General features: G+C 61.3%; 7 protein-coding genes across 16 annotated transcripts; 4 read left to right on the top strand and 3 right to left on the bottom strand.

Annotated features, from left to right (window-relative positions):
* Positions 1–206: 206 nt before the first annotated feature.
* Positions 207–4,700, top strand: LCN6 (lipocalin 6). Its single transcript, XM_032477377.1, has 5 exons — positions 207–296; positions 494–633; positions 3,145–3,215; positions 3,739–3,849; positions 4,178–4,700. Exons 1-5 carry the CDS (start codon positions 207–209, stop codon positions 4,675–4,677), a joined length of 912 nt encoding a protein of 303 aa, XP_032333268.1. The 3' UTR covers positions 4,678–4,700.
* A 443-nt stretch (positions 4,701–5,143) lies between these two features.
* Positions 5,144–9,113, top strand: LCN10 (lipocalin 10). Its single transcript, XM_032479145.1, has 7 exons — positions 5,144–5,191; positions 5,716–5,961; positions 6,695–6,834; positions 7,161–7,270; positions 7,458–7,565; positions 8,531–8,629; positions 9,061–9,113. The coding sequence occupies exons 1-7, from the start codon at positions 5,144–5,146 to the stop codon at positions 9,111–9,113; spliced, it is 804 nt and encodes a 267-aa protein (XP_032335036.1).
* An 11,810-nt stretch (positions 9,114–20,923) lies between these two features.
* Positions 20,924–24,064, top strand: LCN1 (lipocalin 1). The gene is made up of 7 exons (XM_032477375.1): positions 20,924–21,086; positions 21,406–21,536; positions 21,946–22,016; positions 22,436–22,546; positions 23,234–23,332; positions 23,522–23,545; positions 23,895–24,064. Exons 1-6 carry the CDS (start codon positions 20,997–20,999, stop codon positions 23,542–23,544), a joined length of 525 nt encoding a protein of 174 aa, XP_032333266.1. The 5' UTR covers positions 20,924–20,996; the 3' UTR covers position 23,545; positions 23,895–24,064.
* Positions 24,065–30,062: 5,998 nt separating this feature from the next.
* Positions 30,063–32,981, bottom strand: LOC116663377. Its single transcript, XM_032479144.1, has 5 exons — positions 32,844–32,981; positions 32,389–32,678; positions 31,914–31,973; positions 30,858–31,051; positions 30,063–30,670 (listed from the first exon to the last, which is right to left on the bottom strand). The coding sequence occupies exons 1-5, from the start codon at positions 32,979–32,981 to the stop codon at positions 30,537–30,539; spliced, it is 816 nt and encodes a 271-aa protein (XP_032335035.1). The 3' UTR covers positions 30,063–30,536.
* Positions 32,982–34,552: 1,571 nt separating this feature from the next.
* On the bottom strand, positions 34,553–38,744 carry MRPS2 (mitochondrial ribosomal protein S2). Of its 2 annotated transcripts, none has more exons than XM_032478912.1 (4): positions 38,720–38,744; positions 37,692–37,817; positions 37,100–37,229; positions 34,553–35,669 (listed from the first exon to the last, which is right to left on the bottom strand). In XM_032478912.1, exons 1-4 carry the CDS (start codon positions 38,727–38,729, stop codon positions 35,060–35,062), a joined length of 876 nt encoding a protein of 291 aa, XP_032334803.1. In that variant the 5' UTR covers positions 38,730–38,744; the 3' UTR covers positions 34,553–35,059. The 2 variants fall into 2 exon arrangements, with proteins under 2 accessions (XP_032334803.1, XP_032334801.1); XM_032478910.1 differs by lacking the exon at positions 38,720–38,744 and adding an exon at positions 37,950–38,085.
* On the top strand, positions 38,195–42,746 carry C4H9orf116 (chromosome 4 C9orf116 homolog). Its single transcript, XM_032478913.1, is given in 4 exon segments — positions 38,195–38,438; positions 38,994–39,162; positions 40,138–40,210; positions 42,376–42,746. Coding segments are annotated over 4 exon segments (612 nt in total). The 5' UTR covers positions 38,195–38,257; the 3' UTR covers positions 42,565–42,746.
* A 4,810-nt stretch (positions 42,747–47,556) lies between these two features.
* Positions 47,557–55,377, bottom strand: PPP1R26 (protein phosphatase 1 regulatory subunit 26). Of its 9 annotated transcripts, none has more exons than XM_032478899.1 (3): positions 55,239–55,377; positions 53,035–53,231; positions 47,557–52,195 (listed from the first exon to the last, which is right to left on the bottom strand). In XM_032478899.1, the coding sequence occupies exon 3, from the start codon at positions 51,766–51,768 to the stop codon at positions 48,175–48,177; it is 3,594 nt and encodes a 1,197-aa protein (XP_032334790.1). In that variant the 5' UTR covers positions 51,769–52,195; positions 53,035–53,231; positions 55,239–55,377; the 3' UTR covers positions 47,557–48,174. The 9 variants fall into 9 exon arrangements, with proteins under 9 accessions (XP_032334790.1, XP_032334791.1, XP_032334792.1 ...); XM_032478900.1 differs by lacking the exon at positions 55,239–55,377 and adding an exon at positions 54,828–55,032; XM_032478901.1 differs by lacking the exon at positions 55,239–55,377 and adding an exon at positions 54,839–55,032.
* Between the last annotated feature and the right edge of the window lie 5,571 nt (positions 55,378–60,948).

Below are 60,948 nucleotides of genomic sequence, written 5' to 3'. Positions count from 1 at the left end.
CACTCTCTGGCACCTGAGGGTGAATTCCGCCCCGCCTCAGGTAATGTCGCCACCTTATGAGAAGTGAGGCCAGGATGGCGTCCCGGTGGTTGGTGGCCGCCCACAGCAGGGCGTCAGAGCCATATAAACAGGCTTCCAGGGGCTGGAGCGACCTCTTAGCCGGCCGGGCCCCAGGTGTGTGCGCTGCTGCGTGGACCCCTGGGAGGATGGCGGGCGTGCTGCTGACTGCCCTTCTGGCTCTAGTCTCTGTGCCCAGGGCCCAGGCATTGTGGCTGGGGAGGCTGGACCCTCAGCAGGTAACAGTCCTCTCATGCCACACACGTCTGGGGCCATGTTTGTCTTAGTGGCCTGGACTCCTTGGGGCCACATGGCTCCTGGGCCCCCGTGGTGCCAGCTCAGACCACACGGGCTGCCGGGCCCCGGGCTCCCGGACCCAGAGGATGGCCCAGGGGTGGGAGGGACCAGCCTGCCTTACCCCCTCCTCCTCCATCAGCTTCTGGGGTCCTGGTACGTGGTCGCCGTGGCCTCGGGGGAAAGGGACTTTGCGGTGGAGAAGGCCACGAAGAACATTGAGGGGGTCGTGGTGACCCTCACTCCTGAAAACAACCTGAAGATGCTGGCCTCCCGGCACAGGTGGGGAGGCACCCTCCAGATCCCCCGTCCCCGCCCTTCCCTCCCTCCACCCTGAGCTCTGCTCTGAGCCCCACCCTCTGCCTGGCCTCTTGGGCCTGCATCCCCGGACTCCTGGCCTGGGCGCCCAGGTGGGACTCAGGCCTTCTCGCCTGGGGCCAGGGGCAGCCTCTGGCCGCCCTGCCTGCTGCTCCGGGTCCCCGGTCGGCTGGTTGGAGGGGTCTCTTCTTTGTGCAAGGCCCTGCTGAATCCCAGGTAAAGTGGGCCGTGCATCTGTGCCCAAGAGCCACTGGTTCTCTGGGAAATGGGATCCCCCGGGGGTGTGGTCACTGAGGCCGCTTGTCTGGTTGGGCTCGTGGCATCAGGCTGAGCCTCGGTTGACTCTGACCCGTGGAGCGGATCATGCGCCCGGCTGGAGGGAGTGGGGCGGGCGGGAGCGGGCAGGCGGCGGCGAGGGCGCTGTGCTGCGGGGGTGGGGTGGCCTCACGTGAGCACACGCGTGGTCTGACGCCGTGGACAGCACTTCCCTGTCAGCCCCTGGGTCCCTGCCCTCTTCTGAACCTTTTAGCGTTGTATTCTCTTTTGTCTTTGCTGACGTTTAGAAATTGTGGTAGAATAAACATTAGGATCTGCCACCTTAACCACTTCTAAGTGCACGGCTCAGTGGCACTCAGCACATTCGTGCTGTTGAGCAACCACCCCCACCATCCATCTCCAGAACTTTCTCGTCTTCCCAAACGGAACCTCTGTCCCCATCAGACACTCCCCCCCGCCCCCGCCCCGCCCCCAGCCCCGGCCCCACCACCTACTTTCTTTCTCTGCAGTTTGACTCCTCTGCACCTCGTGTGAGTGGAATCACACGATAGTTGTCCTTTTGTGACTGGCCTGTTTCACTCACATAATGTCCTCGTGTCCTTCAACCATGCTGCCGCCTGTGTTGGGATTTCCTCCCTTTTAAGAATGAGTAACGTTCCAGCGTGCGGATGGGCCACACTTGTTTATGCCGCCGTCCGTCGGTGGGCACCTGGGCTGCTTCCAGCTCGGGCACCTGGGCTGCTTCCAGCTCGGGCTGCAGTGAGCACACATCTCTTCGGGACGCTGCTGTCAGTTTCTGGGGGACACACCCAGGAGCGGGATTGCTGGGCCATGTGGTGACTATGACATTTTGGGAGGAACTCTGTTCCTTTTTACGGCTGTGTAGTTCTCGGTCCCGTGCTCTGCGGGCGGCTGCCAGGGGTCTCCAGGCTTCTGCAGCTGGAAACGCACTTTGGGGAGTCCTGTGAGCTGGCCTCAGAGGGTGAACCCTCGGGAGTCAAAGTGCGCCCGTCCTCCTGGAAGCTTTGCTCCGTGTCGTGTGAGGCCGGTCCCCTGAGCTGGTGCCAGCCCGGGGCGCCTGGTCCCTGTGTTCCTGGCCGTGTTCGTTTTTACCACCTTCTCTAACCTTGAGGACTTGGGGTTGGGGGAACCTGCTTTTCAGCCTTTGTGTTTCCTTTAACCCACTGTCTGTTCATACCTTTGGCATATTTTCCCTCGGGTGGGTTTTTACTGACTTGTAAGAACCCTTAAGTGTTAGGGATTTTGGCCACTGCCTGCGGTAAAAGGTAGTTGCAGATAGATTTCCCCGTTTGTTGTTTTTCTCAGACCATCAAGGAGTTTTGGATGGGAACGATTTTTTTTATCTTTGTGTGGAGGTAAACCAGGCTTGCTTTTTTAGGGCTTCTGGGTTTTGTGCGTGGTGAGTAAGGCAGCCTTTCCGCCTCTTGTGCCAAGAGGCCACGCACCTCCCTGGTGCACCGGCTGTGCCCTGGGGAGACGTGGGGCGTGACCGCTGTTCCCGAGAGGACAGCCCAGCTGCCCGGCACCCCGCACCCTGCAGCCCGCGTCTGCTCCACTCACCTGAGACGCTCTCTTCCTCACGCACCAGCCTCCTCTGTGCTTGGCTGTATCTCTGGACCGTCCGTCCCGTCCCTTCCATCTGTCTCTCTGTTCGCCGGTTCCGGGTCTCACAGCTCCGGGGTGCGCTTTGCTGGGTTACAGCTCCCTCTTGCTGGCGGCCCTTGCATTCACGCCTTTCCTGGTTATTCCTGTGTCTTCCCCGGAGCGCTGTGGTGAGCGGCTCCCGCTGCTCCGGCAAAAGCAGGTCTGATCATTCTCAGGGCTGACGGCTCAGGGCCACGGGCCCCTACTGGCTGCTGCATCCCTTTATCCAAAACTGCAGATGCCCCTGTTTGTCTGACTCTCGGGGGCTTCTGAGTCGTCTTCACGCGGGGCTGGAGGACCAGGGCTCTCGGGAGGCGAGGGAGCAACTTTGCACTTTGCCGGCCCTGGGCCGGCCCGCTTCCCTGACGGGTCGCTTTGGTGGAGAGCAGGGCTTCCGGGAACTGGGGCCACCAAGACAGAGGCCGAATCCCCTCTGTGAACACGATGGCCGCCGGCCAGTTCAGGGCGGCAGAACCTGCCTCCTCTCGTCCTGCGCCCAGACGCTGGGGGACGGAGGATCCCCTTCTGTTCCAGGCTGGAGAGGTGCCACCTGCACACTGTGGAACTGCTGAAGCAAAATTCCGGATGGGTGTTCTGGAACCCCTGTAAGACCGACGGCCGCTGAGGCCCCTCTGGGCAGCGCAGGGACGGCTGCGTTTCCCCGGCCGTCCTCGGGACCGGGGTTCTGCCGCCAGCCGCCCCGGGCCCTCTGTCCGGGCAGCACCCCCGCCCTCTGCGGGCAGGGCCAGCGGCTCGGGAAGGGGCGGGGCGACTCCGTCCCCGGCTTCAGTGCAGCTCTCCCCCGGGAAGCGGAAGGACCTAGTTTTGTCAGAGGTTTGGTGCCAACCCTGAGGTCAGAGGACAGCCGCACCTGGCACATTCAGCCGGGACCCCAGGCTTCCCTCTGTAGTGCTCTGGCCCCAGGGGGACAGGGTGAGGGGGCGTGAGCTGACATGAGCTGGGACTCACCTGCCATCCATCAACGCCATCCATCAACCACTGTGAGGCTCTGTGTGCTGGCACCTGGGGGGGTCCAGGGACCAGGGGGCCAGGGTTTGGGGCCCTTGCCTACTGGGAGGGGCCTCCCGCTGGGTCTGAGGCCCCTCCCTCGGGGCACCTCCTTCCTAGCCCTGGGTGTGCTGGAGTACCGGGTTCTGGGCACCAACTTCAGAGACTATGCCGTGGTGTTCACACAGCTGGAGCTGGCGGACGAGGCCTTTGGCACCGTGGAGCTGTACAGTGAGTGGGGCTGGGACGCCCCAGGCAGTCTGCCCGCCAGCCGCAGCCTCGCTGGGGGCTTCTGACTGTCCGCTGGCTGCACCGGTCCCCTGCCCGCCCTGGGCGACATGAGACAGTGGCCATGCTCTGCTCCTCACTCCCACTGGCCTCATCCCTGCTCAGGACCCTGCGTGGAGGGAGGGACGTGGTCCAGGGCTGGGGGAGGGCTGCACGTGGTCAGAGGCCTTGGGGTCAGAGGAGTGCAGGGTCCCTGTCCGTCCGAGTCCTGCTGCAGACCCGTCCTCCCCAGCCCCAGGCCTGGGTCTCAGGAGGGCGTCTTGCCCCGCAGGCCGGACAGAGCTGGCCAGCCAGGAGGCCATGAGCCTCTTCACCAAGTGGAGCAAAGGCCTGGGCTTCTTGTCTCAGCAGCAGGCCACGCTGCAGAGGGACCGTGAGTGTCGCCTCGTGCTGGGGGACGGAGCATGGGGCCACTCGCCAGCTTCTGCTGGACCTGGGGACCCTCCGGGCCTCAGGGAGCCAGGCAGGGGTCTTCAAGGAGTCACCTCCTCCCTGCCCAAAGTCGGGCTTGCGGGGCTGGCCCCCGTCTCAGGTGGGGCTCTGGGTGGTCAGTGGCTGCTCACTGTCCTGGGCGCCCGGCTGGGCAGGGAGACGCCCAGTACTCACAGCCGTCTCGCTTCCCCTGCAGTCACCTGTGCACACAAGGTCTTCCAGGTGAGCAGCCTTCCCGAGCACCCCAGGCTCCTGGGTGGTGGGAGGGGCCTGGGTCTCTCGGGGCCCCTTCTTTCCAGCGGCCCTGCTGCCATGCAGGCTGGGGGCCGGGGAAGCTGATGGCTTTCAGGGCGAGCCCGGGTCCCCTGTGCTCTTCTCGGTTTTCAGTGAATGCCACGGTCCCTGGGGACGGTGCCCGCCGTGTCCGGTGGAGGTGGCCAGACCCTGTTCTGCACACTCAGCTGCCCGGTTGCAGGGTGTCGGGCTGGCTGCTCCCAGGGGCGCTCTCTGCCGATTCAAATAAAGTGGTTCCACAATCCACGCTGATGCCTCTGGTCTGTGTCCCAGCCGTCAGAAGAGCTGTCGTGGAGTGGCCTTCTTGGGGCCCTGGTCGCTGCAGGGAGAGGAGGAGGGTGGGGTGGGCTCTCCAGGGCCAAACTGCAGGGCACAGAGCGGCTCTGGGACCAGAGCGCTGGCCTGCAGCCGTCCCCGCCGAGTCCCTCGGGGCTGGGAGGGCCTGGACCCAGGCCCTGGTCTGGAGGTGGGGGCTGGGCTGGAGGCGGCTGCTCCTTCTGCAGGGGTGACCATGGGCCCCGGGCAGACGGGGGGCTGGTCTGCCCGTGGTCCTGCTGAGGTGTGGGCAGGGCGCTGGGCTGAGGAAACTTGCATCGGTGCCCAGGGGGTGCTTGCTGGGGTGCCCGGGGCGTAGAGGCTTGGCTTTTCCTGGCCTGGGGCTCTGGGGCAGGGGCAGGGCCTGAGCCTGTCTGTCCTCCTGTGTTCTGGAGGGGCTGTGCCTCAAGTCCTGGCAGGAGCACGGGCCTTCGGGGGAGGCAGGCTGGGAGCTGGGGGCTGCCGTCGCTTGTGGTGAGGCGGGGTGCGCACTGGGTGCCTCACACGCACGCACACGTGCACACAGGCACATCAGTACCTGCCAAGGGCATCGGGAAGGCAGCCCTGGTGTCAGCTCCAGCAGCGGCTGAGCCCCGACTTCACAGAGGCCGTGCTTTCTGTGAGCGCATCTTCCCGTGAAGGGAGCCCCCGGGGTGGAGGTGCCCAGGAGCCTCCCAGCCTGGTGCATTAGCTCAGGGGACACGCGGTGACCCGAGGCCCAGGGGGGTGACCCGGGAACATCATAGCCTCCACCTTCGGCCGTCCCAGGCCGGCAGCGCCCACTGGCTGCTGTGCGGCTCCGAGGGCCCTCCCCCTTCCCCGCCCCGGGTTGGCCCACTAGGCTGGTGTGAGGCCGCAGGTTGCCTGGCTGCCCCTGGACATCCAGGCGGGTGGCTGAGGGAGGGGGCGACGATGCGGCTGCTGCCTGTGCTGGTCCTGGCGCTGGTGCTGGCTGTGGGGTCCCAGGAGCGGGAGCCGCTCCCCAGGGAGTCCCACAGTCTCAACTGGAGCAAGGTGAGCCTCGTGCCCCCACCCCGAGTCCTCTCGCTGGGGCAGGGCGGGCATCATCCGGAAAGAGCTGCCGGAGACTGTGGGCAGGGCCCCGGGCTGGGCAGGCTGGCAGGAGGCTCGGGCACTGGCTTCGGCTGGCCTGGCGGGGCTGCCCACCTGGCCTGTCCCTGACCTCCGGCGGCCTCCTCTGGGGACAGGCTGGGGCTTCAAACTCAACTGCCAGCCATGGGCCATAAGGGCCAGGAGCTCTGAGAAGGGGACAGACAGGGGCCTGAGGTCTCCCGAGGTGCCTGGTGGGCAGAGGGGAGGCAGGCAGCAGGGCATGTTCTGGAACAATGAGGTCGCCGGCCGGGTGAAGGTTCCGGAGGGGGCGGCCATGGGCACAGGCAGAGTAGACGTGGTGGGCAGGGAGCCCGGGTTTGCTGCCAGAGGAGTCGGGAGAATGGTGCGGGGCCAGCTGGGAGGGACGGGACCCCGCCAGGCCCATGCAGGCAGGAAGCTCCGACACACGGTGCCCACTGGCCCAGCCCAGGGACGCCCCAGACCCCAGACCAGCTGCACATCTGCCCCCATTGCCTGGGGTGACACTGGGGGCCCCGAGGCCGGGCCGTGCCAGCCTGTGAGTGCTGGATGTGGGCTGGGCCTCAGCGAGGGACACTGGTCCTGTGGGTTCTCGGGGACCTAGGGTGGGGGCAGAACCAGTGTGGCAGCCTGCCCCCCAGCACCTTCTCTGCAGTTTTCGGGGTTCTGGTACATCCTTGCCATTGCTTCCGACGCCCGAGGTGTCTTGCCGGGCAGAGACAAGAGGAAGCTGGGGGCATCTGTGATGAAGGTTCACACAGCAGGCCAGCTGAAGGTGGTCCTCGCCTTTAACGGGTGAGTGGGCGAGGGTGGGGGCCAGCATGTCCTTTGCACTCTGAGCCCAGGGAGTAGAGGAAAGGGGGCTGAGTGGGGTTGGGTTCAGCCTGGAACTCCCACAAGAACTGTCTCAGAAACCCCAGCGCCCACGACTTCCCACCCTAAGACTCCAAGGGCCGATTTTGGGAGGGGCGGCCGCTGTCCCGGGGCCTCCGTGGGCAGTGGGTGTTTGGAGCGTGTCCCCTGAGCTGCAGGACCGGCGCTGGCCCAGGGTGAAAAGTCCCAGAACAACGGGGCCCGGAAAGGGCTCCCTGGCCGCGAGTTCACAGCCCCTCTCCCCTCAGGGCGCGGGGGTGCCAGGCACACTCGCTGATTCTGCGGAAAGACAGGAAGAAGGCCGTGTTCAGGAACACCTGTGCGTACCGCTGGGGGGTGGCTGTCCATGGGCTTCCTGGCCACCGAGACCCTGGGTGGCCCACGACAGCGCTGGCCCCGGCTGTCCTCCCCAGGGAATGTGGGCCAGTGGGGACTGACGCTCAAGGGCCTGGGGCCTGGGCCAGGAGTGGGGCGTCCTTGCGTCCTTCCAGACGCCCCTGCTGTCCGGGCTCGAGCCGGCAGCTCTGTGCCTCTCCCCCGCCCAGTGAAGGGGGTGAGGGGCTTCCGCGTGCTGTCCACCGACTACCATGAGGGCGTGGTCGACGTGCGCCTGGGCCGCGCGGAACAGACCGCCAAGATGTTGCTGCTCTTCAGTGAGTCCAGCGCCAGGGCCCCAGAGGCCGGGGCCCTGCGCAGACGGGGGGTGAGGGCCCTGGAGAGAGGGAGGCCTCTGCCATGTCCTCACACGCAGGCAGGGGGAGCTCTGGCCTCATCTCCTAAGGGCACCAGTCCCACCATGAGGACCCTGTGCTCGTGACCTCAGCTGACCCCCCTCACCTCCCAAGGCCTCCTCTCACTCCGCCACTGGGGCTTCAGCATGTGAATTTGGGGGACACAAACTCACAGCCCACAGCAGTCGGTCACGGCCTGGGGTGGGTGCGGCATGGCAGGACGGAGGGTGGGGCTGGCCGGGCTGTGAGCAGAGGCTGGGGTGGGCGGCAGAGCCCGGGGCCCTGGTCCAGGAGACCCTGCGCGCTAGGCAGCTCTGGGTGGTGGCCCCCAGGGCTGAGTGGGGGAGGCCCTTGCAGAGGGGAGGTCGGAAAGCCAGAGGCTGGAGAGGGGCGGGCTGTCCACGTGGATGCAGAGGTCCCCAGGCTGATGGCAGGATGAGGGGCTGGCGGTGATGAACCAGGAGGAGGTTCTGCCCCGGATGAACAGGTGGGATGGAGGGGCAGGAACCCACTTCCAGGCGTGGGGGCTGGGGTCGGGGCGCCCAGCAGCCCTATTGGAGAGGGTGGGAGGGGGTCCCGGGGAGCCTCAGTCAGATGGACGCGGCTAGGGAGGGGTGGCAGAGGGGCCTGGGAGAGCAGAGGGGGCCCTGCGTGGGGACCCTGCGTGGGGACCCCACCTCCTGAGCCTCTCTGGGGACCTGCCTCCTGCTGGCTCGGAACAGAGGCGCCTCCTGCCGCCCGCCAGTCTCCATCTTCCACTGAGCGCCCCCTTGTCTCTGTCCTGAAGCCTCAGGGGCGTTTTGGGGCTGCGGGGGTGGTGGGGGTTGGGGCGCAGCCTCACGTGGCAGAACGGGAGACTCGGACGTTGTGCCTGCTCCGCACCGCAGGCAGACAGAGCACGTCCAGCTTCCTGACTATGAAAAAGTTCATGGACATTTGTGAGACTCTGAAGCTCACCAACCGCATGGCTGTCCTCCCGAAAGACGGTAAGGTGGTGCCACGAGGCGCTTGGGCTCAGACAGGGCCACTCCTGGCCCCACGCCCACCCTGTCGCGGATGGAGGGACAAAGGGGGGATGGTGGCATTTTTTAAAGATCTGAAGCCACAGTGAAGGCACGGCCGAGTGCGTGTGCCCCTTCTGCCTCCGGTGGCACCCAGAGCACACATGCTGCGTTGGTCTGGTCTTTGTGTGGGGCTGGGGGCCAGGGCTGCATGGCTTTGCCGTCTGTGGTGCCCACGACACCGGGGAGAGCCGGCAGCACGTGCATGGAGCCGGCCCGACCCTCTCATTCCTCTCTCACAGCCTCCTGTGCGCACACTGTCCTGCCGTGAGAGCAAGCTGCTGTCCACCAGCTCTCCCCTTTAAAGCTCGACTTGTGGTCCCCCTGGACCCTGGGAGCATTGTTCCAAATTGCAGGTCTGCATATCCAACTGCTTGCTGAGAGGAGTTTGGTGACCCCAAGCCGTTGATGGTGCCACGACTTGAGCCCAGCAGGGCCCTTTATCATCACGAAGGGATAGGGGTGGGAGGGCACGTGCTGACTGGCCAGGGGATGCCAAGCCAGGAGCCTCCCTTCTGCCTGTGTCCTCTGGATCCCCTGGCAGAAACACGCTGCCAGTCCCTTACCTGCTGCGAAACAGACCACGGCCGGTCCAGTGCGGCCTGCCTCGTGCTTTCTCTGCAGCGTCTCTGCCACCTTCCGTGTCTTCCTTGACATCCTGTCCTTGCTCAGGAAGCCATTCGCCTAGCGCCGCGCATTCACGTGGTGGGTGTGGTGCTGGCCGTGGGGGGCAGTGAGCGAAACAGGCACACGCAGCTCCGTCACTGGGGGATGCAGACACCAGCGCAGTCACCCGAGCACACAGTTACAGGCCCAGGGAGACACGCTTACAGGTACCAACTGCAAAACAATGGCAGGTCCCACCTGTTCCGGGACAGGGATGAGGAGTCAGAGAGAGCTTCTTGGAGGAAGAGACATTCGAGCTGAGAAATGAAGGGTGGTGGGAGTTAAGAAAGTGATGGTGGGGCTCGGGGAACAGGGCCTCCCTGGAAGATAAACGGTCTTTGAAAAACCCCAGAGCGGTGGAGATGTAGATGGGGACACGGATTCTGGGCCACTTGGAAAGGCAACGCGGTGGTCTGGAGAAGACCGGGGTGGGCCGGAGCTTGAGCAGCCCTGGGACACCCAAATGCAGGTGTTCTGGGGGGAGGTGGAGTCCAGGCCTGGGTGAGAGGCAGATACTTTGGCGTCACCCATGTGTATTTGGTGACGAAGGTGGCAGGCATGGATGAGATCACCTGAAGAGAAAACAATAGGATCAGTCAGCTACTGCCGTGTAACAAACAAGCACAAAGTCTTGGTGCCATAAACCAGTTTAGCTTTCCCGCCGGGGTGTCAGCTTGGACCGGCTGGCTCCAGCCGGGCTCACCTGTGCTCCATGGTTCTCAGCTGGATCTCTTTTCACAGGTTTGTGTTGGCAGGAGGTGGGCTGGTCTGAGCTGGCTTAGCTCCGCAAGCCCCTTGTGCTTTAAGTGGTGGGCTGACCGTGGCGTGCTGGTCTCACAGCAGTGGCAAAGGCACACAGGTCAGGAAGGAGCCGGAATCCTTCAAAAGCTCGACACAGGCACAGAGTCACTCTGCCGCGTCCTCCGAGTTGCTGCTCAGTCCTTGCTCTCGGCCACACCAGCTCACCTCCCTTCTGCGCCTCGAGGGTCTTCCCCCACCTTCTGTCTCATGTTCCCCAAGTCTCATCCAGCCAGGACGCGACGCTTGAATCCAGGGTCTCGTGGTCTGTGTCCTGCAGGGGTCCCCTACGTCACACACCTTCCAGCCAGAGTAGGAGTGACCCTGGCCCAGGGCTCAGCACTGGGGACCAAGAGCAGGCGAAGGGCTGGGCGATCCTGTGGGGGAAGGGTGGCGGGCTCCGCGTCTGCTGGCAGGCTGGGTCTCTGGGGGTGGGTGTCCCTGAAGCCCTGGCTTGGTGGCTCCGATGCGTTGTCCTCAGGGCTCTGTCCTCTGAGACACTTCTCTCTCATGTGTTCACTCCCTTCGGCCACGTCTGAAGGAGGCATCAGGACACACTTCAGTGTGCGACGCCCTCGGTCTGTTTCCTGCCTGGAGAAGTTGCCCTGAGGCATCACGTGCCCACGTCTCAGCTCCGGGCTCTTCTGACACATGGAGGGTTTTCTGTGTTTGATGCCAATGTCCTCCAGGTGCCACGAGCCAGCCCCAGGGTCCTTAGGAAACATGCCTCTCTCTCCAGGTGTGATGGCTGGGATTTGGGCTCTCAGCCTAGAGCATCCTGGAGGCCCTTGTGTGCTCCTTGAGAACCTCCCTGGCACCTGAATTCTTCTGCGGGTTTGACAGAGACATCGCACCACGATCTTGGCTGGGTCTGCGCCCTGTGGCCGTGTCTCACTGTGGCACCAGGGCTGGGTTTTATTCCCTGTTTTAATGCCCACGTACTAGATTTGGTATCAGGCCAGACTCAACCCTCCCCTGGGGTTTACACTGGGAATGAGAGCCCCTCAGATCTTGGGGGACCCCTGCTCACCCCTCGCATGTGGGGCCCATTCCCCTGGGTAGCCTCGCGCGCTCGCACGCACACACACGCGCACACACACTGACTGACTGCCCTGAGGGGGGAAGTGAGAGGGGTGAGAAGGAGGTTGGGGGCAGCTCTGCCAGGGGCAGGGGTATCCAGCATCGTAGCAGCATGCCCAGGCCCACAGAATGGGGAAGGGAGAGATTGCAGGCTGATGGGGGGGGGTCCCCTGGGCACTGCCTGGGCTGGGGTCACCCCTAGAGCTCCCTGGAGAAGACAGGGTCTGGGGGTCCTGGAACAGGGATGAGACCACCTATTGTGGAGGGGCTACGGGAGATGAGGCCTCAGCTCCCTCTCTGTAAAGCGGGGTGCCGAGACGGGGGACCCCTAAGGTCCCACAAGCTTGCAGAAGAGTCTGTTGGACTTCGTTCTCCATCTGTGACCCACTGTCCTCCAGGTCCTTGGAAAATGCTTTCTACCCTCTGAGGTCCTCTGAGCAGGGGCAGTCTGGGGACTTGGGGGACTAGGGACCTGGGGGTGCAGAACATGACAGAGCCCTGGACCACTCACTGGGGACCATGGACAAGACCCTCCTTGTTGGCAACCAGGATGTTGCCTTTCTGGGGATGATGGGAATGTTCAAAAACTCGGTTTTCCTGAAGCCCGCACAGAGCTACCAACACCCTAAGCATCGCTGAGTTGCACACTGGGGTGGACGAACATCACAGGGTGAGACGCGCATGTCTGTGAAGTTGTGAAAAGGGAGGCGTCAGGCTGATCTGGAGGCAGCTCTGCCCCTCAACCCAGGCAAAGGGGGGCCTGGAAGTGCTCCCACAATGGCGCCCACAGGGCTGCAAGGAGTTCCCGCCGCTGGGGCTGGGGCAGAGCCCGCGGCGAGGAGGGAGTCCTGGCCTCGCCCCTCTGGCTCTGGGAGCGTTCCCTCCGTGACCTGCAACAGCTCCCCTTCCCCGAAACAAAGAAGGCAGACGGGGCCCTGCAAACTGTGAGCAAGACAGAGCTCGTGATTTCTCTAGCTTATGAAAGGTGGTGGTTGTCGAACTGACCCCTGGAACTTAGCGGCCCGCCTGGCCCGCTGTCGGGCGGTCCACGCTGGGGCTCCAAGCCAGCTACCGGCCGAGCCAGCCGAAGCCGCGCGCACACGGATGCGGGTGCTGTGTCCCGTGGGGGCCGTGACCTGCACCATTGTTGGCGAGGACGTCAGCGCTTGCAGATGGGCACGGCTCACCGCTGGAGTCTGAAAGGTCAGTGGCTGCGGTTTTGGAGACACATCCTGTTGCTTTGTCTGGGTGCCCCTTCCTCGTGGCTGGAAGTCAGCAGTGGTGCTGCCTGTGACGGCCTGGGGAACTCTCCCCAGCTCTACTTGAGGGTTCGAACAGTCACCGACCAGAGGGATGGGTCACCATTAGGTCGATCGGACCCATCCTGGAGCCGGGAGGGTGGTCAGCACCCTGGAGGACACTTGTCTGTGTTGGGGAGAGGGGTGCACGGAGGGGGAAAGGGTACCGAGTTCACCACCAGCATCATGACGCTGTCCCGCCGTGCACAGCAGCCCGAGCACACCGCCAGCCCTCCTCACTTGTCGCCAAGCTGCCCAGGAGAGCCCGGGAAAAAGGCATTCAACGCCTACAAGGAGACAACGAGCTGCCCCAGCGGCTCAGTCGCCCGCAGGCTGACCGTGTGCCTGACTGCAGCCCGTCAGACTCCTGGGGCGTCCGGGGGTGGCCGGGGTTGCAGGCGATGGCTATTTTTCCTTAGAAATATAAAATTATGATGAAAACAAATTGCCTTCTATTTAATGTGAAATTTTTTTTTGGATTCTGATTATATGAAAATCAGAAAATGCTGGAAACTCAGAAGTAGGAGTTAAAAATCCTCTTCTGTCAGCCCCCCCACCAGGGGGCAGCCTTCCTGACGGTACTTGGTATGTGGGCTCATGAAACTTGAAAAAGGAAAGAAATGGGAGAGCATCTCTGGGCCAGTCCCAGGGTGACTGGGACAGAGGAGCCCTCCTGCCCGCCCTGCGTGCTCACGTCCTCAAAGTGCCCACGTGGGCACACTGTGGGCAGTCAGGGAGAGGGGGGGTCCGGGGCCGCAGAGAGGGTGGCTTCTCGAGGCTGCTGGGTGTGAGCCGGCCCCTTGCCCACCTCCCAACGCCGCCTCCCTCACTGTGAGGGGGACTTGGGGACAGCCCCTTTCAGGGCCAAGGCCAAGGGCACCATCGGCCCTGGTGGATGCTGGGCCCTGGCCGGTAGCAGCCGGAGGGGTGGGCAGGGCTTCCCTGGAGCACCTCTAACACTAACGCGCCCGCCATTTGGTCTAGAAACTCCAATTTTGGAAACTTATGAAATTCCTCCTGCTCGTGCCCGAAACGTGGATGATGTTCCCTGCTCGTAAGTGAGAGGCGGTGTGTTTTCGTGCAGAGGCCGTCACTCTCGTGTCAGCGGTGGAACTGGAGGGCTGGGACGCTCCGGAAGGCGCCAGCAGTGGTCAGAGGCGGGTGTGCCCTGGGTGGCGGGCGGTGCGGATGGGGACTTGGCTCCCTCCCCCGTGTGCCTCTGCGTGTGCGTCTGCTGGCCACGGAGGGCAGAGTTCTGGACAGGTAAACGGTGGCGTCTCTCCTTACACGTGTCTTCAATATTGAGAACACTTGTTTTTTCCCCAAAGCTGATACATCGTGGCAGAAGATCTCCCAAGAAGGCTGTAAGACCTCGACGCTTTAGCTCTCTCGTTGCCCGTTTGTCCACTCCTCACCTCAGGCATTAGGTCAGCTTCACACTTTCACGATTCTGTGCAAGGCGGGGATAAGGGTCTTACTCATATGCCTTGATCTGCATTTCTGAGCCTTTCACCAAAAAGAACTTTCTGCATCACAAAACGTTCACGTCCACCTGGAGCCCAGAAGGGACCTTCCTGGCGCTCACCTGGGGGAGGCAGATGCTCAGAAAGGAGGACAGAGGGTGGGGCATCCCTCGCGCAGCCCCTGTTCTCAGGGCCCCACCTGGACGCCAGCGCCCACTGCTTGGGGGAGCGGGAGAAACCGCCGTTCGGAGGCCGGAGGCCTGGCTACCCTGGGTCTGCCCGGCCCTGCCTGGACCTGCCCGGCCCTGCCTGGTTCTGCCCGGCCCTGCCTGGGTCCACCCGGCCCTGCCTGGACCTGCCCGGCCCTGCCTGGGTCCGCCAGGCCAGGCCAGAGTTCCTGGGAGGCGCACCTAGTGGTTTCATGCTGCCCCTTTCTGGGGGGTTCCCACCTGTGGCTCCTCCTTCCCTCCCTCCTACTTCTCTGAGTGCCTCCTGGGGTCCTCAGGCAAAGTGCAGAGACAGTTTGGGGGCAGTGATGGGGCTGGCCCACCAGTCCCCTGCCCGGGCCTTTCCCAGCTGCAGAGCGAGGTGTCCAGTAGACAGGAAGACGTCTGGCCAGGAGCTTAGGGTGCTCCCAGGAAGGCCCCTCCTCCCTGGCCAGCCAAGGCTGTCCAGCCGGGGCCCCTGTACTGACCACATCAGGGGGCCTGCTGAGGTCCCAGGTGCCAGCCCCTGGGAGAGCCTGCCTACAGGAATCCCGTTCCCTGGGATCTGCTCTGGGAAGGGGGACTCCCCACACCGAGGGAGCAGCGGGGCAAGGTTGGCAGAGCTGCCCCGGGAGGCCACGTCCGCTGGCATCCACCTGGCAGCAGAGACGGGCGGACATGGGTCTAGGTGGCCTCTGGGCACGGCCTTGTTTGTGTGACATTCTCCATGACACAGAGCACGCCGGCGCACAAAGCCATCCAGTGTCCAGGTAAGCCGGGGAGCCTCGCAGGGGCTCAAGGTGGAGAACGAGCCGGAACGCAAACACAGCTTGACCTTTCCTGGAAGCCGCGCCTTGCCCGCGGGGCCCTGGGCTCCCCTCCGGGCGGGCTCCCGGCTCGAGTCCACATCTGGACTCGGCTCAGCTGGCCGACGCCCCAGGGCCTCGTGAGCCCAGGTCGGGGGAGGGGGGAGACCCGAGCCACCAGGACACGCACCAGCTGTGCAGAGCACCCCCTGCCTGCCGTGGGGGGTGGGGCGGGGGCCAACCCTGGAGCCCTGGGAGGCTCGACGGGGCAAATGGACGCACGGCCTGGACAGGGAGCAAAAGCAGTAAACCTTCTGGACGCAGGTTAGATCTGAGAACGCGCGATCAGGGGGGTGGGAAAGCCAGCAGGCCTCCACACCCCACGGCCGGCAAGGGCCGCGCACACCCCGTCCGAGAGCACCCGCCACACGTGACCCGGCCCTGCCGGCCCCCCCCCGGGCTCCGGTTCCTGGCGTCCCCGCCGTCCCGACGCCGCTCCCTGTGAAACGCCTCTCCACCAGGCCCCGTAAAGAGCACAGGGAGGCGGCTCAGAGCCTGGGGGACGGACATTCGCTCTTCCTGCCGATGGTCGTGGCGACGAACAGAATCAAGAAACAACCAATCATAAGAGAGGGAAAGAGTTTCACCCGAGGCAAGCGCAGGCCCAGCGCGGAAGCCCGCGTCCCAGGCGGCTCTGGGAAACGGTCCCGGAGATGCAGGTTCCAGCCCAGTTTTATGTCCTGTCAAGAACAAGGAGTGCTGACCGGTTAGGGACACGTTTCTCCAAGGTTTCAAAAGAACCCCGCTCAGATCGGCAAGTCCACGTCCAGCGAGTCGGTGTGGCCCTGGCCCCCGGGCAGGAGTCAGCATGGAAGGAGGGCCGGCACTGGCGTCCCAGGAGGAGGGGCACTTGGTCTTTAGTTTCAGCCTGGACGCCCTTCACCCCTGACCCTTTCCTTTAATAACGAAAGCAGATGCACAGTGCTTGCTGGATGGGCCGCACGCAGGCTGCTGTGGTCAGCGTCACGCTCACATTAACCCACGTGTAAGCCGGAGCGGCGTCCCCAGACCCCAGTGTGTGAACATCTCTTCTATCAGTCGGAACACGTGAGACACGTGGCTTCCGACACAGGTGTGCTGAGTGTGGCTCTGCTGTAGGTTTGGGCTGTAAATGGGAATTCTGATCAGTTCCACTTGGTGTGATCACCATCAAAACAGCATAAAACCACACGGTGTGAGGACACACGTCACACTATCCAGCAATCCCAGACAGAGGGGGCTGGGTCTGGACTGGACTGGGATGAGGGCGGTCTACCTCGGGGCGTGGACCTCTGACCCCGGACGTGCAGGAGCCTCCCGGGGGCCCTCCGAGCACAGAACTACGGGCCCAGGGTGCGCCGGGGCACTGCCACGTGGTGCCTGGTCACGGGGCCGCTGGATCAGGACTCCGGGCACCACGCCTGGAATCCCTGTTGTCCATGGCAAATGCCGTCGGGCTCAGGCTGAGATCGGCCCCTTCCGTTTCAATCTCTTCACCCCCTGACCACCCTCCCCTTCTATACCCTTGGCCACGTTTCTGTCCAGTCGGTTGTCCTTCTCTCGTTGGTTTGTGGGAGTCCTTGGCGGACCTGCGTACAGACACTTTGCAGTAACCAAGCGGCCAGCGTTGCCTTCGGTCACTGGCCCTCCTCTGTCTGGACTCTATGTACCCGGAGGACTTCCTTCTATGTCACACAGGCATTGCCCTCACTTTCTTCTTTTAAAAAACAGTTAATTTTGTTTAGTGGAGGTGCTGGGGGTAGAACCCAGGACCTCGTGCGTGCTAAGCACGCGCCCTGCCGCTGAGCCACACCCTGCCCCTGCCCTCACTTTCTTTGACAGATGTTTTACAGGTTTGTGTTTCCCAGCTAAGCCTTTTAATCTGCCAGGAGTTACCTGGGTGTGGTGTGAGGTAGGAACTGCGTTTGTGTGTCTTTTCCACGTGGATAACAAGTTCTGTTTGTCTAATGTTGTCCCCACACACACTGTCGTCCCCTGTGCTACAGCTGGGTTTGCCCAGGGCGCCCGGGCCTGCTGCTGATCTGTGGATCTATTGCTCGGTCCTGTGACAACACGCCTTCTTTTTCTTCTTTTTAATCCTATAGCTTATTTATTTTATACATCATAGTTTGTATCTCTTAACCCCCTTCCCCACTCTCCCCTCCTCTCCCCGCCAGCGACCAGGCTTTGTTCCCTGTATCTGTGAGTCTGTTTGTGTTTGTTTGTTATATTCACTAGTGTGCTGTAGTTTTAGATTCCACATTTAAGAGATACCTACCGCATTTGTCTTTCTGTGACTTACTTCACTGAGCATAGTTCCCTGTGAGTCCATCCATGTTGCTGTGAACGGCAATACTTCATTTTTCATGGCTGAGTAGTACTCCAAGGCACATACACACACCTTTACCTGTTGATGACTTGGGCGGCTTCCCCATCCCAGCAGTTGTAACTAGTGCTGCCGTGAGCACTGGGCGCGTGTCGCTCTCTGAATGAGTTTTTCTTTTCTCAGCTGGACGCCCAGCAGCCCGCAGCTTGCCTCCTCTTGGCCGTGCTGCTCCTCGCAGAGTGCTGGGACCCGCCGGGCGCGCCCTCCGCGGCCCCCTTCACTGTGGCCTGAGGTTTTCTTCACTCTCTAGCTGTCATTTACATCACCTCATCACCCCTCATGCTGTTTGATTGTTGCTTTTCTAAATGTTTTTGCAGTCTTGGTAGGAGTTTACCTATTTTAATGCCTTTTTCCCCCAAAGCAGGTTTCACTTTTGTGGGTTCTCTCTATTTTTCTTTATAGTCTAGCTCACTGGTTCCGGTCTTCACTATTTTTTATCTTCTAATGTCTTTGGGTTATTTTTATTGTTTCTAGATTTGAATGCATAACCCACTTACTTTCATTTTTCTTGTTGTTTGATAAAAGCATCTGAGGCCATAGCTGTTTTCCTCTGTGTGTTTCTGTGATGGTGCTGTCCCCATCCACGGGGGCTGCCAGGACAGGAGGGCACAGGGTGGGCGGGTTAGACAGCAGACTCTCGTTGCTCACAGTTCTGGGGGATGGCGCCGCCATCCTGGTGCTGTCAGGCCCGCTGTTGGGTGAGGACCTGCTCGCTCACTGATGGTGGTCTTCTGGGAAGGGGTGAGGGGGCTCTTTGGGGCCTTCTTATAAGAGCCCTAATCCCACTCGTGGGGGCTCCACCCTCACGACCTAATCGCCTTCTGAACGCCCCACCCCCTAACACCATCACGCTGGGGACTAGGGTTTGGGGAGCACACAGACGTTCCAACCACAGTGTGTGTCTTTTCTTTTAATATCTGCCATGTTTATAGTTTTTTGGTTTTAAATATTCTGCATTTTTAAAAAATTGTGATTTCCTCTTTAACCCACAAATTGTTTAGGGGCATTTTTAAAGTTTGGATTTGCCTTTACGGACCACTCTGTGCGTTGAGGATTTCATTTCACTGCTTTGAGGTCAGACAGGGCAGGCCCCGTCGTCTCGGCTCAGGAGTTCCCCGTGCTACCGGGATGTGGGCGGCTTTTATGATGACCGCGTGTGTATCTAGAAGAATGTCGTTCCTTAGCTGTGGCGGGCACAGGGGCTTTGTAGACACGCTCTGTCGTTTGGTGCAGAAGGTTCCACGCTGGCGTGAACGTCGGGCCTGCAGAGCCCTGCTTCTCAGGCAGAAGGCCTGATGTCTCCCGTCCTGACCCCTGACTGCGCTGTGTCAGCAGCCCTCGTCTCCCGTCTGCCTGGGCTGGCCTGTATTTGGACGCCGTGCGCCCTCGACTTCACGGCACTGTGCTGTTGGTTCCCTTTTCATCCTTACTGAGGCGTTTTGCCTTAAGTTACCTTTTATCCGGTTGGCATCTTTGTCTTTACAATGCATTAGCTATTCACCCACCCCATCTCCATTCTCACGGAAAACACAGTTCTCACTGGCTTAAGGTGCATTTCTTTTGTTTCTATGAACTCATGCAAGCATACATCATTTTGTTTTGTGTGCGTTTAAATATCCACTAAAACGTCTTTGCTCCCCTCCTCACTTTAAACAAGCTCTCAGTGCTTTCAAGGCAGTAGAGGATCAGAGTTGCTGGCATCGTGCGTGTGTGGAGGTGCACACGTGTGCACGTGTCTGCGTGGGCACGAGAGGATGGGTTTCTTCTTGTTTTCCAGAGCTGCTGCCCTCTGGGTACTGTCCTCAGCGCCATTTGCTGCCCACTGGAGGCTGGGGTTGCTCAGTCTGCTCCAATATCTCACCTTCTCTTTTGCCTTTTTCTGTTTCCATTGATTTCATCAGAACCGTCTTCCGGTCACGAACCCTCTTTACCGTGTCAGGTTCTGCATTTATCCATCGGATTTTTACTCACCACAGTGCTCACTCACCTTCAGTATTTTTGGTTTGCACTCCCAGCTCCGTGTTGTCCATATTCTGCCCAGTTCTAATGGCGTAATTTCTTGTTCCTTTTCATCTTGAGGCATCTTCATCACACTGCTGCGCTTGTAAAATGCAAGTCACACTTTTTGTTTCTTGGAGTACATTCCTGAACTGAGTGTTTGTCTTAAACCTGCTTTTCTTCACAGGCTACTTTTGCAGATAATTCGGCTCATTTTAATGAAGATGTGGAACTGGTGCACTTTCTCCGCGGCCGTGTTGTCATCATTCTCTGTTGAGCTGTTTGGTCGTAGCCTCTGCCCCCGGCCGTGGCCCCTGCTCTGCTCCGCTGTTGCTGTAGAAAAGTGTGTTACAGCTCAAAGGGTTACAGCTCAGTTGTGACAGCAACCTGGATCCGGGCGAGAGACCCAGCAGCACTCGGAGAGCTGGAGAACTCAGGTTTATTACGCCAGCGGGCCCAGAAGAGTTAACACTCCAAGCTCTGGACCCCGTCTGTGGGTTTGCACAGGCCTTTATAGGCTGCCAGTTTTACACTTTGCAACATCATATGCAAATGAGGTGTAACGAAAGTTGACTAATTAGGAACAAGCTTTGTAGAAATGGACCAATCAGAAGTGAGCTCAGGGAACCAATAGAATTTTAGGGGTAAGTAAGCAGTTTCAGAGGTAAAAAGTGAGATAAAGCCGCTGGGCCAGGGAACCGGATGGTGCTGGCAGGAGAGCAGTGGCCCTGCCTGGGGGTCCTGCCGGTCTTTTCATGGGGCTTCTCACCTCACTGTGAGGCAGAGGGGGTCACAGACACAGATAACATATCGGAGGTGACCCTGGAGGTGGCCCAGCTGTCCTCTCACCTTCCTGGGCCAGGGCTTCAGCTCCATGCACCAGTTCGTGCTTCTCCTTGGTCCTGACTCTGTGTGTGTGTGTGCAGTACATACATGTGCACGTGCACACGTGGGTGTGTGCATGTGTGCGTGTGCACGTGTACACGTAAGCACGTGTGTATGTAAGGGTGTGTGCGCGTGCGTCCGTGTGTGTTCATGCACACCTCTTCACGGCTCTGCCATCTTGCTTCTCCCTTCCTGTGTCTGATCTGCATGCTCCGTGCATGGGGCAGCGGGGGTCCAAGTGCCTCCTTACTGCGGGTCTTGTCGGGGTGTAGACTTTCAAATACACCGCCATGTTCACACAGCAGGTGTCTCTTTTTTGGTGCTGAATCCGAGGCTAAGGAGCCACCCAGGGACGCTCTCAGACCCAGCCACACCCTCCCTGGCACCACTTCCCCCGCAGACGACACCTGTGGACCGGTTCCTTCGGGGGGCGGTGCTGAGACAGCCACGGGTGGTGAACAAGCGTCAGCAATGCGGACGTCGACCTGCTCCTCTGCAGAATTTACCACGGTTCGCGGCCAGGAAGGGCCGGGTCGGTAGCTTGTGCCAAGTTCCGCAGGGTCCCTGGGCGGAGGAGGATAAAGGCCGGCCGTGTGAGGGGCCGGCATAGCCTCTCCCAGCCCCAGCAGGTGACCTGTCGGGTGGCCGTGAGCACAGAGCCCCGGAGATGAGGACCCTGCTCCTGACCGTCAGCCTCGGCCTCGTTGCTGCCCTGCAGGCCCAGGACCCCCCGGCCTCAGGCGGGCTGGGCCAGGACGTGAGGCTCTGATGGGACAGGCTGGGCTGGGGGTGTGCAGAGAGAGGCGGAGGCGTGCATCTTAGGGTTGGGCGTTGATCCCTGCCCCTGAGGCAACGGTCAGACGAAGCAGAGGGCCCTGAGCCAGACAGGGGGCCCATGGTCCGGGCTGAGCTGCAGGGCTGGAGCCCACACTTGGGGGTGTCTGGCGAGGATGCTGGGCATTTGCTGGGGGCGGGGCAGGAAAGCACACTGAGCTCCAGCCCCAGGGTTGGGCAGAGTCTGGGGCTGCAGAGTGGGGGGTGGCACCTGAGCCCTGACTGGAGGGAGCCTTCTCCAGGTGTCAGGGAAATGGTATCTGAAGGCCGCGACCGCAGACCAGGAGATTCCCATGAAGAAACCAGAGTCGGTGACTTCCATGAACCTTACGGTCCTGGAGGGAGGCAACCTGGAAGTCCAGGCCACCATTCTGTGAGTGTCGCCGCCGGCCTCCCCGCTTCCCCGCCCCACACCAGGACAGCCAGCGTCTGGGTGGGGTGGGCGGACCACGCAGGTGTCCTTCCCAGCCCCTCCCACCACGCTCGGCACTGGACAGCTTTGAGGGCGCCCTGCCTCACCCGGAGTAGCCGTGCAGGGGATGAGCCCGGGTGAGACCTTGTGGATGGGAAGAGCACTGCCGGCTGCCCCTCCCCACCACCAAGGGAGACCCCCGGAGCTGCCATGTGAGACACTGACGGCCCAGCTGGTGTCTGGACTGGGGGTGGCTGATGCACTGTCCTCCCCGTGGCCGCCTGTGAGGGTGGGGGAGCGCTGCCGGGGCTGGGCTGGGTTCCAAGGTGGGCGCACCCCAGGCAGCGTCGCTGTGTGGCTTCTGTCCCAGGATTGACGGTCAGTGCCGGGACAAGACACTGGTCCTGGAGAGAGCCAGCGAGCCTGGCAAATACACGGCCTGTGAGTCCCAGAGCCCCAGCCGGGGTGGGGGGTGGGGGTGCGTCTAGGACAGCCTTTGAGCCTGAGAAGCCCCCCTCCTTTCTGACCCCATTGAATGACCTCCCTCCCCTCCCACTGGTCGATTTGCCTTAAAGATACGGACACCTGACACCACGTACCAGGCTGATGGGTTTGTCCCAGGAGGGACTGGCCCGCCCGAGGTCAGGGCGGCCACATGTCAGGCCCAGAAGCGGAGCTGAGCTCCCCAGGCTCCAGCCTCTTGGAGCCCCCACCCCCCAAGGCCCCCTGTGACCCGCTGGGCGGGGTGTGACTACCTCTCTGGCGTGCGCTCTCCTGGGAGGTGGGGCCCCACGGCCTGGGTGGAGAACCTGCTCCCGGCGGGCCCTGGGCTTGCTCAAGGCTGGGCCCTCCCCCTCCAGACGGGGGCAAGCGCGTGGTGTACATCACACCGTCAGCGGTGAAGGACCACTACATCCTTTACTGCGAAGGCGAGCTCGGCGGGAAGCAGATCCGCGTGGCGAAGCTCATGGGTGAGGGTCCCGCGTCCCAGCCCCTGCACCCCCTCCCCCCGCCTGCCCTCAGGAGACGCCCCGGGAGGAAGCACTGGTTCCCACGCCCAGTTCAGGATGCAGGCGCCCAGTCCCATCTCGGCAGGGGCGCACGGGAGGAGCAGAGGCCGAGTGGGCAGGCATCCGAATGTCACCGTGTCACAGGCGGGCCACATGTGGGAAGGGGATTCCAGCCCCTGGGGCTTAATTCCAGGGAGGAGGCTCAAAGAGGCACTGGAGCGTCAGTTCCGTCCCTGCCTGCAGACGGGAGGCCCCCGAGAGGGTCACCTGAGTGTCCCCATGGCCAGGAGCTGTGTGAATGCCAGTCCGGGGGGACGGCAGGGACCTGAGGGCCGGAGACGGTTGCGCCACCTCTGAAGCCAGGCAGGTCCTCACTCCCAGGCAGAGTCTCAGGCGTGTCCTCCAAGAGCACTTCCCGCCCCTCCCAGCTCTGCTGCGAGGGCGCCCCAGCCCTCCGGAGGCTCCTGGATCGACCTTTCCAGCCGAGCTCTCTTCCCGGCCGCCGAGGACCCCGGGGTCCAGCCCCACACGGGTGCGGGGTCCTCCAAGCCAGCCTTCGGCCCATCACTCCTCCAGACTGGGATGGAGATGCCGGTGCCCCCCACTACTACCCTCACCCTCCCGTCTGGCTCCCGGTCTCCCCCACAGGAAGGGACCCTGAGAACAACGCAGGGGCCTTGGAGGACTTCAAGAAGGTCGCAGAAGCCAAGGGGCTACACCTGGAGGTCTTCATCCCCCGGCAAAGCGGTAGGAGGAACGCCCGTGCCCGCTCCTGCCCGGCTGCCCCGGTGGCCCTGTCAGCAGAGCACACCTGACTGGACAGCCCACCTCTGGTCCGGGCTTGTCCTTCTGGGTCAAGTGAAGTGTCAGCTGGCGAAGGGGCCCTGGGCCAGCGGATTCCCTGGCTCTTCTGAACTGTGTTTCCTCTTTCTGCAGAAACCTGCTCTCCAGAAGCCTAGGGTAAGTAAGCAGCGGGAGAGGACGCTTGAGAGGCCACAGGGTCGGTCTCCCAGCCCTGCTCCCCGCGGGGCAGGAGACCCCTCCTGGGCCAGGCAGGCGGGGCCCCTGCACGTGGGCCATGCCTCCCGGCTGTCTCGGGGAGCCTGGGTGGCTGGGAGATCTGCTTTGGGTGAGCACTCCGTGGGCTGGGTGCAGGAGGGAGGCTGTCGGCCCTGCCGTATCCCCACAGCTGCGCCCCCAGCAGGTGGGAAATCCCTCCTGCTGAGCCCTCGAGAGCCCCGCACCTGGTTCTCCACTGCAGCCCCCTCCCCCTCTGCCATCCTGGCTCATGACCCCCACCCCTTTCCAGGGCAGGGAGCACCCAGTGGCAGCACCACCAGGACCTCTGTGCCACAGGACCTGGAAGGAGCCCTGTCCCGGGGGCCTGGGCAGCTTCGCCCCCTTCGGCGTCCCCATCTCCCCCTCCTCCCCCAGCCCCCTACCCCTTCTCCTGGCTTCACATAAAGAGCTTCCGCATCCTCGGTGGCTCTGCTTGTCTGTGGGGTCCCTCAGGTGGGCTGGGACCGGGAGGGGGTGTGGACGCGGGGTGGAAGGGTGGGAGGACCCCTGCTGTCCTGGGTCTCCCTGGTCCTGTCTCAGTCCAAGAGGCATGAGAGTCAGGGGAGAGGTGGGTGCCGGCAGCCCTGCCCGAGGTCCCGTGGGGGTTCCTGCAGGTCTGACGCCCGTGAAGCTCCGGGTCTCCCTGGTCCTGGGGGTGGGGGGAGGGGTGTGAGGATGACAGGGTCAGCTCCAGTCCTCAGGTGGGGTCACCTGTGCAGGTGGGAATGGCCTGGCCCCCTGGCTCCCCGCTGGCTGGAGGCCGAGGCAGGAGTGAGGGGAGCCCCCAGTGGAGGACGCAGGAAGGGGCCAGGCTGGCCCAGGCCCACCAGGATGGGGACAGCAGGACACGGGGACCCCAGCTGGGGCGGGATTCTGCTCCTGCCCCTTCCCCCACTCCTGGCTGGACACAGGCGCTGCCCCCGGGGAGGGAATCACTTCAGCAGTGACCTTGCCCGCATATTCTGACGCCAACACCGCAGTTTCCCAAAATCACCCTGGGGCTTGGCGATGCGTTGCCTGACAGCCAGGCAACAGCGTCCAGGGTCTTCTCTCTCGTGGTGGGAGGGTGACCCCAGACCAACCTCCCTGGAGACTGGGGACAAGGGGGCTCCCTCCACTCAGGGTCAGGGCAACTTCCCAAGTCCCAGGCCCACAGCCCCCAGTGGGGGAGGCCAGCCTTCCCGGGCCCCTCCTGGGCACAGCAGGCCCTGCACGCAGATGCTGGGGCTCAGGCACTTCCTTCCCTGACAAGGAGACACCAGATGGGGCTCCCCCGGCAGTGCAAGCCCCTCACCAGTCTAGGGGTGTCTGGGGGTCCGGCCATCTCAGGCTTTGGTGGTATATGTTCCACTTTCTGTAATGACAACTCTCCTGGCCCCACTGTCCCTGCAATGGCGTGAGGCCATCAAACTGGGTGCCTGGTGGGGGGGGACCCGGTGAGCAGGGCCTGATCCACTGGCCCCTGTCCTGGGATCCGGGCCCTGGACCATTCGTCTGCCTGGTGCTGCCCTGCCCCTAAGCGGTGGGTCCCCCTACCTGGCTGCCCCCGAGGGGCTGTGCAAAGAAGGGGCTGGTGCCTGGCCAGGGCCAGGGCTTAACGACCAAGGGCTAAGACTCGGGCTGGGGGTGCTGGACCCGACAGGAGACAGTCCTCCTCAGATCTGCCCGGGAGGCCTCCCTCCACCTGGAGAAGCCTGGGCGGAGCTGGGGGTCTCTGCGCCCAGCGCCTGGGCTTGAAGGAGCCTACTCTGGGGTCCATCTTCCTGGCCAAGGGCAGCAGGGCCCGCCGTGGAGACGCTCTCTTCTGTCTGGGAGCCCGAGCCCGGCAGCCCGCTCCCCAGTGCCGTCCGCACCTCCCCACCCCTGGCCCGGCCTGCAGGGCGTCCAGGTGCAGGGCTCCGGGCTGGGCCGTGGGCTGCAGGGAGGCCAGGACCCTGCAGGGCCCTCGTGTCCGGGGAGGACGGTCAGGGCTGAGATGAGCGGGGAAGCAGCGTGATCTGAACAGAATCCTACAGCCCGCACTTCCCAGGGGACGGACCCCGGAGGCCCCGGAGGACCTCAGCCTCTCAGAGGCAGCTGGCGTCGTGGGGGCTCACGTCTGCCATCGGACCACTGTGCTTTGTCCCCACCCGGGCCTGGTTCTGGGGCAGAGGCCGAGGAGTGGCCCCGAAGCAAGAGCAGCCCTGCAGGCCCAGGTCAGAGGTCCCCACGGCAGTGGCAGCCGTGGGCACAGTGTGGGGGAGGCACTCAGAGAGGGGTGGGAAGTGGAGCCCGCGGGTCTGACCGCACAGAGCTAACTTCCCTGCAAACGTGGCACTTCTGCTTCTCCCTTTCTGCTCCTGGTGCGTTTCCTCCAACTCTTGCTCAGTTGGGTCCCCCGGGAAGCGGCTGCTGAGATGGGTGGGAGATGGAGGGGGCACGGGGGTGAAGCCTGAGAAGGATGGGGTGGGGGGAGGAGGCTGAACAGCACGGAGACCCTCACAAGAGCCTCTGGTCCAGCGGGGAGGTGGGAGCCAGGGTGTCCGCGGTGGGCCTGCAGGGGCAGAGGTGGGACCGGCCCCCCACCCCCATGGGGTGCTGTCCCTGGGGTGTCGGCCCGCTGACCTCCTCACTGCTCAGCGGTGGGGTCTCTCCTGAAGGGGCTCTGAGGATGGATGGATGCCCCCATGGATGCCACAGCCCGCCTGTCGTATCCTCTGCTCACCTTGGGGGCTGTACTGCAGGCCCTGGGACCACTCCTCCCGAGAGGACACTCAGAAGAAGGAGGTCGCTGGTCAAACCACTGCCCCTGATCTGGTGTAGCCTCACAGCCTCCCGGCCACTGTCCCTTCTCGCTGCGCCTCTCCCCTGTCGGTCCACATCATGGTCCCGGCAGTTCCCTGGGTGGGAAACCCAGCCCTTCCTTCCTGCACACATGCTGGGTCAGGTGGCCGGGGTGTCCTTTCTCTGTCCCCAGCCTGGGACGGAGCACCTTGTCTGTGCAGAGGAGCTACCTGACCCCCAGGTCTGGTTAGAATTTGTCAGGAAGAATCATCTGGAACCTGAGTCTCTGGTTTGGTGTCCACAGCGCTTACAAGGCCCTGCTGTCCACCTGGCAGATGGAGGTGACCCCCAGCCTGCGGGGCTGGCCCTGCAGAGTTAGCAGCACCACCCACCATTTCAGGGTTCAGCATCAAGGGGTCCCAGGCCACAGCTGGGAGGTTGCCCAGGCCAGGTGGCCAGTGAAGGACGCCGGTCACTGCACCTTTGCTCCACGTCAAACTCAGAAACCCCACGCAAACCCTCCCCGTCCTCTGAGAGGCACAGCCCCCGTCCTGGCCCCCCCACCATCTGATTCCAGACTATCTTCATCACCCAGTAAACTTTTCTCCACGATCGGCAGTCACGTCTCTTGTTCTTCTGTCTGAGGACAGAGCCTAGGACGCTGGGCGCCGGCTCTGCACAGACCCCGGTGCTGGCACCGCCGGGCTAACTGTTCTTTATAAGCATCTGGCCAACCGGGGCTCTGACTACAGGTGCCAGAAGGCTCTCCAGTGGGTTTATGTGGAAATACAGTTCAGGGCCATGGTCCTGTGGCTCTCACAGCTCGTAGGAACCAGGACAGTCAGACTGGATGACAGGAACCAGGGGGCAGAGGTCACAGGGACACCCAGCCCCACCCTAGGAAGAGCCCGGGCAGCCGTGTGTCCAGGGCTTCAGATGCTGGGCTGCGGCCATAGACGCCACTGGTTCAGGACACGCCCTGGGTGACTTCCCAACGGCACCTGGTTGTAGACACCTGTCCTCCAAACTGTGAGAGAACTTCCTGTTACTGTGAACCACCACCATCATGTGGGTGCACACAGACACACACGGAGACACACAGACACACACAGAGACACACAGACAGACATAGAGACACAGAGACACACAGAGACACACAGACAGACATACAGACAGAGACACACAGAGACACACAGAGACACACACACACACGGAGATACACAGACACACAGACACACACAGGGACACAGACACACACGGAGACACACAGACAGACACACAGACACACATGGAGACATACAGACACACACAGAGACACAGACACACATGGAGACACACAGACAGACACAGACACACAGAGACACACAGACACACGTAGACAGACACACGGACACACACACATATGCACAGACACACAGACACACAGACACACAGAGACACACAGACAGACACACAGACACACACAGAGACACACAGACACACGTAGACAGACACACGGACACGCACACATACGCACAGATACACAGACAAGCACAGACACACACTCCCACGGGCCTGGACCAGGCCCTCCGTGCAGAGCCACCTCCTGCCTCTCCCGAGCGGACCAGCCCCGCATCCTCATCTGCCAGACGGCAGGGCGGCCTCCCCAACGAACCGTCCATTTCACAGACCAGGGTTGTTTTTCTAGTTCGTGCTGGTTCCCTTCCAGAGCCCCTGGGAAGGATCCGTTTTCTCACCTTTTTCAGCCTCTAGAGGCCACCGCCTTCCCGGGGCTGGCGGCCCCTTTGTCCACCGTCAGGGCCAGCAGCGTCCAGCGCAGTCACCCCACGGGCGTCACTCTGACCCTGTCCCATCCTCCTGTCCCCCCTCTCTAACCATCCCCCTGCCCCTCCCAACAGGTGAGACTGCTCTGGGCCGCCTGGATGATCCGGGATGGTCTCCCACCTCAAGGGGAGTTGACCCGCCCCTCAGCCCATCTGCACCTGCAGGGCTCCCTGCCGTGAGTCTAACACACCGACGGGTCTGGCCTGGACCGGCCGCGAAGGGCACCGCGCGCAGCGCTGCCAGGGACCAGCGAGACGGTGACTCCGAGGGCCTCTCGGTGGGCGGGGCACGTGCCAGGCTAATTCCATGGAGCAGATGTTCCCTCCTGCCACACGAGTGTCACTGGTGTGTGAGGAGCCATTAAAGGGGACAAACAGCGTGGCTGACCCCTCAGGAGCAGCGGGAAGACCCCCGAGAAGGGGGCCCGAGCTTTGTCGTGACCACACGGTGATGCATCCCCAGCAGAGGGGCTGCAAGTCCAGGCTGGAGGGCTCAGAGAAGGTTCTGGGTCTGGTGGGGATGGGACCACCCACCACTGGAGTAAGAACTGTGTAGCCGGGGGAATGTTCTGGAATCTCCCCCGACCATGCACAGACACACACACATGTGCACATGCACATTCAGGCATGTTACACAGACATGCATGTTGCACACATCTGCACAAGACGCGTGTACGCTCCTGCATACACACGGGAAGGCACACATGCACACACGTGTCACACAGAAACACATGCACACACACATGCACACAAACACACGTACAAAAAATCTCACATCACCTAAAGGAGGAGAGATCCGAGTCCCACCCCAGGACAACCGTCGTGAGCGGTTCGGTGTGTCTCCCTCTGGCTCTGTTGGTTTCATTCTGTCTCTGTCTGTCTGTCTGAGATGCAGATTCATTTACATATACACGTGTCTGCATGTTGACATGAGATACATGTAGTCTTACAGACGAGCTCCTGGATGCAGATGGTTGTCCACACGTATCTCATGAAAAAGGACCCCTTGGATCTCCCCTGTCAGCACGGAGACCCGCACACCCACTGGGGCAGCTGCATAGCACCGCCCGTCCGCGTGGACCAGGACTGATGGACCCCGTCCCCCTCCATGGACACTAGAGTTGTTTCCAGGTCCCTGCCATTTCGGCCAACGCTGTGATGGGTCACTTGAAAATACATCTCAAAACCCTGTGCAAGAACTCCTGTGGGTGAGCCTAGGCTTAGCGCCGCAGCATGCACACGGTTCTCCCAGAGAGGCGTGTCCTCCACACCTCCCTCTGGGGGGCCCGGGGGGCCTCTGCCCCTCACGTCGTCCCCAGGGCTGGTCACCTCCAGACGAGGAACCTGCCAGTGTGACGGTGGCCGGTGCTGTCTCCACAGTGGTTACGTCTGCGTGTCCCCATCAGTGAGGTCAAGCGTCTCTGACACGTACTGACCACGTGTGCGGCCTCTCGTTGGAATTGCATGTTTTAAAAGCACTGACTTTGGAGAGTTCGGGGCCCGCAGGGGGGTCCGCCCTCTCTCTGCTGGGCGTGAGGAGCGCAGCTCAGGTCTGGGTGCGGCCTCACCCGCTCTCTCCGCGTTTCTCGCGGTTTTGTTCGGCCCGGGAGGAGCCGGGCGTGTCCCTTCTGTCATCGGGAGCTGCTGTCACACTTAGAACGGGGTCTCTGCCCTGAGACTGTGCACGTGTTTGCCGAAAGGACTTCACTCTGTGCATTCCACCTTTACTCCATCGGGATTTCCCCTTCATGTAACAGAAGTGCTATTTCAGGTATAAAAAAAAAACAAAAGTGAACTATTCTCTCAAAATAGACACACAAAAAGCTGCGTGTTGCACGATTCCGTTTATGGAAACATCCAGAACAGGGAAAGACACAGAGACAGAAAGCAGGTTAGGGGGTGTGGGGGGCGGGGGAGGGAGGGCCGGGGGGCGACGGCTTTCCGTCCAGCGCTTCCTTCTGGGGAGTGAGGCGGTCGGCTCTGAGACAGGCCTGAAGGTCACGTGAGTGGACTACGCGCTCCTCAAGTGCTCAATATAAAGTTAAAAAGTTAAGCTTGATTGTATTAAGACATAAGATAAAAAGCATCACAAATAACATGAAAGGGGAAAGTAAAATTAAAAACAAAAACAGAAACAAGAGAGGGAAGGGACGTCCTGGGGCAGCGAGTTGAGGGTGGCCTCCCACGGGGCCTTGTCCCCGCCGCGCCGGGCTCCAGCCGCAGAGGTGCTGATGGGACTGACAGTGCTGTTGGCTCCCACCCTGGCGCACCTGTTGATGGAGATGCCTCTGGCTCTGGTTCTGGCTTCAGTTCTGCTGGTGCTTCTGTGGCTGGTCCAGATCTTCAGATGGTCCCGGAGCTGGTGCTGGAGCCATCATGAGACGCTGAGACAGCGGTGAAGCCACAGAGGAGATGGACATGCCCGCCTTCCAAATGGTGCCTTTCCAAAGACAGAAAACGTCCTGCCGCCTTTTACAGGAGCCTTGGCACGAGAATCCGGCACAGGGCGACTTCCCCGCCTGTGGTCCAGCACGCCAGTGGTCTGAGGCCCGCCTCTGCTACTGCCCAGCAGCGGCCTCTGGGGCCCCTCCCCACGTGCTCAACCCCCCTCCCCGGGATCTCCTCACCCTCTGGCTCTGTCTCGGTGAGGTCAGCATGCTCCAGCTGGGCCAGGAGAAGCTGGGCGCGGTGCTCCAGGTCAGAGCCAGGCATGTTGAGCTGCATGTAGGCCACCGGCTGCTTGAGGCAGGGGAAGTCCGGTGGCTGACAGAAGGCCTCTGAGTGCTGGTCCAGCCAGGTACCCAGGATGGAGGAGATGGCACTGGGGGTAGGCAGTGGTGGGGGACGGGGCACGACAGAGTCAGAGGCCTGGGCTTTCTTTCTGCACTGCCCTCCCATGGCACCTCCAAGGCGGCTGGGTGTTGGGGCCCATCCCTGCCCATCCGGAGGCCAGCCCCGCCCCAGCCCACCCAGACAGGGGCAGCCTGGTCAGCAGGTGGGGCGGGCAGTCTCCGTGGGAGGGAGCCTTCCATCCGTGGTGACCACCTCTCCCTTTCTCAGGGAACCTGACTCACTCCTGTCCGACCCCAGGCCCTCCTCACTGGAGTGGGAAACTGCAGGAGGGCAGGGAGGGTCACGTCTACTCCATCACACTGGCCTGGCCGGCACACGGCAGGTGCTGCATGAGTGTGTGAGGGAGGAGGGGACGAGCAGAGCGTGGCCCCTGCCTGGCTCTCCTGGGCCTCGCGCACCTGAGCCTGCAGCTCAGCCCCGAAGGGCTGCCTTTGTCTCCGCACCGCGTGTCAGCCTCATTACCCCAGTGACACTTTTCTCGGGATTGGGAACACGGCCGGCCCCCGAGCCCCGACTGAGCTCTCGTGAGCCCCAGCCGAGCACTCACACTGGGGCACGAGGCCGACGTGTGAGCAGCTCGCCCCTCACATCTCCTGTCCTGGGCCCCAGATCTGGGAGGGGATGGATGTTCTCAGGGGGCGGCTCTGAGCCCCCAGCCTCCCCTCTTCTCCCTGGGGACTCAGGACCCCAGCCACAGCTCCCTGACTCCTTTCCTCCCGCAGGAGAGGCCCCCAGACCTCAGCCCTGCCCAGCCCCTCCGCAGCCTCAGCCCCACAAAGTCCCCATCTTGGAGACAGGAGGCCCCTCCATCAGACCCAAAGCCTACTCACTTTCTCAGCTGGTCCTGGGGCCCGCCGTCCTGGTCGGAGTACGGGAGGATGCATCCGTATCTAGAGGAGGCCGTGAGGGCGTCACATCTACCGTACCTGCTGTGACGTCCGGTGTTACTGGCTGACCCCCCGACCAGGGTGGAACCCCGGGAGGGCAGGGGTTTCCATCTGCCCCAGTCACTGACTTACGCCAAAGGCCTGAAACAGCGCCTGCGCACAGTGGGGGCCCCGTGTGTAGCCCCGAGTCGGCCCCTTACAGCTATCTGAGTGGGCTCAGCCAGCGCCCAGTGACCCCTGCTCTGGGAGGGCCCCCGCCCCGCGACGGAACCCGGAACCTCCTTCACAAACGGGAAGACAGCCCTGCCTAAGGGCGGGGGCTTCTTTGCGGGGGAGAGGAAACCCTCAGGAAGAACCGCACGTGCCCCGGCAGCCCTTCCCGCAGGGCCGGGCACAGGGTCGCGCCGTGCACGCTCACCCGATGTCCTGCCAGCCCCGTGCGGCCGGGCCTCTGGGCAGCCCGGCCTTCACAGGCGCAAACGGAGCCTCGGCGAGGCTGAAGTGGCGCTCCCAAGTCACACGGCCAGGAGGCGGGCGGGGGCTCACCTTTTGAAGAGCAGGTCCAGGACCTGCTGCGTGGTGGTGAAGGCTCGGTAGGTGCACAGGAAGATGGTGACATAGGAGAGGTCGCTGCCCTGGAAGGCAGGCACCAGGCGCGCCGCCAGCTCCCCCCCGGGGTCTGCTGTGACCCCCACCCCCACCCCAGGTCTCTCACGGGTTCAGGGCTGACTCATTCTCACACGGGGGCCAATTTTCAAAGGAAAGGCAGTTCAAAAACAATCCCCAAATATCCATGTTCACATCCTGAAACGCAACAGCACACAAAGACTTGTCTCGGTCAGCCTTACAAATACGTGCAAACTGTCTTCGCACCCGGCCTAGGCCCGGGGTGGACGGCACTGGTGGGTGAAGGGAGGGGCCCAGCTTCTTGGCGGGGGACTGGGCACTCAAGAGGCGAAGCCCTGGGCGGGGCCCTGGGGAGGTGTCTGGGTGGCGTCTGGTCACAGCCATCCCGAGGCCTGGTTCTGGAGACCCTCTGTGCCCACGGTCGCCCTAGGCTTGTCCTGGCCCAGGCTGGGGGCGTGGTGCACCTGCCCAGTCCGGAGCCCGGCTCTTCCAGGCGCCTGCGGGGCCAGCGGGCAGGGCCCAGAGCTCAGGCATAAAGGGCAAGTCGAGGGCTCGGGGGCGGCCCTTCCTCTCGTGCCCCCAAGGCTAGGCGCATTCACCCCCTTCAGAGCTTCTGGCATCTCTTGGGGTTCACCGCCAGGGAGGCAAACTTGGAGGTGCCCTCCCGCAGGGCTGAGGCCACGCCCGCTCCGTCAACCTGAGCCCCTCTGGTCCCCTCGCTGCTCTTCCCAGAGAGGCCCCGACCCTGGCTCTGGTCCTCGTGCAGCTGGACCCATCGGGCTCATTTGCTTCTGCTTGTCCACTGGGACACCCACTGGGTACGCCGCTCCTGCCCACCCTGCCCCCAGCACCCGGGCTGGAAGCACAGCCAGTGACTCAGACACTGCTGTCGCCCCTGCTGGTCTTCACTGCCTGGATCCATAGCGGGTTCTAAGTATCCTAGGGTCCCCTAGGGAATGGGGTGAGGCAGGGGTGCTCCAGGGAGTCTGTCCCCCCGGGCTGCTCCCCTCCAGCCAGTCCCACGGCTCCTGTGTACTCATGTCTCCCTGCGTGTCACTCACCGCCCCCAGGCTGCCTGTGGTGCCCTAAATGCCCGCTTCTGAGGGGTGGTGTGGACCCCCTGCAGCCTTGGGGAGGCCCAGTTTGTGCTCCGGGAACTCCTGTGCATGGACGGCCAGGAAGCATTTCCACACTGTGCTCATCTCCAGGCCCTCGGCTCCCACAGGGGGTCTCCCTGAACGCCGAGGGGCGGCCCTGCTGGCTCTCCCCACAGGCCACCTGCTCGGGGAAACTCACCCACACCCACACACGGGGTCTCCAGTGGGGGGAAGCCCTGGGGGGGGCCCCTCGGTTTACCTGCCTACAGATCTGCATCTTCATACTTCACGTTTGCAAATCAAAGCAAGACTGGTCAGTCGGTGCTTTCAAAGAGACGCTCGGTTTCCTGCACCTTCTGAACCAGGAACCCAGCGTGTCTCCAGAGAACACCAGGAACCTCCAGCACGCACCCCCTCTCTGAAAGGAGACGCTGAGTGGACCCCAGGACTCGGCTTCCTGCCCCCGTGCGCCAGCCTGCCCCGCCCTCACAGACCCTCGCCAGCAGACAGGTTCCCGGGGGCGGTCAGGCACACCGGGAGCGAACGTGCTGAGCGCCACAGGGCAGGCTCCCGGAAAGAGCGGCCCGCACCTCACCCCAGGCCTCACTGACGAGGGAGCACCCAGGAAACCCGGGAACGAGCGTCCGTACGTCCTTCCTGACCATTCAGGACGCGGGCAGGTCCCAAGGCCTCCGAGCCCCAGCACGGAGGACGGTGCCAAGGCACAGCCAGGGCCTCCGCCCTCCCACCCAACACGTCTGCACGTCTGCCTCCCGAAGCCAGAGCACCAGAGGGCACAGATGAGTCTTGTGCGCTCCCGGGGGCGAGCAGAGACAAGAGCACAGACCACACTGCAGACCTGATGGTCCGGGCACCGTCCTGCTGGAAGCCCAGTTTTATTTGTTGGAATTGTGCTGCCCGCTCTGCCCGGCCAGTTCCAACCCAGACAGGATCTTGGAGTGGCTCGCCCTGCAGCCTCATGTTACAAAACAGCTCCTGAAACCAGGCGGCAGGAAGCAGCCTGACTTCGGGGTGTTCTGAGAGTAAAAGTCGACCCGGTGTGAGAACCCTGCCAACACATGGGGGGGCTCATCTCGAGGTAGAAGCAAGGACTGCAGGACCCAGGGGCAAGGTGGCTCCCAATGGGTCCTTTGTGGACAGGCCGCTTGCCCTGGGAGCCTGCTGGGGTCGTGGGTCTGACGTGGAGCCCTGGGCGGGCAGCTGCTGAGAAGTTCCTAGTAGCAGGGACCCAGTGCCTGGGACGACGGGGGAGGGAGGAGGGGGAGGGAGGGGACTGGCATGGGGGGCTGTTCCCAGCTTAGGAACGGGCTTGGCTGCTGCTTCACCCAGGAGGAGGGTGGCCCATCAACGGGAATGACCAAAGTCCAGCCCGGCCTGCGCTCCTGGGGGAGCAGGGTAGGCTGGAGCCCGGCCCGCGGCCCCCTCTGGGCCCTGCAGTCTGTACAGGGCCTCGACCTGCCTCCTCTTCTCCTTGGCCCGGTTGATGGTGGTCTGGAAGAGCCTGCAGAAGAGGTGGACGGCGGGGGCCGAGTCGTCATTGCCAGGGACGGGGTAGGTGATGAGGGTCGGGTTGCAGTTGGTGTCCACGATGCCCACGGTGGGGATGTTCATCTTGGCCGCGTCCCTCACGGCCACGTGGGGCTCGAAGACATTGTTGAGCGTGTGCAAGAAGATGATGAGGTCGGGCAGGCGCACCATGGGGCCCAGGAGGATGGGCGCGTTGGTCAGCAGGCCGCCCTTGAAGTAGCGGGTGTGCGCGTACTCGCCGCAGTCCCGGGCCGTGCTCTCGATCAGGTGTGAGAACTGCCGGCTGCGGCTCACAAACAGGATGATGCCCTTGCGATAGGCCACGTGGGCCGTGAAATTCAAGGCCAGCTGCAGGTGTGCGGCCGTCTGGTCCAGGTCGATGATGTCCTGGTCCAAGCGGCTCCCGAAGATGAACGGCTCCATGAACCTGCCAGACACGCACCAAGGCCAGTGTGAACGGGCCCCCTCGGCCCCTCCACGGGGGACACACCATACGGGGCTGGTGCAGCCCGCAGCCCGCAGCCCCTCAGTGCGATGCGAGCGGCAAGCGCCTCGTCCCAGGAGTGACGGCCAGAGGCAGCCAGGGGTGGGGGCGGGGGCAGGGCAGGCTGGGCCACAGGCCACTTCCGCGTCTCAGGCAAGCGGCTTCGACCTCGGAACCTCCACTTTGCTGCATGGGGGTTCTAACAGCTCATGCCACACGGCTGTCTGGACACGCCCACGCGATGCGCAGACCATTCTGCTGGTACTGCTGGGCCGGCTGCAGTTCCGTCTCTGAGGCTTTACAACCAAGGCTGCCTCCCCCTCCCCCACCCCGCCTGGGGGACCAGCAGAGCAGGGGGTGCCCTGGGCTGCGAGTGTGAGGGGACAGAACAGAAGCCAGCCAGGCCCGGGAGGAGAGCCCCAAGGGCACAGACTGGCTGACTAGGACGGAGAGATGGGGGCAGGAGACCGTCCCTTGGTCCTCAACCCCTGCTCACTCTTCTGCTCACTCGCATCTGGATTCAGTCCCTTCTTCTCAACAGACTGCTCGAGGCCCCACGACCTCCACCTGCCCTCACCTCAGGTGACTTCTGGGTAGCTGCCCACAGTGGATGCCCTCCCTCCCTCTTCTTGGCCACTTTCCTTCTTCCTGGAACCTAAGATGCTGGCAGCCCAGAGGTCCTGCCTGGGACCTCCTCTCCTCTCCAGATGTTCTCAAGAGGTCCTGACATGGTGCCCCCCAGGCCCAGGCTACTCCCTCCTAGGGCCTGTGTGACATCAATACTGGGGTGGCCGAAAGGTCACCTGGCACAGGACCAAGTTTCTGATGTCCCCCAGGCCTTGATGTGGCTTTGACCATCTCAGGGAAGGACACCAACACCTGCTCTGTCCCCCCACACCAACCCCAACCCGGACTCTGCCCCCAGGAACTGGGCCCGTCACCTCCCCCTGAACTTCCACAACCACCTCCCCCAGTGGCCTCCCACCTGCCCCTTCAATCCATTTCCAACTCAGCCATCTTACAACTTTGTGAAGAAACTGAGCCAGTTTCTACTTGTCTGCATAATCTTCCAGACCTCCCCTCCAGATGTGGGCGGCCATGGCAGCCCCCTCATCCATCACCGGTTCACAAGACCGGCTGCTGGCCTGTCCCCACCCAGGACCATGGGCCCCACTCCAAGGTACCCAGTTAGACGCATGGGAGCGGGGAACAAACCGAATCTGAGCATAAACACCTGCCCGTTTTTGGGGTCAGTGATCCCATCTGGAGGCAGAGGGGGCTGTTCTCTCGCAAAAACTGGAGTGGCCCTGGACCCCAAGGCAGGGTCCCAAACCCCTGGAGGAATCACCACACTCACCAGGGACGTCACCCACCTGTGCCGACAGCCCGCTTTGTGTCCCAGGTGCACTCGCGCATCGAAGAGACTTCTCACCGAGAACAACTCCTTGACGTTGAAGAAGTCAGAGTGCTTGAGGGGCTCGCTGAGGATCCTCTCGCTGAGATCTAGGGCGGGGAGGCAGGGAGGATGCAGGGTCTGGGCCCCTGCTCCCAGTCCAGGGGGCCGCGGGCGGGGAGGGCGGGAAGCCCAGACGCTGAGGGGGCCCAGGGCCACAGGGGCCTCTTTGGAGACTCGAGGTAGAGGCCAAGTCTGACGGTGGCGTCGCCCCGGGTAAACCTGGTCAAACCCTCACTGGGAAAGTAGGGGCCTGGCTGATGCCTGAAGTCCCGGCGGTGCCGTCCAGCCGCCCGCGGAAACACGGCCAGGATTCCGGGAAGGGTCGGCGGCCCCCCGCCCCCCGCGCCGAGGCCCCTGGAAGCGCGTGCGGCCCAGCAGGTGGGGCTGCTGGGGGCCGGGGGCTCCGGGGGCCCGCGTCCCTCCAGGGCCCACGTCTAAACCCAGGGCGCCTGGGCCCCCCGGCGGGACGGTTTCACCCCCCTCCCCCGGCGCCGAGGAGCCGGCGTTACCGCTGCTGCTCCCGGGCTCGCGGGCGGCGGGGGCCGCGGCGCTCCCCAGGGTCCTGCTGCTCGGCCCGGCCGGGCCTGGAGTCGCCGTCGGGACGAGGTGCAGCCGGAGCGGCCTGCGCCGGACACCTGCGGGGACAGCGGGCTCGTGGGGCGCGCCCCCCCCGCCTCCCTCCGCCCGCCCCCGGCCCGGGAAGGGGGCCACCGCCCCGCGCCGCGCCCCGCGCCGCGCCCCCGGCCCCAGGGCCCCGGCGCGCTCACCCGCGCCGAGCAGCCGGGGCAGCGCCGGGCCGGACGCCATGGCGCGGACACAGGGAGGCGGGCGGACGCGAGAGGCGGGCGGGCGGACGCGGCGGCTCCACGAGCGGCTCCTCCTTCCGCCGCGGGCCGCGCCTCTGTCGCAGCGCCGCCTGCAGGCCCGGAGGTGCCACTGCGCGCCCGCGGCTTCGCTCCGGGAGCCCCGCTCGCGACGCGTCCCCGCCCCTTGGCCCCCGCCTCGGGTCGGAGCGCGCCGTCCTCCGGACGCACGAGGCCCTGAGCCCCACATCTGCCCGGCACCGCGGACGCGCATGAGGCGGGGTCGGGATCGGGGTCCGGGCAAGCGCGGGGCCTGGGGGGCAGGTCCCCCCGCCCCGTCCCCCTTCCAGGGGTCCTCGCCCGCTCCCTGCACGGTGCCCGGAGGCGGAGGAGGCCCCCAGTCGCCCCCTTGGGAACCCGCCGAGCGATGGGGACCGCCCTCACCTCCGACCAGTACAGCACCACCTCTCGCTTGTCCAAAAGCGTTTTAATTTTTGAACAACATTTGTCTTAGAAGAATTCCATAGTTAGGCAAATCTGGAGTCTAATTCATGGGGGGGGCCTCAAGTCGGAGGGCTGGGGGCTCAAGAAGCCCACACGGCGAGCGTGAGCTCACTGCCTGCGGAGCGGCCTTGGGGAACCTGAACCAGGGCCCGAGGTTCCTCCGTCCCGAAATCCGCCTCCCACTGCGTTTGAGAAAACGTTGGCAAGTGTCTGGGCCAATGGCTACTGACCATAAGGCATTCGGCACTGCAACCCCGGGAAGCAATTCCTCACCCTCACGGCCAGCACAGGGCCTGGGCTGCTCGCCACAGAAGGTTCTAGACCTCGGACTTCTGCCCCACCTGCCAGCCGTGGGGCCCGGTCCCCGCGGCGCGGCGCCTTTAAGGGCCCCGCCCACCCACGCAGGGGACCAGTCCCGTCGCTTGGCAACAGGACGCCGCGCGGACCCTCGTGGTCCCGCGGGCTGAGAGGCTGTTTCCTGTCTGCTCTTTCTTGTCCCCGAAGCTCGGGTGGACGGAGGCGAGATGTCCGAGGAGAACCCCCAGGTGTGCGCGGAGCCGGAGGAGCCCAAGGCCAAGGGCACCCCGGAGAAAACCAGTGACTACTACCGCGTGAGCGAGGACCTGCCGGCCAGGTTCAACAACCCGGCGTGGTTTCGGGGCTACAGGTGAGGGCGAGGGAGTCCGGTCAGGGTCCACCCGGCATGCAAAGAGGAAAGAAAGGCCGCCGGTCCAGCCGACCGATGCCCAGCTGGCCCTGCGCGCTGCTAGATAGCTCTTTGTGCAAGAGATCCCGGGCCCCAGCCTGGCCCCAAGTCAAAGCGGGGTCCCCGTCAACCATCAGAGGGGCGCAGAAGTGCTGCCTGAAGCTTCCCACCCCTCGGTGGGGTGACACGGGGCAGGGCGTGCCCCAGGGGAAATCCCACAGCCCAGGCTGAGCCCAGCCGCACCCCGGGGCGGGTGGCGTCCCCTCTCCTCCCTAGGCTGAGAAGACGCGTCTGCCGGAGGTGGGGCGGGGGCTCCGGCGACGCGTCCATCACCAGGCTGCTGAGGGGCGTGGCCTGCGAGCTTTCCTGCGCCGCAGCCTCTGAGACCCCGCCGGCGGCGCCTTCCCTGCCCCTCGCTTAGTGCCTCCACCGGCCTGTACACTTGGCTCTGTTATCATCCCCATTTCCCAGGAGAGACAGCTGGGATGCAGAAAGATAGTGCCTTGCCCGAGAGCCCGCAGTTAGTACGCGACGGAGCTGGGGTGTCTGAATCCCCCGCCGCCGCTCTGTGAAACTTTCTCCTGGAGGCTCAGAAGTAGGAGGGACCCTCCCCTTGGGGGCGGCCCCTCCGCTCCCAGCCCGCCCACCCACCCGGGAAATGACGGCCTGGGCCCAGGCCCCGCCAGGGCTGAGGGCCAGCACTTGCCACCTGGGATGTCCGCGGGGCTTTGGCAGAGCTCAGCAGGGGCGGGGCCCGGGAGGCTGAGCCTGCCAGGAAGGCCAGCTTCGCGCTCCGCAGGAGCCCAGGTTCACCGCGGCATCACCAACCTGGGGCATTTCCAACAAGGCTCCATGGACCCAATATGTGAAAGCTGTGGCTTGAGCAGAATTTAGAGTAAGTGAGTGGAAAATAAAGTATGTTTCTCATCTGCCAGGGCCAAGGAGTCCCCCCTCAGTGTACAGGACCAGTAACCAAGCTTACGGGAGCAGAGCCCCCACGGTGCATGAGATGCCGGTAAGCAGGAAGCAGAGAACGGTGCGCGTGCTCGTGTGTGTGGGTGGGGCGTCTCTAGCAGGAGGCTGAAACCCTGAAAGTCTCAAAAGGGCAGCACAGCGTGGAGGGAGGAGGAGCGGAGGGGCTCAGAGTTCCAACGTCACAAAGTGGAAAGGATCCCGCAAATCCTTTTGCGACAGGGGAGGGTAGAAATAAATGAGTGAATGAATTTAGCAATGAAGCATTTAAAGGGTGAAAAAAGGGCATGTACTGCTTTGTCTCCAAAATAAACTACCTAGATTGAAAAAAAAGAGAGAGAAAGAAAAAATTGCATGTAGACTTGCTTACGACATCCCAAAGGCCTGGCCCCATTCACTCATACAACCAACCAACTCTTGCAACCGAAAGCAGTAAGTTTTGAGGCAAGTAAACGAAGAACTGCTTTCTTTTTGGAATAATACCTTGTTTTATTAGCTATTAACTTGCCGCCTTAAGAGGTAGCACTGGCTGACCAAAGCACTGGTTACAGAAGGACGCAGGGATCTGTGTGCCTTTGGGGGAACCCGACCCCTTTTTGAGATCGACCTCTCACTGCAGAGGGCGTCCTGGAACCCCCTGATGCCCCCGCTGGGTCCAGGAGAAGGGCAGAGGGACCAGCGTAAGCATCCCCTAGGTACTCAAGACAGCAGGGCCACCCATTGTGGGGTGGCCGTGTTTTTCCTCTTAGACTATTCCTCATTTAGAAGATCTGGATATTAGCTTATTTAATTGATGTGCATGGGAGGTAGGGCTCTGACGAGAAGGTTACTTACCTAGAAGCTTTCTAGAGTGCTTCAGGACCCCTCTCTGGAATCAGGCGGCTCCAAGTTTCCCCAGAGATCAGCTGTTTCCATGAAAATGACAGAGGACTCACCAACGTAGGCCCGAATGTTTTGCTTTTCATAAAAGAGGCACTGGCTGGCTCGCGGGGCTCTGTGAGGCGCAGCACCAGGTTCTCAGGAGGCGAGCGTGGGAGGAGTTGCTCCTGCTCCTTATCAGCCTGCTTTGCCTGGAGCCTGGTGTGCAGTTTCCTGACCTGGACGTGGCCTCTGGACTCACTGAGCCGCCCTCAGTGTGGACTTCCCATGTGGGAACAGAAAACAAAAATGCTTTCTTTGCATTTTAGAAAATACAGCCAAGGAAGCTATTCTTTGTGACGCCGTGATGGCGGGCACACGTCATTCACCATCCGCTTGCCAAAGCCCAGAACGCACAGCACAGAAGGCGGACCCAGACGTAGGCTCTGGGCTTCAGTTAGCAATGACCTGTCGGGACTGGCTCAGCTGTCGTGGGGGCACCAGGCTGATGCGAGGCTTCCCCGTGTGTCCTGGAGAGGAGGTGGTGTGGGAAGTCCGTGCGCCCTGCTCAGGTTCTCTGTGGACCCAGAACTGCCCTGAAAAACAAACCCTATTAAACGACGCACTGAAGCCCTTTCTCTTTGCACTTGCTTCCTGCCGAAGAGATAAAACGCCAAGTGACCCCTTGACACAAGGATGGCCGAGAACAGGTCGCCTGTCCCGGCCGTACTACCTGGCAGTGGTCCAGGCCACTGGCGTCAGAAACCTCAAGGTCACCTGAGGATGCTGTGCTGCCGGAACGATTCCTACCCTCGGGGGCCGCACACGCCGGCGGCCTCGCCTCGCTAGGGCAGCCCGTCCCCGGCCCCCTCGGCTGGTGGGGTGTGGGCATCAGGGTCCTTTCAAAGTTCCGCAAGGGATTCCAACACACAGGCAAGGCTGAAGCCCACTGACGTTGGCTCTTTTCCACAGAAGGGAAGCTCCAGCGCAGAGCGGCCTGGTGACTGGCCCCAGCAGCAGAGCCGGCAGGCGCAGACCCGGGTGCCGCTTGGGCCTGACCCGGGTGCCGGGCCCAGGTGCGGCAGCGCCTCGTCCGGGGGGCCGTAGTGGACCCTCCTGTCCACGTCCTAGTGGAAGGAGGTACTGGTAATACTTACTGCCTGACATGAGGCGTGAAGTGGGAAGGTCAGGGGCAACCCGGGCCAGCCTGCCCACCCTGGCTTCTCTGCTCCTTAGGGATAGAGACCTTTTCTTACAAATTCTTATTCTTCTTCCAGAAATGCCTCGTGACTGACTGCTCCAGAGCGCTACCATGCATCACTAATCCAAGTGTTCCCTTTTCACTTCCAGAAGGTATTTTATCCAAATTCGCATAGATTTTCTAAACAACTTGCAGCTGGTGGAATGTTCCAGAACAATACTTTCAACGTGTACATGGAGAAGAGCATCGTGACAGGTCCCGACAACTACATCACCTCCTTCGACCGGTTCAACTTCCACCCCAGCTACCGGGCCAACAAGCCGTCCATCTGCGACTGAGGGGCAGCGGCGGGAGACCCTCCGTCCAGGGCCCTCCCGGCGCCGGCGGTGACGGTCTGGACAGTCGCCAGCCCTAGTCTTTGATAATCTGCCCAGTTGTAAAGGGACACGCTTTACTCTTCCCCTGCAAATATAGTATTTTTCCTCTCTAGGTTAGAAAAACATGCCACCAGGGCTGTGGTGCCCCCCCCCCCCCCGTTTTACATCTAAGATGGATCAGAGCTTGCCTTCCCATTAAAGGCCTTGCCATGTTTGCCCTGAATTCCCGAGTCATCTGTAGTCAAGGAACAGGGCGGTGGGTGTCCTGGGACCCCAGTCTCGGCCTGAATGCTGGGAATGCCCAGATAGCCCTCCCTGTGTCTTTATTTGAGAGCCATTTTTTTGTTTTTCGTTTTTAATTAAAAGAAATTGGGGGAGAGTGTAGCTCAGTGGTAAAGTGTATGCTTCGCATGCATTAAGTCCTGGGTCCAATCCCCAGTACCTCCATTAAAAAAACCCAAAAAACCTAATTATCCCCTCCAAAAAAAAAAGAAAAAAGAATTTAAATACAAAATCTTTTTTATGGCGGTCCTGGGGATTGAACTCAGGACCTCGTGTATGCTAAGCATGCGTTCTACTCTCCACCCCTCCTCCCGGGAGCCATTTATATACTCGTGACAAGTTACAGAGCAGATTTTCTGTTCTCAGGCATCCTGCCAGGCCATGGAGGGAGGGGAGGATGCCCAGCCCAGGGTGTGGACGAGAGCTGGGCAGGGAAGCAGAGCAGACCCCGAGAGGGCAGTTCCAGGTGGGAGCAGGCGGGGGAGCCCTTGCTGGCCCTGACCCAGAGGCCATGCTTGGAGTCGGACTGACCGTCCTCTGGCCACAGATGAGGGCTGGGGCGGAGGCGGGAAAGACAGACGAGGCTGGCGAGGGGTGGGGTGACGGTGATGGTGGTGCTCCACTTGGTGTTCAGCTTACATTTTCAATAAAGAGTTAACAGCAGGCAGGGAAGAATACATCCTTCTCAAGTAGGGGTAATAACTGCGTTAAGGGGACGTTCCTCTCTGTGTAGTCAGTTCTCAGCCAGCGTTTGCTGTGATGCAGAGACCCCTCCGCACAGGGACATTCTCCACGACAGAATGCGTCCTCCAGCATCTTCCAGACGCGACGCTGCCCCCCTTGCTGTGTGGGAGCAGGGCCTGCTCGTCGCAGGAGACCTGGAAAGAGCTGGAGCCAGACAGAAGAAATCACTGCCACAGACCATCGACTGCCACCTTGTCCACACAGACTTTGACCCGAAGAGATTTTACTCACATAAGGATTTGGGAAGAAATTCAATGCCATGACCGATTGTTTCTTCATTAAAAACTTTTTTATTATTATTACACAAAAGTCAACATTTTGGCAACACTCTTTTTAGGTTTAAAAAAAATTATTGTTAATCTCTTTTTGGTGCGTTTTAATTTATTTTTAAATTAACTTCTATTTTTCTTTTTAATGGAGGTTCTGGGGATTGAACGCAGGACCTCATGCATGCAGGCAACATTCTTAACGTTCAGTTTGGAGTGGGAAATGGTTTCCAGGAAAAATCAATATATTGAGCAGAAAACACAAAGCTGAGCCTGAAGCCAGGATTGTGTAACATCCAGCTTCTCAGCTGGAAAGTCAGCGGAGACACCGGGGGTCGAGCTGCAAATTAGTGTTTACAAGCTTTCATTAAAAATATCAAAATACAAGAATGCTTCTGTATTTAGACTCAAATAAAACAAGAAAGAGAACACCCGATCGACCCAGTTTCTAAACTCAAGGAAAGGAAGGAATCCCTTCCCCTACGGCCGGTGGGGAGGTGCCGGTTGTCCCGGTGAGGCTAAAGCCAGCAGGCGAAGTGGCTTTCCCCTCCAACCTCGGCCCCGGCGCGTCTGCACCCCTGTAACAAGACGGCGTCGCCCAGCCACACGCGTGTGCGAGGGACCGCGGGGCTGGCTCTCAGCGGGTGGCCGTGTCGGGGCGCAGGCTCGGAGGACCAGTTGGGCTGACATCCATGGACAGAACAGATGCCAGTTAATCTGGCATCACAGTCAGGACGTGCTTTAGTTAACTGTCATGGCCAATAACTAGTATTTCTGTAACAGGTGTTAATGAGTCCGTGTAAAGTTAAACTCTGTACACGGAATAAACAGAAAGGCAGAAAACAGAAATACCTTCTGTGTAACACGTGTGCCCGTCCTACTGAAAACTCACCGTCTCCAGCCCAGGCTCCTAATTCCCGTTTCTGGCGCCTGGGCCCCGTGAGCTGCCGGCCGGCTGTGCCCCCGCCCGCCTGTCTGATGTCTCCAGGGTCCCAAGGGCTTTGCCGGTGTCGCCTCGTCTGATGCTCATGCCTGGGGGCAAGCCTGACTCCTGTGCCTCCGTTTTCAGATGGGAAATTAGGGCCCAGAGGAGGCGCCCTGCAGCAGGCCCTGAAATTCCTGGGAGGGGCTAGGTGACCCCCAGACCCACCCTAACTCTCTGCACAGGTCACACAGGAACTCCAGTGATGATACACTTTATGAAACTGATCTTTTTAAACATACTTTCAAACTGGGACCTTTGTGTCGAGGGAAGGTGAAGTTTAGATTGACAGGTCTGATTGAACTGTGCAAGAACATGCCTTCTGCTCAGGGTTAGAGCACACGGAGCGGATGGGTGAAAAATGGAAGGGAAGCGACAGCCATCGTTTTTCTGATCTCTGTACTGAGTTCTTCCAAAAGCTCAAATCCAGTCAGAATAATTACTGGAAAAGGTGATCGGAACAGAGAGGGTAACAGAAACCAGTTTCCGCAGGTGATTTGATAAACCGCACGGCAGTTCCCGAAAGCCTGTTTCTCCGCCCGCCGCCGCCAGCCTTGGCTTCATCCGCCTTTTTGTTCCGCTCTGAAATGAAACGTCGACAAAGAGACGTTCCTAACACTTCACCAGTCACGTCATTTAGCTGCTGAGTCGGATGAAACCCAGTAACCACTTACTCTAAAGGTGCGTTTTCATTTGTGTATTTTTCCTCAGTGACATTTCATCTTTTGTTTCCAATTAGAATAAATGGTTCCAAATACAGAGTGAAATGTGCTGACATTGGCAGGGGGAGTCCCCTACGTCCAACACATAGAGCACCAGAAACCTCAAGAGATTCTGCAGACAATGTGTGTCTCCCCGTCCGCAGCAGCCTTGCCTGGTTCACACCCGGCTGCGGTTACAGGGGTGGATGGTAGAGGTGCTTTCTCCCCCTCTAAACGGGCCTGTAATTAATTTCAAGGAGAGAGATGCGACATTGAGGGGGCAATGCTGTGTACATGAGCAGATAAAGCGCTAGTGTTTGGACTGAGTGCCTGGTTCCCCGGCGTGAGTGTGTCTCGGCTGGGGAAACCCTGCGGAAGACAGGTCCTGGAGCAGCAGTCAGGAGTGACTCTTCCCTTTAGAAGACCCTGTCCTCCCTCCCTCCCCGGAGGACTAGACAGCCCAGATGGGGCCACTCCCTCCTCCCTGCAGGGAGGGGAAGGCCCCGTGGCCCCTTCTCGGGAAGCAAGCGGGCTTCTCTGGCTCAGGCTTGTCCGTGGGTCTTTCTGCTGCTGCTGCTCGTGGAGGCCCTGGGGACTGAACCAAGGCCCTCGTGCTGCTAAGTCAGCGCTCTGCCGCTGAGCTCCACCCTCCCCGCCACGGGTCTTAGTCACGACAGTTCCATCTGGTGACACATCCTCCCCGAGCCTCTTCCTACAAGAGGGCACACGTTTACCACCTCGTGCAGCAGCTCCCGGGACGCGTGGTCGGGCCCGGATCCCCGGAGGAGCCGGGCCAGAGCGGCAGACGCACAGCCGGGCATCGCTCCCTGACAGTGCTCCAGTCTGCCCCACTGCAGGTCCCTTTCCAGACAGTGCGCGGGGACCTCTGACCTTGGCCTCAGTGTGTGCCAGGGTTGACCCAGGATGTAGGGTGTGGAAGCAAAAGCTTTCATGCGGTGTGGCTTGTCGGCAATCCAGGGATGGCCGGTAAGCACACAGAATGGGGCTGGGGAGGCGGGAGGAGAGGAAGGCTCGGGGAGCCTGGGATGGGCGGCGGCAGAGGTGCTCAGGCTAAAGGCCCTGACGGCACAGGGCGGACACTGACAGGGCCCAGACGCTGGGGTTTCACATCAACATCCCCCAGAGGCAACTCTGCAGATGACAGACTACATAAACTGACTCATGAGCAGTGCCCGATTGATTAGCATCAAGAACAAAAACAAAACCCCAAACCAGTTCTTACGTACAAAACAAGCTGATTTTTGTTTCCAAGTGTTAAAAGCAGTCCCTAAAAACTAAATCAAATTTAAAGCATGGATTAATAAATTGTTCTTGGAAGCATTTAAGTGAATGAATTTTCGACCAAGGAGATATTACACGCATGTCGTGCAGACAAGGACAGTCACGGAGGCCACAGGACCTGCTCGTCACGGCGTCTGACTCAGCTGACGCTGACCGTGGGTGCTGGTGCACGTCCCCATCTGGGCACAGAAGTGAATTCCTGCTAAAACCCCAGGGGTGGACAATGTGTAGAAAATTCACTTGCTCATTCTAAGAACAACGAAGGTCAGCTGCAAAGTAAGCCCTGCTCCAGGCCCATCGCAGCTGAACTGCAGAGGTGAGGTGCGACACCCACGGCGGCTGCGGAAAGTCTGCCGACAGTCGCCGTGCAGATGTCGTGACTGGGCACCCAGCCCTGTGCACGCAGCTGTCCCTCCCGCCTCCGAGCAGAAGGCATAGGACGCCTCGCTCTACCCCGTGCTGCGCGGCGAGAACACAGGCCCGGCCCGCAGCCGCGACGCGGGCAGGCCGGGGAAGGCTGTCGGAGCGCAGCCCTGACTACTCCCGGCCCTGGAGGGTGCTGGGCTCTGCCCTGGGTTCTCAGAAGTCTGGACCACTTTGCTTGCACCGATCAAGACAAGGACACTTGATGCGGGCCAGCTGTCACCTTGTGATTAAAAACGAAGAACAGCAGTTCTTGTATAAAAAGAGGTTTATTGAGCTGTTAGAATCATGTCATCATCGAACGGGACTGGACATTAAACCATATGGGCTGCAGGCGTGAGCTGGGGACCTGCCTGGGGAGCTCTGGCGGGACTTCCACACGCAGCCGGGACGGCCGGTTTGCTTGCCGGCCTTTGTGCTTTGAGACGCTTCTCCGCTCGGAGGTGGTGATGGCAGTGTTCAGAAGTCGCGCTCGGGGCTCCCGGGACCGGGGGCTCTTTTACGTGAGATGTATTTCCACCAGCAGTCGCCCCAAAGGGCAGAGGCTGGGCCGGGTGGAACCCCAGGCGTTTGCGGATCTAAGACTTGTGCGAAGACGACCGAGAACTGGGGCGAGGAACGCCCTACAAAATTGGACGACAGCATTTGCTAAAAATATTTTTTACAGCACTTTAAATAATTTACAAAAAAGCTACAAAAATCATATTTACCAGGACACATCTGTTAAATAAAAACATCGTTTCGTGTTAGTGTACAGATATACAGGCTGACGGGGTCCTCCGGGCACCCCCCCCCCGCACTGTGACCTCAGTGTCAGACGCGCGCGGGGACGCGCACACTTGCTCCCCGTGCGCCTCGGCCGGGGGCGCGCTCACAGCTTGAGGACGGTGCCCTTGGCCCCGGGGCCGCCACCCTCCTCTACCGAGGTGTCGCTCAGCTCGCTGGCGTCACTACCCAGCGCCTCCTGGTCTTCGTCGTCTCGGTCCCTCACCCTCTGCCTGCACCCCAGGTCTAAGAGGCTCTCCTCTGGCCCCGAGTTCCTCCTGCCCTGCAGGCTGAGCCCCACCTGGGACTTCCTGTGCGGCCAGTGGCCCCCTTCCTTCTTCACGAGCAAGTGAGAGCCGCCAAACACAGGGCTGTGGCCGGCCTGGGTCCCTCGGAAGGTCGAGAAGGACGGGCCCTGCAGAGGCAGACTCAGGGGGGGACTGAAGAGGCTGGCTTGCTTGCCCCCCCAGGAGATGCCCTTCCCAAAGTGGAACAGCTGCCTGGAGAGCAGCGGGGAGAAGCCGGCAAAGGGCAGGCCTCGCCTGGGGTCCATCCCGAGGCTGGGTGAGCCCCGGGCCTGGCCCTCTGACCCCTTCTCTCTCTGGCCCCCGAGGCCCCCTCTCCATGCTGCATCCCTGCCCCCCGAGCTCAGCGCCCATGCGCTCTGCAGCCGGCTCCGGGGCGCAAAGTCACTCCAGGGTGGGGCGAGGCCGGCCCGGGGCCCCCCGTCCTGCTGGGCGCCTGGGGTCAGCGCCAGCGAGCCCCGGCTCTCCGCCCGGGCACCGGGGTCCACACAGCCCGGCAGCTGACCGAAAGCGCTCTCCCCCACGACAGGCTCGGCCCCTCTCGTGCTCTGGTCTTTGTGAGCATAAACATTTCTCCTACCGGCTGGTGAGCCTTTGGCAGACACAGTCACACATCTGGCCAGGGCTGCAGGGAGGCAGGCCTGCTCGGCGCTGGGGCTGCTCCTGCCGGCCGGAGTGAAGGCTCTCCCCAGGCCCCTTGGGCCCTCGGCCTGCTGTGAGGACGCCCTGGCTCTCTGGCTCCGCGTGCACACGCCGGGATGAAGGGCTGGGCCGGGAGGTGGCACCTTCCGGCATGGCGGTTCTGGCCTGGCCATGCTCCCTGTCCCAAGAGCTGTGGGACCCCCTCCTTGAATTTCTGATCCGCTCACGGACTTCTTGGCCTTTTCTGCCAAAAACTTCCTAATCTCCAGTTCGATGCTGTCATCACTGTCCACAGAACTGCTGTCATCGGAGAGGGAACTGGGGCTTGGGGCTGGACCTGCAAGTTCATGGGCCTCCGTTTCACTGGAGAACAGGTTCCCTCCCGTAGCTCTGACCCTGGACCGGAGAGCCGGGGGTGCGTCCTCGGTGGCAGTGCAGTCTGACTTTGCTCTCTCCGTTTCCCTGCAGAGGACACGTGGAGGTCTCCCTGGGGAATCCCTGTCGTCTTTTTTGGACTTGGAGAGGCAACTTTTCAGCAAGTGTGGGCTTCTGTCTTTCCAGTCTCTCTGGAAGCCGCCTAGTTTATCCAAGAACTGCGTCTCTGTGGTGCTGAATCTGACCTTTTTCTTGCACCCAGCTCGGGGGTCCTTACACCTCTTCCTGAGCCTCCGCTTGGACCTCAGCAGGTCCTTGATGGCCGTGTCCAGGTCCTCATCGCTGTCCAGCGAGCTGCTCTTGTCCTCGGAGCTCCCCTTCCCATCCACCTGCCTCACCTCGGCCGCCTTCCCAGGGCCGGGTGACGAGGTCCCCCTTATGTCCTGGGCTGCGTGCTCGTCACCGAGCCCAACCGTCCTGCAGGGGAGAGGCTGGCCCTTGGTCTCGCCTTCCCTTCCGAGAGCCTCGCTGGCTTTGCCCTGGCCGGACTGCGCTCTCCCCTGGCCGCGGTCCGTGTCCTGGGCCCCTTCCTGCGCCATGGCCGTCTCTCGGGTCCTCTTGGGTGGGCACGGCCGTGCCGCACTGCCGACGCCTCCACCTCCACGCTTCCTCTTGCAGCTCAGCGACAGGTCTGGAGTTTTAAAGGCTGGGGCCCTGAGGCCGGGCGATGGCAGTGGGCTCTGTGCTGGTGGCGGCGGGCAGGTCTCCGTTCCGGCCAGCAAACTTCCTGACTGTGCCTTCAGGGCCAGGAACGTCCGGATTTCCTGCTCGATGCTGTCGTCACTGTCCACGGAGCTGCTGTCGCCGTCAGAGCGGGAAGGCACGTTTGGGGGATAAGGGAGTGGGCTGGCGGGCAGGGGTCTGTCACTGCCCTCTGGGGGGGCTGGCAGGATCGTTTTGGAAATGTCCAGGATGGCTTCAGCGCACATCAGCTCGGTGGATGTGTCTGCCCGGCATGGGGCCCGGTCCACAAGGTCGCCTTTGGCGGCTGTGGGTACTGGAGGTGCAGGAGCTGTGACTTCCCTGGGGGGCTTGGAGGGATGGTCGGGGTCCAGACCACCAGGGGTGAGGTCCGAGGGCTTGGCGGCCACCGGCTTCTTCTTGCCCAGGGCTTTCCTGAGGGCTTCCGGCCAGGCACCGTGTGCGGGGGGCCCGGGCCCCTTCTCCTCTGCACGTGGTGCCCTCTGCGGCGGGTCGGCGCTGGCCTCCTTCCTCTTCTCCCGCTGGTACAGCCGGATGGCCTCCTCGATGCCATCATCGCTGCTGGAGTCAGTCGTCTCGCACACTGGGGCCGTGCCCCTGGCTCTCCTCCTCCTCCTCCCTGAGCCAGCACCCCTCCGGACCCCACCTTTGCTCGGGGCTGCCTCTGCAGGGCGGCCCGCGGTGGATGCAGGCTCGGTGGTGACCTTGGACCTGGGGCCTCTGGGCAGCGCACCGGACTTTGCGGCCCGGGGAGGTTTCCGGAAGACAAACTCCTTACAGGTGCCGGCCAGGTCCTGCTGGTGCGCCTTGACCACCGGCTCTCTGCTGGGTCTGCGCACCGACGTGGCCGGGCCATCGCTGGGGTCTGGTGTTCTGTCGGCAGGGGTGCTGCTGGGTCTGCGCGCTGATGGGGCAGGGCCGTCGCTGGGCTCTGCTGTTCTGTCGGCAGGGGTGCCGCCTTTCGGGGTGTCGCGCTGCCTCTTCTGGCTCAGGAACTGTTCGATCTCCGCCCGGATGCTCTGTTCGAAGGAGTCATCGCTGCTCACACTGGCTGGGGAGGCAGAGCCCTGGTCCTTGCCTGCTCCCTGGCTGGAGCCAGCTGCCAGGTTTGGGGGACCCAGGGCGGTTGGGGCGCTGCTCGGAGGTGGCTCTGGTTTGCATCGACTAGCCGAGTCTGCAGCCCTGGGCGGCGGGGCGGCGCCACTTTTGGCCTTCAGGTATTCCTGGATGGCTTCCTCGATGTCCCGGTCCACGGAGTCGTCACTGTCCGAATCCAGCACCAGGGGGCCGAGGTCTGCGGCCTCCTCCTCACCCTTGGGGTCAAAACCAGCAGCAAGACCACAGGCAGCAAAGGCAGGGCTGGCGGCCAGCCGGGCGCCGCAGCCTCTCTCTGCCCTCTGGCTTCTCGGCCGGGCATGCTCGCCGCTCATGCCCAGAGCGGCCCCGTCGCCCTGAAGTGTGCTGATGACCATCTGCACCTTGGCGCTCACCGCTGTTCTCGAGACGCCCTCTTTGGGCTCTGAGAAGCATCCGGGAAACCTACAGATCCCGGGTGGCCCAAAGGCCTCCCATTTGGACTGGAGAGCGAGCACAGGAGGGGCGTTCATGAGAAACATCCTAGCAGACGAGAGGGCAGGCAGAGAGGCGGCGCTTGGCTTCTCTGCCGGCTTCACATCCTGGAGGAGATGGCACGAAGGGATGGGGCCCGAGGTCCGGTCACGGCGCCCGGGCAGGCTTGGCGAGGGTCCGCCGGGCAAGCCACTCACGCCTCCTGGGCCTCGGCGTCCTCAGCTGTAAAGGGAGAATGGTTGAGAAGGTTCATGAGAAGACGCGTCTGAGCCGCCTGCATGGAGCCGGCGGATGCCCACATGAACCTTGTTTCTCCGTCCGTCTGTCCATCTTCTCTGTAAAGAAACAAAGGTCAGGAGGTGCCACTGAGATAAAGCCTCAAGTGCTTCTCTGCAGGCAGAAAAGAATGCCTGGTGTGAATCCAGGCTCAGCAAGACGTCCTGGGTCGGCCCGCCTTGTCGGGAACCGCAGCTCCTGAAATGAGAAGTTACGTGACGTGAGCGAGTTGATGTGCTTCCTCCAAACACCTTTACAGAACCATCTACACCAAAGCCCTTTTGTTTGAAAATGTCAACTGTGTATTTCCCAGGTGGTCTCATGGGACCACATCGTTATTTTTCACTAATTAGCACAAAAGTTCCCCTGAACGCAGTCACGGGCCCCTTCTCATCCAGTGTGGCTTTCCCAGTTTCCACGTCTCGGACCAAATGTGGCCGGGTCAGCAGAGCCGCTGGGCCGGTCTCAGGAACACTCTGAAGATCTGCTCCCAGCAGCCTTTACGCTAAAGGTCTGGGACCACTGCCGCAGAGAGGAGCGGGGCGCAGGCCCTGCGCAGGAGGTTAGAAAGCCGCGAGACATGTCATGTAACGGTTAATTCTGAACGTTTCTCTGACTTTTCCGGGTCCCAAACTGGAATGCAGAGCAGCTGAGATGCAAGAGGGGCGCTTGGGAGCACCTATGGAAACGGGAAGGTGAGTTCCCACCCCAAACAGAGCTGGGCAAGGCCGTCACCACCCCGGACCTCGGTGGGTGGCTGGAAGTGGTCTGTGTGTTTGCTTTGCTTCCAATGCAGATCTTTCTCCGCTAGAAGCTTCCTTCCGACAGACACAGAATCCTGTGTTTACACACCCCAGTCCTTTCCAAGAAAGCCTGGCCCGGCCACCTAGGCACAGATGTGCCCAAACAGTTGCGACCAGCAATTAACCAGAGGGCGCCACCGATTCAGAAGGAAGTCCCTTTGTTATTGCTGATTTGCACTCAAAAAAAAGTTTAGTTTCGCTAAACTGCCACGTAAAAGAATAGGCAGCAGTCACCTGGAACGCTCTTCAAGACAAGGCTCCATGGGACGTCTGCAGAACAGCGCGGGGGGCCGGGTCTCTGTCCCTCCATGGACATGCTGTGGCGTCCCACGCCCGCTTACTAAGTGGACGTTTGCTGGCAGCACTGAAGGCTCAGAGTCCTAACTCAGGGGCTGAAGCCACGGCTGGGAGATATTTCGGGTGGAAAGAAACTGCAGTAATTCAAGGGCTCAGAGTTAAATTCTGGAAGGACCTACCTTGAAGCTAATACAGTTAATCACAACTGAAGTGCAGCTCTTCTGGGCCATAGGTCTGCCACCGTCAGGTGGTGACGCGGCTGGGGGAGCGCGTGCAGCCGTCTACCAGTCCTCAGGTTCTAGCACCCCACGACAGCCCCCTCCCGGGAGAACCCCCCGCCATGGCCGAAGACCCCTGGGGACCAGCAGTGCAGGGGGGAGGGCTCTGTCACTGGCCTGTGCCCACCCTGCACACTGCGGTAATAATTCAAGCTGCCTCAGCAAAGTGAGAGACCACGAGACATTCGCGTAGCCCTTGGGCTGTGAAGAGTCTGAATCGAAAATATGAACTCCTTAAACATCAATGCCATCTTAAAAGACGGGCCCAGGGGCGAGCTCAAGTGCACGGGGCTGCAGGATTACTACTCAGGAAGCAGCGTGGGCCAAAGGGGAACCGCTCATCCCCTCTAACCAAGCTGACCATGGTCACCGCTCTTAAACGTGCGTAGAGAGCTCGGACTCTCAGTGAATGGTTTTCTGAAGTGTCAAACTACCTAGTGCCAGAATGAGGTTAAAAATTCAGAGGGCGTCTCCGGCGACAGCTTGTGGCTTTGAAACAATCAGCTCTGTGAGATGAATCGTTCTGGAAAACTCCCCTGAGCTGTGCTTGGAGAGGCTGTGAGCTGAAGGCAGGGGCTTCCACTTTGCCAAATTGCCACCCTGCACCCCAGGGCCCCAGAGCTGGGTCTGGAAGGAGGCTGTGGGGACATCCAGGTCTGCACACCAAAGCCCCGTGGTGCCAGAATTTGAAAAGTGGAGGAGGGTGCCTGGACCTTTTCTCAGTCTAGACACTAACCTCCAGGAGGGCAGATCCCTGCTAATGCTTATCAACCTGATAGACTGGCTCCCTGCACGAGATGCCCCCCATACATCTCCTGGGTGCACCCCAAAGCTGCACAGCTCCTGTTTCTTACCTCCCAGTCCCAGTTTTCCCCCAGGGTTAGGGAGGGGAGGGTCGAGTGAGGGCACCAGGCCCAGAAAGAGGGCCCTCTCAGCAGGGCCAGCCCGGAGTGGGCGTTGGCTAGAATTCGACCCTGGCCTGCGGGAAGGTGAGACTTTACAACAGGGCGAGGACGTCTCCCTAGCAAAGCTGCAGGTTCACTGCCTGTGCCTGGGGGCCCCGAGGCAAGGCGAGACCCTCCCGGCTGCCCCCGCCCTGATCTTTCACCCGGAGCACGGGCTGCTCCCCTGCCCCCGGCCTGGGGGTGCTAACCCCCAGCGCGGCCTCAGCGGGGAGGGATCCTGGCGCCTGGAGCAGCGACCGGGCCCTCCGGCAGGGAAGGGGTCAGGCCTCCAAGCAGGGCTGCGCCCCCGGGGTGTATGTTGGGCTTCGTGGGCTTGGGGGCGAGGGGCCGGCCGGGGAGCCCGGTGACCCTCCCGGAAGCTGCGCGGGGCGCAGGGCGCGAACCGCCCCTCTCGGGAGCGCCGGGCCCTCGGCCCTCCGCCGCGCTCGGGGCGGTGAGCCGCGAGCGCCGGGGTCAGGCCGGAAGCCGTCCCGCCGCGGGCCCTCACCTGCGCCTCACCTGGGCAGCGCGCCCGGCCGGCTTCGAGGAACGCGGGCGCGGAGAGCGCGGGGCGGGGTGGGGGGGAGGACCGAGAGCCGTCTCCGGGGCCGCGATCCCCGCCCGGCCAGGTAACGACGCCGGCGCCCAGCCGAGCCCGCCCCGCCCGCCGCGATCCCTTCCCCGGCGGCCGGCGCCGCGCTGCGGCCTGCACGCCCGCCCTCCGACCCGGCCCCCGCCGCCCCGCCCGGCCGGGCGCCGGCCCTCCGGCCCCCGCCCCGCGCGCCGAGTCCCGGAGAGGCGGCGGGTCCCCGCGCGAAGGGGGCCGGGCCGCCGGCGCCGGGTGGGGGTGGTGCGCGGGGGGGGGCGGGGCGCGCGGCGAGGGGCGGGGCGGCCCGTGGAGCCCCCACCCCGGACCTACCGGCGGCGGCGGGGCGGCGGCGGCCGCGCTCCGGAAGCCGTGCCCGGTGGCTGGGCATCATGGGAATGGCACGGCCGAGTTCCGGGGGAGGCGCGCGGCCCGGCCGGACCCCCGCCCGGCGAGCGCGCGCCCACCTGCCGGCCGCGCTGCGGAGGAGCCGCGGGCGCCGCGCGCCGCCCCCGCGCCCGCCCCGCGCCCGCGCCCGCCCGCCCAGCCCGGAGGCGGCCCGAGCCTTCGGAGACGCCCCACCCCTCCCCGGACTCGGACAGGCCCCCGAAACGCGCCTGGTGCGGTTGGAGTGAGTAGTCGGCTGATGTCTGACCTCCACCCCGCTCCCGGCCGGAGGCGGGGGCCCTCCGGTGCTGTCGAGCACCCTGTCCCCGGCGGGCCCCAGCTGCCCGGCGCCAGGGGCGCGCGCTGAGTGGCCGCGTCGGCAGACACCGCCCTGCCTCCGCGGTCCCTCGGTGGGAAGGTTAGGCTGGGAGGTGTGGGCGGCCGGGGAGCCGCTGGTGGGCTAGTGGAGCGTTGATCCTGCTACTCTGATCTTCAGCTGCGCCGTTACTGGAAGCTCCCACCTGTCCAGTGTCCGCTGTGTGCCCGGCACCGTACCCTCCCCCCCTTCCTCCCCCTCCCGGCTGGCGGAGTGGTTCCTTGCCTTAAGGCTGCGCGAAGCTCAAGGCTAAGCCAGGCTCCCTGGAAGCAGGAGTTCTTCCTGCTGACACCCCCCCACCGCCCTCAAGTACTCTGAGCTCCGGGCTGCAGGGCCAGCCTTCTCTCCAAGAAAGCTGCCCAGGCCTGCAGCTGCCTTTGCCGGATGCTTCTATGTGTCTGTGCCCCCTGCTTCAGCCTAGACTTAGGGATAAGGACCCCGAGGCTGAGACGGGATGAACAGCCGGGGGCAGGAGCCCGCGGCAGGGAAGCGGGAAGTAGGGTGAAATATAAGCCTTGGGGGACTTCAGAGCAGCAGGGGCCCTGAGTGTGTGCAGGCCCCAGGCCTGGCCTCCAGGCTCTCTGAGGCTGGGGCAACCTGGGGCCAGCTCCCCATGTGCACCTGCAGCCTGGTGCCCGCAGGAGGAAGTAGATGTTAAAGACACATCTCTGCTGGACATCTGGCCAGTTTGGGAAGGGGAGAGAGAGCGCTGTCTTCCAGGAACCCACCAGGGACTATTAGCCGCATTCTATTTCTGGTCTCTTCACCGACTGTGTGGCCTTGAAGGTCCTTCCAGTTCTTTTTGTTTTTCAAACAGTGCAGAAATCTTCGCCCAGGGCTCGTAGTATCCCGGTGCTGCTCAGGGGTCCAGGGCCGGTGGGGACTGAGCCAGACCAGTGTGTGTGTGGGCAGACTGAAAGCAAGACACAAATACAGTCTGTCTGTCCATCCCTACTGGCCTCCTTGACCCAGACATATAGGAGAGTGAACTGGGGTTTCGTTTCCTGTCTAGAAAGTGCCAGGGTTCAGATGGCGAACAGGCACTTGAAAAAATGCTCAACATCACTAGTCAGAGAAATGCAAATCAAAACCACACTGAGGTACCGCCTCACGCCAGCCAGAACGGCCATCATTACAAAGTCCACAAACAATAAATGCTGGAGAGGCTGTGGCGAAAAGGGAACCCTCCTGCACTGCTGGTGGGAATGTTGTTTGGTGCAGCCACTGTGGAAAACGGTGTGGAGATTCCTTTAAAAAATTAAAAATAGAGTTGAACTATGATCCAGGAATCCCACTTCTGGGCATGTATCTGGAGGAAAATATAATTCGAAAAGACGCACGCACCCCAGTGTTCACAGCAGCACTATTTACAGCAGCCAAGACGTGGAAGCAACCTTAGTGTCCATTGACAGATGGCTGGACTAAGAAGCTGTGGTATATTTATACAATGGAATACTACTCAGCCATTAAAAAGAATAAAATAATGCCATTTACAGCAACATGGATGGACCTGGAGAATGTCATTCTAAGTGAAGTAAGCCAGACAGAGAAAGAAAAATGCCATATGATATCACTCATGTGTGGAATCTAAAAAAAAAGGACACAAGTGAACTCATCTACAGAACAGAAACAGGCTCACAGACATAGAGAACAAACTTACGGTTACCAGGGGGGAAAGGGGGTGGGGAGGGATTAATTGGGAAGTAGAAATTGTCACCTCCTGGGGAGAGATGGAAGTGCTAGCTGTCTTGATTGTGGCGGTGGTGTCGTGGGTGTGCACATCTGTCAGAATTCTTCAAACTGTACATCGGACTATGTATAGTGTTGTGTACAATACTTATACCGCAATAAAGGTGCTTTAAAGACAAGTGCCGGGGGCTGGACAGGATGAAAAATCAGAAACTTTCTCCTGTGGGAACGAGAAGGGGGCTATTTCTAGTCTAATCACCTTGGGGGATTTGGGGGCCAAGTGTCGAGAAACCCATGAAAACATTGTATTAATGCTTCAGCAAACGGTTTTAATAAATAAGATTTTCTCATTACCGGAAGTTTGGGAAAATGTACCTAATTAATAACCTAATGACCCAGAAACACAGATGACAAATATTTTGGCATGTTTCTCCACAGTTTTTGTTTTTTATTTACTTTGCTTTTATTTTTAAAATGTATTTATTTTGAGGGAGCATTGGGTTTATTTATTTATTTTTAGAGGAGGTGCCCTGGGCCTGCACCGGGGACCACTGAGCTGTGTCCTCCCCACGCCAGGGCCTGAACGGGGCTGTGATGAATGGCTTCCGTGATGTGTCGCTGGAAGTGGGCTGAGCCTTTCCTTAGGGGTGATTACTGGAAGAGGCACCGCTAGCCAAGGACCATGGTGCATTGTGGCCAAAATGCCCTCCAGAAATGACCGGCTGACTGATGGTCCGCCCACCGGGTGGGTAAGGGGCCTGGGTGGTGTCGTTCCGTTTCTTTTTTTTTTTTTTTAATTGAAGTACAGTCAGTTACAGTGTGTGAGTTTCCAGTGTCCAGCAGCATGTCCCAGTCATGCATATGCGTACATGCATTTGTCTTCATAGTCCTTTTCATGAAAGGTTATTACAAGATACTGAACACAGTTCCCTGTGTTATACAGAAGAAACCTGGGGTTTTTTCAGTCTGTTTTTATACAGAGTGACTAACATTTGCAAATCTAAAACTCCCAAGTGCGTCCCTTCCCACCCCCTTTCCCTTGTAACCTTAAGATTGTTTCCTACGCCTGCGAGTCTGTTTCTGTTTTGTAGATGAGTTCATTAGCGTCCTCTTTTCTCTGTGCTTTTTGGATTCCACATATGAGCGATATCATATGGTATTTGTCTGTCTTCCTCTGGCTTGCTTCACTTAGAATGACGACCTCCAGGTCCATCCACGTTACTGCAAATGGCGTGATTTTATTCTTTGTTCCGTTCTGTCTCCGGCGATCTCACAGGTAGAACGTGCCTTTTCCGCTCTGACTTTAACTCCTGTGACTGCTGGCGACGCAGGACAGTGTCTCACCGTGCTGTCAGCCGCTTGGGAATTGCCTGTGCGCGCTCTCCGTGCGTCTTTAGTTTTTCTGCTGGGTGGCGGGCCTTCCTCTCATTCCAGGACCTCTCTCGTTGAGGGTCTGGCGCGTCCCCCCGTACACTCCTGTGCACTGCGTTTACTTCTCAGCGTGCCACTTTTCTTTTACCTTTGGATTTAGTGTTTTGTTGATTTTGTGTGCAGTGCACAAGGTTTACATCAGTATGCAGCCGAAATCTGTCAAGTTTCCTTTATGGCTTCCGGCTCTGGGCAAAGCCCGGGGCAGCTTCTACCACACTGAGAGCCTGCCCCCATTTCATGGCTGAGTTTCAGAATGAGACAGCACTTGAAGACACGGAGGGGCAGGAATTACAGATCCCTGTGGGAATCGGGTGCCCAGGGGAGTGACGGGTAACAAACAGGTTCTGGAAGGGAGAGGCTTTCTGCCCTCCTTTTTGAAGCCGCTGGCCTCCAGTTACACACGTGCACACACACGCAGGCACACGCAGGCTCGCGCGTGTGAGCGCGCGCACAGGAACACGTAGCTATGTTCTGCCTTTTAGGAAGCCTTATCTCCCGCACGCTGTGAGGTCTTCGCTGGAGGAGCAAGGGGCGGCATCTGTTTTTAATCAAAACGTCCCTGTTGTGAGCGGCGGCGTCAGGGACTCCAGTTTTCCTCGTAATCAAGCCCCTAACTGTGCAGGTTCGGGGTCCCCCAAGATCCGCCCACGGGCTGCCTTCCCACCGTTCCTGCGGTGGGCCCGTCGGCCCCCGTGTAGGGGGCCTCCTTCTCCAAGGCAGGGGGACCCCTGGCTTCTCTGCTTGGTCCAGGCCAGGCGCTTCTAGGACAGTCAGTGGCTCGGCTGTCCCCCAGGCGGTGAGCGGTGGGAGCAGGGACAGGAGCGGCGGCTGGGCGTCCAGGCCACTCTGGGGCCCCGGGTGATCACCGCTCCTGTCGAGGGGCAGAGGACCCTCAGAGGGTCCTGCTCCCTGCTCGTCTCCGCAGGGAGCGGGGGACCTCCAGGCGACAGCCGGAGCCAGTGCGAGCGAGAGGAGCCAGAGGCCCCTTCGCTCGTGCCCGTCTTCCCTCTGCGAGTCACGGCGCTGCCACAGTGCGGGCAGGCGCCGTGGCGCCTGGAGGCCTCGCAGCCCGCCGGCCCGCTCGGAGGCCCTGTCCTGAGCTTCTGCTCCCGCAGTTCCTGCACACCGGTCTCTACAAAGACGCTTCTTCATTTAACAAAGCAGAAACCCTACAGAGCCCTTAGTAGGGGCGGTGGAGCCAAGGATGCCGTCCTGCACCCTGAGCCCTGCCCGGAGAGAAGGAGGCGGGTCCACACGCCGGGGGGGCCCAGGGCCGCGTAAAGCCCAGGCCGGGCTGCTCTCAGAGACGGCCGTGGGGGTGGCCGGTGCCCTGCTACCCAGCAGAGCGGATGCAGAGCGTGTTGTTTCCCCCCCAAACTTGCCAGCAACCATCAGCAGTGTGCCTTCCTCGGCGGAGTGGCGCAGGGTGGGGGGCCGGCCAGGGCACCTGTGTTGTTCCTGCTGACTTCTTTATGTTGTTTCAGCTTTTAACATCATGAGCATTGCTTTCATAGACACAAAAATTAACCTGTACTAAGTACTGAATGGAATGTATGGACATTCACGTGTGTGAGTGTGGCCGCACACACCCTCCACCCAGACCCGGTCCAAGGACCTCTGCCCACTCGAGTCGGCCTTTGGAAATCCTATTTCTGCAAAACCATTAAAAAAATTGAATTATAGTTGGCTTACAATGTTGTGTTAATTTCTGGTGCACAACATTGTGTTTCGGCTATACACGTATATATTCCTTTCTGTGTTCTTTTCCATTATAGGCTATTACAAGGCATTTTTTCTTTCTTTAATTGATATTACAAGGTGTTGACTATAGTTCCCTGTGCTCTACAGTAGGACCTTGTTGTTCATCTGTTTTATATACAGTAGTGTGTATCTGTAAATCCCGAATTTCCAATTTATCTCTACCCCTCCTTTTCTCCTCTGGTAACCATAAGTTTGTTTTCTATGTCTGTGAGTCTGTTTCTGTTTTGTAAATAAGTTCATCTGTGTCCTTATTTTAGATTCTACATGTAAGTGATACCATATGGTATTCTTCTTTCTCTGTCTGAATTACTTCTCTTAGTATGATGATCTCCAGGTCCATCTGTGTTGCTGCAATGTCATTATCTTATCCTTTTTTATGGCTGAGTAGTATTCCGTTGT

Source organism: Camelus ferus, chromosome 4, assembly GCF_009834535.1.
Source record: "Camelus ferus isolate YT-003-E chromosome 4, BCGSAC_Cfer_1.0, whole genome shotgun sequence".
Lineage (NCBI taxonomy): Eukaryota > Metazoa > Chordata > Mammalia > Artiodactyla > Camelidae > Camelus > Camelus ferus.
Note: the sequence above shows the minus strand (reverse complement) of the source record. Positions and strands in the feature narration are given on the sequence as shown.

Excerpts from the sequence above, each read along its gene's own strand:
- LCN6 (XM_032477377.1), top strand. The coding sequence starts at position 207 with ATGGCGGGCGTGCTGCTGACTGCCCTTCTGGCTCTAGTCTCTGTGCCC. Across the intron at positions 634-3,144 it reads ATGCTGGCCTCCCGGCACAG|GCTGGAGAGGTGCCACCTGC; the intron begins GTGGGGAGGCAC and ends CTTCTGTTCCAG. Across the intron at positions 3,850-4,177 it reads TGGCACCGTGGAGCTGTACA|GCCGGACAGAGCTGGCCAGC; the intron begins GTGAGTGGGGCT and ends CTTGCCCCGCAG.
- LCN10 (XM_032479145.1), top strand. The coding sequence starts at position 5,144 with ATGGGCCCCGGGCAGACGGGGGGCTGGTCTGCCCGTGGTCCTGCTGAG. Across the intron at positions 6,835-7,160 it reads GTGGTCCTCGCCTTTAACGG|GGCGCGGGGGTGCCAGGCAC; the intron begins GTGAGTGGGCGA and ends CTCTCCCCTCAG. Across the intron at positions 8,630-9,060 it reads GGCTGTCCTCCCGAAAGACG|GTCTGCATATCCAACTGCTT; the intron begins GTAAGGTGGTGC and ends TCCAAATTGCAG.
- LCN1 (XM_032477375.1), top strand. The coding sequence starts at position 20,997 with ATGAGGACCCTGCTCCTGACCGTCAGCCTCGGCCTCGTTGCTGCCCTG. Across the intron at positions 21,537-21,945 it reads GAAGTCCAGGCCACCATTCT|GATTGACGGTCAGTGCCGGG; the intron begins GTGAGTGTCGCC and ends CTTCTGTCCCAG. Across the intron at positions 23,333-23,521 it reads CTTCATCCCCCGGCAAAGCG|AAACCTGCTCTCCAGAAGCC; the intron begins GTAGGAGGAACG and ends CTCTTTCTGCAG.
- LOC116663377 (XM_032479144.1), bottom strand. The coding sequence starts at position 32,981 with ATGGCTGTGACCAGACGCCACCCAGACACCTCCCCAGGGCCCCGCCCA. Across the intron at positions 32,679-32,843 it reads CCACCCCGGGCCTAGGCCGG|ACCTGGGGTGGGGGTGGGGG; the intron begins GTGCGAAGACAG and ends AACCCGTGAGAG. Across the intron at positions 30,671-30,857 it reads CACCGAGACAGAGCCAGAGG|GCACCATTTGGAAGGCGGGC; the intron begins GTGAGGAGATCC and ends GTCTTTGGAAAG.
- MRPS2 (XM_032478910.1), bottom strand. The coding sequence starts at position 37,989 with ATGGCGTCCGGCCCGGCGCTGCCCCGGCTGCTCGGCGCGG. Across the intron at positions 37,818-37,949 it reads GCCCCGGCTGCTCGGCGCGG|GTGTCCGGCGCAGGCCGCTC; the intron begins GTGAGCGCGCCG and ends CTGTCCCCGCAG. Across the intron at positions 37,230-37,691 it reads CGAGCCCGGGAGCAGCAGCG|ATCTCAGCGAGAGGATCCTC; the intron begins GTAACGCCGGCT and ends TCCCCGCCCTAG.
- PPP1R26 (XM_032478899.1), bottom strand. The coding sequence starts at position 51,768 with ATGTTTCTCATGAACGCCCCTCCTGTGCTCGCTCTCCAGTCCAAATGG.